Source organism: Mytilus galloprovincialis, chromosome 11 (genome assembly GCF_965363235.1).
Source record: "Mytilus galloprovincialis chromosome 11, xbMytGall1.hap1.1, whole genome shotgun sequence".
Taxonomy (NCBI): Eukaryota; Metazoa; Mollusca; class Bivalvia; order Mytilida; family Mytilidae; genus Mytilus; species Mytilus galloprovincialis.
In genome coordinates, this window is record NC_134848.1 from 55,705,609 (window position 1) to 55,777,697 (window position 72,089).

Below are 72,089 nucleotides of genomic sequence, written 5' to 3' on the forward strand. Positions count from 1 at the left end.
GTGGGTTGAAATAGCATCGTATCGTTAATCGTAGATCGTACTGTTCAGCCACTTGTGGGTTGAAGTCTCGTTGTACCGTTTAGCGTATATCGTTTCGTTTGGTCACTTGTGGGATGAAGTTCATCGTATCTTTTAGCGTATATCGTATCGTTATATATAAAAAAAGAAGATGTGGTATGATTGCCAATGAGACAACTCTCCACAAGAGACCAAAATGACCCAGAAATTAACAACTATATGTCACCGTACGGCCTTCAACAATGAGCAAAGCCCATACCGCATAGTCATCTATAAAAGGCCCCGAAATGACAATGTAAAACAATCCAAACGAGAAAACTAACGGCCTTTTTATATAAGAAAATGAACGAAAAACAAATACGTAACACATAAACAAACGACAACCACTGAATTACAGGCTCGTTAGCCTTTTTTTTAGTTTGAAGGTAGTATAATCTGTAATAAAATAAATTTGTATCATTACGGATAACAGTGAAGCAGGAATTTGATCATACTCGTATGTTGATCACCTGATCATTATTTGGCGGGAGACCCTGTACATTAGATCATCTATGGTTTTTGCGTGTTGGTTTGAATAAAGTTTTTCTAATTTTGTTTTGTTTTCTGTACCGTTGTCATTCTTTTCATCGTTTTTTTAGTTTTTTGCCAAGGCGATTATTTCGACTCATGAGTTTGAATATCCCTTTATTATCTTTTAGTATCTCTCTGGTCTGCATTGGTTACTTTTCAGTATTTTTTTTAAAATCAAATAAAAAATAAACAATACAGAAACAAAGATAAACGATCTACTATTTGGACAAACCAGCTAATATTAGAACTGTACCTTAAGCATTATAAATATTAATGATATTAAAGTTAATGCCTTTACCTTATACACGTCAGAGCATACATTTTAAGGTTAGTGAAGTTCTTTAAATTATTATGGTATACCAATAACCAACCATAAGCGTCAGAGCTCCATAAAGTATATACCAAGAAATCGTGTTTACTTTAAATAGAGATTTAATAATTAATTAAAACATAGTGTCCAACTTCAGTCAATTACAATGACATTGCAAATCGAATACACATTTGCCTGTTTTAAAAGAAGATAAAGTGAATTGTTAATACTTCATGTAGATTCTCATTGAATTGACAAACAGGTTTGAAATCACGAAGTTGACCGGTCAAATACATGTAGTAATAAATTTTTACTTTCGAACTCGTCGCGTCAATGCATTAAAATTGGTAACGTTACTGTTATTAATAGATAAAGGTGTAAACGGATTAAAGTCTAACAAGATCAACAAGCTAAATATTCAATAGCACAAAAAAAATTTTAACAGCAAAGGGTCAACATTTGGTACACAACAAAGGGAGAGCGGCAATACTGTGTGGTAATCTTCAAATAGTCCTCACTGATTAGGATAAATAAAGGCAACAGTAGTATACCGCTGTTCAAAACTCATAAATCCATGGACAAAAAACAAAATCGGGATAACAAACTAAAACCGAGGGAAACGCATTAAATATAAGAGGAGAACAACGACATAACACTAAAATGTAACACACATAGACAAAATCCCACGAGAATAATATATATAACATCAAAACCAAATACATGAGTTTGGGATAGACAAGTACCGTGACACGTCTTATCGCAATGTGAATTTACACTCAAAAATAAGAGAAAACAAACGACACAACGTTATAATGTAATACACACAGAAACGAACTATAATATAACAATGACCATATTCCTGACTTGGTACAGGGCATTTTTAAAGGAAAAAATGGTGGGTTGAACCTGGTTTTGTGGCATGCCAAACCTCGCACTTTTATGGCCATGTGAAATATAACATCAAAATGACAACACAGGACTACAATATAAATAAATTGGAGAACACAATTAACAAAGAATCACACGAACAACAGCCAACAAAAGGCAACAAGTTCAAAATTTTAATACGCCAGAAGTGTATTTTGTTCACACAAGACCTATGTGTGATGCACAGATACAAAAGTTTGAAAGCCGAAACGAGTACAAAGTTGAACAGCATCGAGGACCAAAAGATCAAAAAGGTTGTGCCAAAAACGGCAAGGGTTTTCTGTTAAGTTACCAGAAAATCCCTATAATTTAGAGTAATTTATACTTTTGCAAACAGTAAATTTAATAAAATGAATATTCAAAAGATGTACATGATAAAGCTGAAGTATTAACTAATTACAGGAAACAACTGAAATACATTTACATAACCAGACATTTGAAACACAAAAGTAGACACATCCGAATACGTTTAAACCTCTACGCCAAGTGACGTCCATAACATTCATCTCAGACAAGTAGCATTAAGCGTCTCCTCACAATTCTATCTTAACGGAGAAAATTGACCCTCGATTTACAAAATATTACAAAAAGGGCCCAGTCCAGCATTGATTTCCCCCTAAAATACAAAAAAAGGTTTTTGAAAATTAATTGATGTGACTGCCAAAATACCTTCACTATATTCACCATGCAAAAATCTATACACAGCTATAGTGTTAATGAAGTTTTCTTTAAAATAAAAGAACAGTGTGCCTTCAAACATACTTTGTTAGTCTTGTATGTGTTCCTGCTTCCGGGGCTGGATTTATCTCTGTGTTGAAAAACCATCGGTGGCTTATGGCTGATTTTTGCTCTTTGGTCGTGTCATTTCTTTGCATTCGTCACATTCCCTACTTCCATTCTCAAATTTCAACTACTTGACCAATTGTATTCAAAAAGTCTACATACAGTCATAACCGAGGCTCCCTAAATTATACTAGTTACAAAGATAACAACAGATTGAGCTAACATCTGTTTGAGTGTTTAAACCAATTTTCATTTTTTTTAATAATTAATATTTTGACAGTGTTTTATTTTGATGGTTTTTTTCTCAGCAAAAACTTTCAACCCTGCACAAAATCAACATTGGAAGACTGTATATAACTATTTGATAAATTGTTTGATTGAATGTGTTGAACGTTTCTACATTTTATCTGTAGTTTTGGCTATATCGTTGTTTGTATTCAAAATGATGTTTTGTACAGGTAAACAACAGAGTTGACAAATACTGAAGACAGCTTAATTGACTGCCAGCAAATTGGCTAAACAGTAATGAATTTACCGCAGTGAATAAGTCTGCAAATAAACAGAAATACTAAATGTGTTTTTGTCTTGTATGCCCATATTAAAATCACCGTTTCAGTTCCAAAACTAGTTTACTAATGTATGCACTATGGCAGTAGGTGCCATAAAAGTGAACATACTACCGTATACGCGTATTGACCTGTTTTATGGGTTGCAAAAGTATGAATTGATCAAAATACTAAGGTTTTTGTTATCCAAGGCATATATTACCATAGCCGTATTTAATACAACTTTTTTGAATTTTGGGTCCTCAATGTTCTTCAATTTTGTACTTGTTTAGGTCTTCTAACTATTCTGATATGAGCCTCAGTGATGCGTGCTATGTAGACGGAACGCGCGTCTGGAGCATCAAACTACAAGGCTGATACCTTGGATCAGTAAAATGCGATTTCCAGTTGCTAATTTAACTTCCTTGTTCTTTAAGTTCATGTAGAGCAGTAGTTGTCATCATGAGAAGTCCATGTTGTAAACAATCCCCAAGTAGTTTTCATCATGTTCCATAATATCTGTATACAATATACGAATCCTGACTATCACGTTCAAATGTAGCTAAATTTAATTGGATGTCAGATTGAAACCAAATCGAACTCACCCTTTTTAAAGAACGTAATAGATTAATGAAGGTCACTTGTATAATGACTGCAACTGATATTGACAACCATGTGTGTATTTTTAGATTAGAGACTGCAGTTTGTCTGGAATTAAATTTGATATTGACAAAATGAAGAAATCATGACGAGAGTACTATTACTAGTATCTAAATGGTCATCTCTTGGGAACATAAACATTATGAAAATGTCCAAATAAATCCCATTAGCAAAAGTGCATGATTTTAGAACAATATAAATGTATAATCTCTCTAATGATCGTTTATTTATCGTCATTGTTACTTCGATAGGCCAGGAATTTTTGCGGTCAATATTGCACTATATTTATGTTTACTTGTAATGAGTTATTGTTAAAGACCAGTACTTGATTAATTACGCATCATTAGTTTAAACCTATTATCTTGCGTCTCCAAGGATCGTATGACATTTGTTCTAATTTTTAAAATATTTATTCTTTTATTTGCGCCGATTTCGCTTTTTCATTAGCGCCGATTTTATATTTGCTCCTAATTGCATTAACAGTGTAACATATGTGAGTCGATCTCTGCCTTCAAAAACTACTTTCTTTTGTGGCCGTGGTTATGTATATTGACTTTGAACAGGCAATGTATAATGAAACAATGGATGCTTTTTAAAAAATCGGCGCAAACGAAAAAAAAAAATCAAAAAAATCGGCGCAAATGAATAAAAAAAAATCTAAAAAATCGGCGAAAATAAAAAAAGAAAATCGACGCAAATGAAACGAGATTGGCCCAAATGCAAAACGCCGTCTTAAAGGTACATGTTCCAATATTAATGATTCCAATCTGAGTTTTTATATACACAAATTTGGCTACCAATACTAACCTGGATCCTCGTTTTCAATTGCAGAAATAATCCACCAGCCTGCCTATTACACACATGGTGTACTCTCGTTTTACTGGGGAAATAAGAAGAACATTGTTGCCATATACATGTACATTTTGGTTAGTTTCTATGATAACTGTTCTGACAGCGTACTCGGACTTCTGTAGATTAACTGTGCGTATTGCTTTGTGTTTAATTATTCTAAATTGTTCAGAGGTGTAGTGGAAGATTGAAACCTAACAAAACATAGTTAACCCTGTCACATTTTGCGCCTGTCCCATTTCAGGAGCCTCTGGCCTTTGTTAGTCTTGCATATGTAATTTTAGTTAATTTTTATGTTTTGGAGTTTAGTATGACGTCAATTTTCACTGAACTAGTACACATTTTTATTTAGAGGCCAAATGAAGCCTGACTTCGGGTGTAGGCTTTTCGCGCTGTGTTGAAGACCCATTGATGCCCTTAGGCTGTAATCTGCTTTTTGGTTGTGTTGTTGTCTCCTTGTCATATTCCCCAATTCCATTTTCAATTTTACATGCACAATTCGTTTTGCATTTTGTTATTGGCCTTGAACTAGCTGTTAGTACATTTAACTGCGAGTACTCTCAGATCAGTACTTACTGTTTTTGTTGTTATGGGAATTTAAAAGTACCTTGCTAAGTCCACTGGTGTTAGATTCACTTTTGTTTTGTATCCATCTGTCGATTTTAGTACTTTTCAATATATTTTTGTTGTGCTTCTTTGTTACATAATCGTTTGGTTTTATAGTGATTAAGATTATAACACAATGTTGACTGCTGTATTCCTATTTTTGACATTTTTACCTATTATGTCTGTTTGTTTTGTTCACACATTGTTGTCAATTTAACGGAATTGATGCGATTGTCATACAAGTGAGAGGTTTGGCTATAGCTATGAAACCAGGTTCAACCCACCATTTTATTCATAAGAAAATGCCTGTACCAAGTCAGGAATATGGCAATCCATTCGTTTGATGTGCTTGAGCTTTTGATTTTGCCATTTGATTAGGGACTTTCCGTTTTGCATTTTCATCGGAGTTCAGTATTTCAATAATTTTATTTTTTCTACTGATTTTTATAGTTTGTTCTAACATCCTGTATGTGACTGTCCCAAGTAAGGAGCCTGTAATTCAATGGTTGTCGTTTATTACTGTTTGATATTTGTTTTTCATTCTATGTATTGTACATAAATCAGGCATTTTTCAGACATTGTTATACATTTGACATTTCGATGCCTTTCATAGCTGACTATATAGTATAGGTTTTATTCCTTGTTGAAGGCCGAAAATAACCTAAAGTTGTTAATTTCTGTCTCATTTGATCTCTTGTGGTTTTAGCATTGTCTTATTTGAAATCATATCACATTTTATTTTTTGAAGTAAAAAATAAACTCTACCAATTTTTAGGCACAAGATGCGCATTTCGACAATCGATGTCTCAACAATGGAACTTTTTAACGACCTTGACTGGCTATACAGTCCTTACACGATCTCTTCAGTGATGCTCGTGGCCAATTTTTTTTTTTTGAAAATCTAAAGCTTATTATTAAAAGGATAATGAGAGATGAAACAAAAAGGACACACATGTATAGCCAACGCCGGGCAAGGAACCAGAGCTTTTCACAAGGGAGATACATCCCTTAAATTTAAAGAATTTCAATAACACAAAATACGTATTTTCATGACAATACCAAAGTACTGGTTAGTGGGCTTGTGATAACCTCTGCGACTGTTATCGACACGTAATATGAATTAGTATATATATTTGTTTAGGGGCTAGCTGAAGGACGCCTCCGGGTGCGAGAATTTCTCGCTGCATTGAAGACCTGTTGGTGTCTTCTCTATAGTCGGGTTGTTGTCTCTTTGACACATTCCCCATTTCCATTCTCAATTTTATTCATCTTACTCGTGTAACGGAGTTTACCTCATGAACTGTCAATCATGTCCAAAATGAGAGTGAAAAGGTAAAGAAAAGAAACAAAGCATAAACTTCACGACCTATTAAAATGAATTTGATAACTCAATTTATCTCTAACCTGTGCTGTGAACTACAAAGGCAGATCTGGGAGGCAGGAGGCCAGGTAGCTATATATCATATATGGTTAATGCATAGTTATGTAGTACTCGTTAAGTTGCCTTTGGTTTTTTTGTTTTCAAAATACTGAAACAACAACTAAAAAGACCTGATATACATAACAGTGATAAATGTAGCTTGCATCCACAATATTTTGTTCTCTGGTGGATAGTTTACTAGTTAAACATATTTTATTTGCAAAAGTAGCAAAAGGGATTGGACACAACTAATAACATTTGTGAAGTCCTCTCCCTATATAGATATAAACACAAAGTACATTAGATAATGACGAAAAACATAGTAGGAATTAATGCATGTAATACAAACTATGAACAAATAAAAACAAAAAACAAAAACAAAAAACAAAAAATACAATATAGTATGGAATAATATATAAAACTGGACTGGAGTGAAGAGTTAAAAAGTAATTAATTGATTGTTTGAAATCTTTGTGATATTCTGATGTATGATTGAAAGAACTATTTATTTTGTTGAAAAAAAGGTCACCGTCTTCACCCAAATAGAAGGGCAAAGGATTTATCAATACCTAATTTTGAAAACAACATTTCTCTTGCGTCGTTGTGAATAGTTAGTGGTCTTCCTTGCAATCCTACGACACATCCATGAAATATATGAATGAAATTAAGATAAATGCGATGTAAATGATCATCATTACTTATACAAGGTATATAAGACAATTGATTATAATAAAATTTAATACATCTATTAATCACTACCTAATTTAGTTAAAGCTAATGGGAGATCATCTCTTCATTGCAATAAATCAAAGGTAAACTATACGTCATAAATATAAGTCATGTAACGGTCAGTCATCATTAAGGGCTAGTTTACAGGTATTTCATGTGTTAGTTCGTAATTTGAAAAGTCAATCGTAGGTCAATTTTATACAAACTGAGGACATAGTAAAGTCCAGTGACACATATTACAGACAATAGCACATTAGGAGAATTACCTTGATTTGTAGTTTAACGACATGTTTGCTTAGTTGAATATCAACATGTAGCTCACATGGTAAAGGTCTACAAGAAATTGCAATATCCTTCCCGAACACGTTTTCTGACACGACATCAATACCTCTGTGGTCTTACACTTAAATGCATGAATACCAATATGAAAGTCTTTAATTTCACGATGACAGACATTCACGTTATTTTTGGGCTATCATAGCTTGCTGCTCGATGTTAACCAATGCTCGGTGCTGAAGGTCGTACTTTGATCTTTAATTGTTTACTTTTACATATTGTGACTTGGGTGAAAAGTTCTCTAATTGGCACGCATATCACATCTTTTATGCATACATATATAATAATTTAGGATTAACGTGTTCGTAGATGCACAACCTCTAACGTCTCTCTAGGTTTCAGGTTTGTTTGCTTCTGTGTAATTGAAATTACTCTTTTTTGTTTTTATTATAGGTGTGTCTTACATTTATATTTTTTATGCAAACTTAAAGCAAAACAATAACACAGAAATATTAGCGCTAGTTATAGTTTCGCTTACTGCGCCCTGTCCTCATTGAAATCTCCTCCTGAAATTTTTAACAAAGTAAAGTCACCACCGACTGTATTCCATCAAACGTTTAATTATTAAAGAAGAGGGACGAATGATACCAGAGGGACAGTTAAACTCATAAATCGAAAATAAATTGACAACGCCATAGCTAAAAATGAAAAAGACAGACAAACAATAGTACACATGACACAACATAGAAAACTAAAGAATAAACAACACGAACTTTATTTATTGACAGGTACAAAATTTTAATTATCTGATGTGTTATCGTACTGTTACAACTCGACAGTTTACAAATCATTGATTAATATTAATGGAGCATATTCGGAAATTGCGAAATCAAAATGGCGCAAATCAGTCAGCCAGAAAATTTCCCGGTTGCCATTGATGCACACTTTCATTTTGATGTATACTTTGTGTACAAAACAAATCTTCAATTCAATATTGCTTGGCATAAATTTAACAATTAAATTATATCAGACATTTAATTTATTTGTGAATATAATTTTATAATAAACCTACATAAAAGCAAGATCCCTATACATTTAAAAAAAGAAATGAAACCAACCAATCAATCAATGAAACATGGTCAATTATCCTACTTTAAAAACGCCTTTTATTTGTCTAGCGATAAAAGTCCCATAACTCTAAAATGACAAGATTTGAAACGGTGAGTTCTATTCGCCCATTCCAACAGTTATGTAAAATTTAGAGTGAATCAATCCAATCAAACTCAATCAATGTAAAATACATGTACATTATGTAAAAGATAAATATGACTTAAAGCTGACATATATAAAGTCTTGTGAACCGGAAAATTAAAATAATTGTAAGGGTAACCATTATGTATTTTTGTTTAGGAAATCAAATTAGGCGAACCAGATTTGGTTCATGACAGGTACAATGATGATTTATTTTAAACGGTTCATGTCCTATAACTTTGGAACGACATAGCAACAACAAAATTAAAAACCAAAGAGGCTTTCTTCTGTCAATCCAAATAGCTATATACATTGTAGTCTGTTAAAATTACATAAGCATTGGTTAAATCGAGTTACCGTATGAAGTGTAAATACGTCCGAAACGGCTGACGGACGGACAATGGTATACCATTATACGTCAAATTGTTGAAGACATTTTGAAAATTAGAAATCATTCTTTTCGTTAAAATATCATATTAATAAAAGAAACGCAAATTAACAGTTCATATAGCTAAAATTGAGAATGGAAATGGGGAATGTATCAACCCGACCATAGAGCAGACAACAGTAGAAGGTCACCAACAGGTCTTCAATGCAGCGAAAATTCCAGCACCCGGAGGCGTCTTTCAGCTGGCCCCTAAACACATATATATATATATATATATATATATATATATATATATATATATATATATATATATATATACAACTCGTCTAAACATCAACCCAACAATGTTAGATCTGTAAATTTGCTTTCGCAAATTTTTGGTTTTCCCTCGCCGGGATTCGAACCACTGACTCAGACGTACTTATATATATATATATATATATATATATATATATATATATATATATATATATATATACTAGTTCAGTAATAAACTCCAAATTGTACACAAGAAACTAAAAGTTAAAATAATACAAGACTAACAAAGGCCAGAGGCTCCTGACTTGGCTTGGGACAGGCGCAAAAACGCGGCGGGGTTAAACATGTTTATGAGATCTCAACTCTCCCCCTATACCAATGCAGAAAAGTAAATATAGATGCATGTTTCTTGTAACTATTGATAGATAAGCGGTATATCTCTTATATTTTTGCAGTATACGTGGTCATATTTATCTGTACGAATTGTTGTTTTTTGTCATTTCGACATGGTCACCAATTAAAGGGTCCTCTGGAATCTCAGATTTTTCTCGTTTTAGTTTTTCGTCTTGGATTGCAAATTCAACATACTGGTAGTAGGTTATAAAATTATTAACTAAAATTGGTACTGAAAATCCAATCATTAACAAACCGCACATAGCCGTTAACGATCCAATCACATATCCCAAAGCAGTCACGGGGTACATGTCACCATAACCAACTGTTGTCATGGTAATGAGTGCCCACCAGAAACTGTGAGGAATACTTGTAAAAATTTCTCTATCATCTACATAGTAAATTAATGACGAAAATACCAACATTCCAACAAAAAGAAACGCTACCATCAACAAAAGCTCGCGCAAACTCGCTTTTAATGTATACACTAAAATCCATAATCCGGGCACGTGACGAACTAATCGGAAAATGCGCAATATCCTTGTTACCTTTAAAATGGTGATGATCCTGGTGAAAGAAGTGTGAGCTAGATGTTTGCTTATTGAAAACATAATGAGTTGAACGTAGTCCGGCAAGAGTGCGAATAGGTCAATAATTCCCATTAATGATTTCACATAAACCAGCCTTTGCAACGAAAGCACAACTCTTAAAATATATTCAATGGTGAAAAACGCCATGCACGAATGATCAATGATGTCTAAAACCGGATGTGGAATTACTACTTCCGTTTTTGTTGTTGAATTCGTTGTTATATTTGTTGTGGCATTGTACACGAATGACGTCTCATAAACAGTTTCCTTTACCTGAATACTCGGGTGTGTTTCAGCAAGGAATGACAGAATGGAGATCGCTACCACAAGTAGTGAGATCATTCCATAAACCTACAGTGAAAAAAATATGATTTAATATGAGAAAGATGAAACGATTAGTAAAACAAAACAGAACACATATGCCAATTAACGATCGGTGTTAAACGTCCAGTGGCAAATATTACAAAAATACGAGGACGAAACGAAGTGATATGAATATAAACCCTGCCTTGTGCTTGATATACACGCTGAACTGGAATTTTCAACATTCTAGTTTACAACGTAACTGTCCACAGGAACACACATCACAATGCTGTCCACAGTATATTAATATTGGAACTGCGAGCGGACCTGGTTTCTTTTTCTTTTATCTTACCTCTAAATGTCACGTTCTTAGCACAGAAAAGGCATATACGAATTTTAAAGTCTGGGGATAATTAATTTGTCGCCCGATTTGATATGCGAGATGTTGAAAATCTCAGTCATATCTGACAATTACTCCAATGCATCGTGTTGGGATACGAACTACGAAACAGTGGTAAGTTGGTCCTGCTATGCGACGCTGACTTATTCAGCAAAGCGACTTCGCCACTGTTTCGAAGTTTGGTTGAACGAGTGTAACTTTTATTGAAGGTTAATGAATCATTGCAACAACTCTCTGTGTTACATGGGACAAAATGTCTTCCCCAACCTAATGAACCTTTTGTTAAGATGGTGTCAAACAGCCAACGCTTCAAACTGATCAACTGAATGTGCCTAAAAACGTGAAATTAAATACCAAGTGGTCAATGAAAAAAATGTACCAACCAAAAGACGAAAAAAAAAAACAAAACAAGAAAGAACAATCCATTTATGAAATACAGTCAACAATATTAGAAAAAATAAGGAAAACAGAAACGGTTCAACAAAATCAGTCGGAAACCTATAATATACCAGGGAGGAACTCTGCCCTGGAAAATCAAGAACACTGTAAGAAATATTTGCCATTGGACGTTAAGTAAACTATAAATCATAATTTCTTATCTTTAAATCTTTAAACCTATTTAAAGACCGATTTAACGACATTATGGAAGAGAAATAATTTACAAATTATCCCTACAAATTGATGGAAATTGTTTGATAATGGTACACTCGTCCTGTCTAATAATGAAACGTCAGAATATAAAACAACTTATATTCAGGAATTAATCTATACAAAACAACGAAATAGATACATTTTAACGTCGAATTATATTAATAACACTATATGTAAAATTCCATTATGTGTAGGATTGTAATTTTAATTTTGGGTTTTTGCTTTGGTATTTGGCAATGTATTTTAATTTTATCTACATAATATTACATTTTCAAAATTATCTCCACCAATCAAAATACCATTATAGTTTATTCGAATCAAACTGAATATTTCTAAAAAAAAAAGAAGTTTCCCTTTCAGCCTCCGTGCAGCAAGAAATAAAAATCAGATACGACTGTAGCTAAACATTAACTTGTGTGACACAAATGAAACACTTAAAAAAATATATCTCCTTTGTGATTTAAATATAAAAGCTTAGCTTTTACTTATCATTTTAACAGCAATTTTGAAAGAATAATCATGTCACGATTCATAAATCTATTTTTAATAACAGAAGGAAGAAAGATTAAAATTGATTTCTTTTAAATGAAATTCAACTTCCTTCTTACTTCAATCGATTTGAAATGGCATTCCACTCCTCCTCTGCTTCAATAAAAAAAAAAAAGTGAGAGAAGAAGTCCTCTCCATTAATTCTAGGAACAGTAAAGCTACAACGTTTTCATCTATCTCGAGTTATACGTTTGACCATTGCTGACTTTTCTAATTTATTGACACTCACCTTTGCAGATTTTGACTTTTCTGGATGGTTGAGAATTATGGAGGCTTTCGAGCGAATTCTTTTCCATTTAGACATTGTTCTGTTTGTATGGGTATCGACTTGATAATCAAAGCTTCCATGGCGGTCCTTTTCAAGACGATTTAGGGCCATCAATGTCGAGTTATATGCATTGTAGTGAGTATAACAACATCTTTCTATGATTCTGTCTGGGATTCCCCAAAATTCCAATTCAAGTTTTGCTGCTGGGCCACATATATATGGCGGCATATGAAGCTCTCCTGTACGGAGGTAATTCAGAATAGCCTGAAATAAGATATTATGTATGCATGTTTAACATCCAAGCAATCACCATCATTATCGTAAGTCGGTAATGGTAAAATGCTGTTTAATTTTGATATTTTTACATATATATTATGTAAAAAAAAGGGGGAGAAGAAACGAAGGAGTAATAAAACGGCTAGGTCAAGAATACACCACTACCACTATTTTAATTTTCACTAAACACTACATATATCGGTAATAATAAAGATTGGTCGAGTTACAGACTATGTATCCTTTGAATAATTGGTAGTGATCAAGGTGCTTCGGAAGGGTACGCAGTTCCTGCTCAATATGTGACATCCATCGCAATGAACACTGCAATAAAATCACTCGATGATGTCACAACGGTCTCATTACTCTATACTCTAATACATTGTACGTGCTCACTTTGCCAACATGTGTTCATTTGACATCAACAGATACCTGTACATGTACAGTTTTTCCTGTAAAGCTACTTCAAATGTTCATTGCCTTTTTATGTTTGACGGTTAAACATAAAATTGAGAATGGAAATGGGGAATGTGCCAAAGAGACAACAACCCAACCATAGAAAAAAACAACAGCAGAAGGTCACCAACAGGTCTTCAATGTAGCGAGAAATTCCCGCACCCGGAGGCGTCCTTCAACTGGCCCCTAAACACATATATAGTAGTTCAGTGAAAACATGTTCACTTTATGTTGATAGAAAAACAAAATCTATATAGTACGATAATGTATTCTATTATTTTTTTTGTACGAAAGACATATGTGATTGTATGTACATTCAAATTCGATTAAGATTGATAGGTGATGTATGCTATTATCAGAAAATGTGAAATCAAGTGATTTTACGTAGACGTAATATATTATATATTAGGAGGTACCAATCTTCGGAGAACGATAAAAAAATATTGTCGTCTTGTTTATGCAAGTTGATTTTGTTTTCATTAGGTGAGTGATCATTTTAGAACATTTACAGATATGTGACAAAATATAAAACACTTTTTACATTTTAAAGTTTGTCAGGTAGGTTTATGGGATAGCATTTTTAATAAATTTTCAAGTTAATACTATAGGTTTCAAATTCAACTGACATCAGTTGTTTCTGATTGGTCCAGTCTTAGATAAAGATATCTTCAATTAATATTGTTTTTTAAATGCTTTGTAATGAGAGAACTTGATATTTTATTCTAATATAATTGCTTATTAGTGTAAAACATACACACAAAGTAAACAAAGAATCATCAAATATCAGTGCATTAGTTGAATACAAAACAGTATGTAGGCATGATTCATCTAAAGTAGTTCTGTGTCTGTTTGTTGTTGGGATATACAAGTACCTGGCCACGTCCACTATGTGTAGTATTTGTATTTGTATCCATCTGATGAGTTAAGCCTTTTTCAACTGATTTTTATAGTTCGTTCTTATGTTGTACTGTTACACCACTGTCCCAGGGGGAAGATTGGGATCCCGCTAACATTTATTCTGTATGTATGTGTCGGTCCCAAGTCAGGAACCTGTAATTCAGTGGTTGTCTTTTGTTGATTTGTTATATATTTGTTTTTAGTTCATTGTTTGTACATACATTAGGCCGTTAGTTTTTTCGTTTGAATTGTTTTACATTTGTCATTTCGGGGCCTTTTATAGCTGACTATGCGGTATGGGCTTTGCGCATTGTTGAAGGCCGTACGGTGACCTATAGCTGTTAATTTCTGTGTTATTTGGTCTCTTGTGGAGAGTTGTCTCATTGGCAATCATACCACATCTTCTTTTATATATAGAACGAATAACGGGAAAGGGGAGATAAACACTATTGACAGTGGACATAATTAACACTCATCACGATTCAAAATTCGAGAGACGAATTTGCCATCCAAATCAGTACTTGAAAGCACCAAATATACATGATAATTAAGGATAAAGACGAATCACCACATTAAGCCGAACAAAAAAGAAAAAAAAACAGAGAGAAATAGAGAATGAGCTTAAAAGTCTATATAATTTTGTGTTTGCGCATCTTAATTTTATTCTTTTTATTTAAATTCAAATCAAGTTAGAATTATGATTTCATTTAATAGCATTCACTGACAATAAATGTCCTACAATTTTTTTTAATTTAAAAACAAAATTTATAAATCCTGCACAGTCAATCACTGTTAAGCAAGGGTTTTATTGTCGGTTGGAAGAAGACCAAGAATAACCCTCTCTTTCTCTCTTCAAACATTTATAAATTTTTTCAACATGCTGGTTTGATCGGAGAAAAATAATTTGATGACGCCCACCTACTCAGAAAACTTTATTAGCGAAGTTTGGTACAGAAATTCAATAATGTGAGGCTTCATACAAAAACTTGTTGATATTGTTCAATCTTATAGAAAGTAATTGTATATAGATATTAAAATAAAAAAGGATTTAATTTATACGGGAATATAACTCGGGTAGTTATTTATGGATCGTGTAATAAATGTATGATCTATTTTAATCAAACAAGATAACGAGTTTATAAGGCTCATTTCTCTTCTACATTTTTTGGCCGAATTGCTTGACTATTTCAGCCATTAAGGATTTACTTAGGTGATCTAAGGTAAAACAAGTTGCTTTCTTTAACAAAAGAAATGCAATCGTAAACCCAAATGCTTGTTTGGCATTATATATATATTAGATAATTGTTTAATAAAGATGTATTGTCTTATATTACTTTTGTTGTGCATAAGAATTAGAAACTGACATTGCCTGTTTAGTGGTTTAAATAATGTAATACCGGCTTCACACATCAACGTATAGATCCGACGTACGTCGGCCGAGGTAAAAAAAAATCATGCACGCTACCAAAACGCTAGTAATTTTGATGCATTCAACCTGTCAATCATATCTGTATCGTGTGCACAACGAGCTTAAAGCGTGTATTGGGTGTGCGTAATGCGTACCTTAGCGTTTCTCCTGGTCTTCCTACATTCCCAACTGCAGGTCTGTCTATATGTGAATGTTTGTCAATAAGTCTGTCACATTCGCCCGTCTGTTTACATGTTTACCAGTCCGTCTATGTCCACTGGTTCGTCTACATGTTCACTAGCTTTGAAATAGCTTTCGGTAAGTGCGATTATTTCAGTGATTTGTGTCTATTGTTTTTATGTAAGTGATTATTGTGCACCGTACCCATAATTTTAGGGACGCGAATTGCAACTGATATTTTACACTTTTTTCTTGCGATGTGTTGTCCTTAAGGTTTGGTTCATTTGGGAGGGTTGGGTTTATGGCCACCACATTGTTTATTTGCCAATGTCCATTCTAAAGCCAGAAACATGTAGTACAGTGGTTGTTGTTCATAATTCATGTCGGTCAAGTTGTTTTCGTAAATTATTTTGTTATCAATAAGGCTGTTTAGTTTTGTTTGATTTTTGTTTTTAAATCTTAATGGTCGGGGCATTTAATAGCCGACTAAATAGTAGTTTTTTTTTCATTTTTGGAGGCCGCTCGGTGGCCTTTAAAGACTTACTACCACGTCATTGTAACTCTGGTTGGTATTTGTATCATTAGTGCTGGACCATGGTCGATCCTATATGCACCTTTGAGGCTGGCGGGATATTTTTGTAGATCTTGTACAGCTCAAACTAATGTGAGTAGTTCCTGTACTTCTATGTCTAGTCCCATGTTGCATGGTAAGAGAGGGTGTAATATCTTCTGTAGGTTTGATGAAGTTTCACCCGTATCGGACTTCTTTTCCTAAATGAAAGCTTTAAGGCGACGAGTATTTTTGTATGCAATGTGCCCTTAACGTGTCTAAAACTTATCTGTAGCGTTTTCAACGCTCGTGTAGCGTGTATATTATGTGCGTGCAGTTTACAGGTACATGTATATACGTTTGACAAACGCTTGAGCTGAATGATTTTTTTTTTGTTCCATTAAAATTTTCCTGAAGTAAAAGCGTTCACCAAGCGTATACCTTTGCATTTCGACGTACTTATGGAACGCGTGTTTAAACGCTTGCGTAAAGTTCCTCTGGTGAGCAACTAAGTTACGCATACGATGATACGGACTTTGTTAATTTTCTTTTTTGACTGATTGTTTTACATTGTCATTTCGGGGCCTTTTATAGCCGACTATGCGGTACGTGCTTTGCCTGTTGTTGAAGGCCGTACGGTGACCCATAGTTTGTATTTCTGTGTTATTTTGGTTTCTTGCAGATAGTTGTCTCATTGACACCAAACCCGATATCTTCTTTTTTTTATATTCGATATCTTATCGCCGACCTGGTTAAGTCTGCTAAAAATGCATGCATGATTCATTTTTAGGTTATCAGTCGTAATTAAAGTGGCACATTTAATTCGTTGTTTCATTGCTTGAAGTATCATTTCTTACATCTGCATGGTCAAATGTGTATTTTTTTAAAATAAATTTTAGATTTAGATTTCAGTCACGGTTATTTTTTCCCCCTTCATATTGAATATCTATACTTATCAGTCGCATTTTAATGACGAAAAGGATTCAGAGGTTATTAAAAAAAGTAAATAATGTTGCAATATTTAAACAAAGAAAATAACTTTAAATTTGCAATATTAATGAAAATAAATATGGACATAACTTTCATAATTAATTTTAACGTTATTTTCAATAAACGATTTTTTTTTAAATCCTCGTTTTTACACCTATTTGAGGCACGTATTTATGATTATATTTCCATGTCCTTGGTCTATCCTAGACGTAAAATTTCAAAAAGTGCTAATTCTTTTTTTAAAGATATTATTTTTAATTGTTCTCGTTCAAAATATTTTATTTTTTCATATTCAATATCTATTTAATTTTATTTTTAATAACCATTTTTTTTTTATTAAAGTTGCAATATTTAACCAAAAAAAATAACTGTAATTTAATCATATGCAAGAAAGACTTCCCTTTAATTTCAGTATAAAAAAATAAATAGCTTGCTTTTTACAACATGTACATCTTCACTAAACGTAAAATCTAAAATAAAATGCTACTAAAACTCTTTCTAAAGATTTTATTTTTAATTATTCTCGTTCAGAATATAAAGCGCATTGTTTACATGAAATCTTATCTCATATCTAAACACAGCTGGTTACATCATTTGACTAATTAAAATACTACGCATGTAGGTTAATATTAGCAGCTTGTAATCGTGTGCAAGAAAATATTATATCATAATAAATTTCAGATCATACGTAAAATATCTCTATAGCAACTTAAGATGCTAATGCATATTCAACAGATTTGTAAGCTATTGCGCATGCATTTGAAAGGTGGTCATAGCTATTGCGCATGTATTTGAAAGGTGGTCATAGAAAGACCAGAAGTGTTCCGACTAACATCCGGTGTTCCGAAAGACTACATCAATCGTCCAATATATACTGCGTAAACCCTCAGGGGTTTACGCAATAAAATAAATCAAGAATTCAAAATTGATACTTTAAGCTGGAAGATTATTAGTTAAGGATCAAAATAAGTTCAAAATATTGATAGGTCATGGAGGTCCTTTTCGAGATATTTGATTTATAAAATATGGCGGGAAAAGGCTGACTCGGACTTTTACCTTATATTTGGAGTGGTAATATTTGGGTCAAAATCAAAAGAAAGAAAATCAAGAATCTGTTAAAAAATAAATAGGTGTTATGGGGCAAAATGTTTTACCTTGTATCGTATGGAAAAAACACCAAGGAGTCCGAACATTTGACACTGATTCCAAAACCTCACTTAATTTCATCCGATTTGTAAATCTGATTTTTCTGAACATTTTTTCTGTCTACATATTCTCTCTACCTATAATACTTTTTTTTAGTTTCAGCAAACAACGCAAAACATGCTAACTATGCGGTATGGGTATTGCTCATTGTTGAAGGCCGTACGGTGACCTATAGCTGTTACTTTCTGTGTCATTTTGGTCTCTTGTGGAGAGTTGTCTTATAGGCAATCATATCACATCTTCTTTTTTATAACACTTTCTTTCAATAACTCTTTAAAGGGGTCGATTGACGATTAAAGCCATGTGATCTAATTGAGATGTCAATTTTTGCAGTCAACTATGGTTTCTACATGCAAATTTTTCACGGGCACAAATCCTTTAAAGTATTGCTTGGTAATTTGGCAGTCTTGATCTTTTTCTAGATCTTTTGGGTTCTTTTTTCTTTGTCATTTTTGTCGAGCCTGCAACTTTTGTCACAAAAGCGATACATAGCGATCCTACATTCCATCGTCGTCGTCATTGGTGGCGGCGTCCACAAATATTCCCTTTGAGGTTAAAGTCTTTGAAATTTTAATATCTTTCTTAAACTATCCTGGATTTCTACCAAACTTAAGTATCCAGAAGTAATTTTTGTTAAAAAGAATCCTGTCTCTCCGTATTTTTCTTATAAATGGACTTAGTTTTTTTGCCAGTTAACATTACATTCACTCCGTGGTTAAAGTTTTAAAAATTTTAATAACTTTCTTAAACTATCCTGGATTTGTACCAAACTTGGACAGGTACCAAACTTGGACAGAAGCTTGTTTATGATCAAAAGCTAGTATTTAGAAGGAAATTTTGTACAAAATTATTTCCTGTTTTGTTGAGCCTGCGACTAACAGCAAAAGTAGGCGAGATATGAGTTTCGCGGAACACTTACGAATTTTTACTATTGAAAGCTTCTCGCTATCTCTTGGCCACATTCCAAGGTAAAAAAAACAAAATCATGTGAAATTTAAAAACGGACATTTCAGGGCCAATATCTCGAAAATGAGTTGTCCAAACTGTCAATTATAATTCTAAATGCCCCTATGTCAATTCTAACAGCTTTACTTTCTTTTATTGATAATAACCAAAATTGCAGTTACATTTTTGTAAATTTATGGACTAGTACTGACTTTACCAAGTTGTTTTGAGTCATACTTACTTTAAACATAGCTGGATCCCTGTCGAAGAAATATTCCTTTTTATCCGACCGGAAATGCTTCCTAAGAAATTCTTCATTTGCCAACGGACTGTCAGGTTGCCGGTAAAGTGTTGATCTGTACGTTTCAAATTTAACACCTCCAATGTTAAATATAACAGTCTCTTTCGAGATGCCGATGTTAATAGTTATCAAAGGTACCAGGATTATAATTTAGTACGCCAGACGCGCGTTTCGTCTACATAAGACTCATCAGTGACGCTCAAATCAAAATATTTATAAAGCCAAACAAGTAAAAAGTTGAAGAGCATTGAGGATCCAAAATTCCAAAAAGTTATGCCAAATACGGCTAAGGTAATCTATGCCTGGGATAAGAAAATCCTTAGTTTTTCGAAAAATATAAAGTTTTGTAAACAGGAAATTTATAAAAATGACTACATTATTGATATTCATGTCAACACCGAAGTTAACAGTGACTTCCCCCTTTTCACTGTCAATTTGTGCCCCAGGAAGGAGCGCTATAAGGGGACTTTGTTTGTCGTCCTTGTTCCTTTTATCCATCTTCTTGCCACACTTAGGTTGGGAGGATTTTGATTTTGCCGAAACTAAAAAAGACATTGTATTTTAAACATTTATTTATAATAATAAATGCAAAATTTTAAAATCCCTACTGTAAATGATAAAGACATTGTACCGAAAAATCAACGAGTCATTAATTTTAACACTACCTGATAAGCTGGTATTGTCGCTTTTATTAACGAAAACAAGATAACTGTATAAATTCTTGGAATACGCATTGTATCATATGTGCTTTGTCCAATAAAATATTTGAAAAATAAATAACAATGTTATTTTATAAATCTGGTCAAACCGGCTTCAAAACCTTGAAAACGAAACATGCAATGTTATATATCTTTTGAAATATTTAGTATATATTTCTCGCTTTGATACACCCTCTTAAACTACAACTTGAACTAGTTGCTATCTGAAATTGCATTACTTATTATTTCAAAAATCGGAGAGTGTGATACAGTTTTGTCTGTGTTATGGTTTCTTTACAATTTTTTTCAAAAATCTCATATAAAAACCAAGAATATCATTTAAATCCTTCTATATTTTCAGAATACAATGAAATATGTCTTTCTTTAGAACTGACTCTTCAAACATTATTTGTAGCAAGTTTGGTTTACATTTTGATCCTTCAAATTTAACAAAAAAAGATGAATATGTTTTATATACATGTACTTATAAAAAAGAAGATGTGGTATGATTGCCAATGAGACAACTCTCCACAAGAGACCAAATGACACAGAAATTAACAACAATAGGTCACCGTATGGCCTTCAACAATGCGCAAAGCCTATACCGTATAGTCTGCTATAAAAGGCCCCAAAATGACAAATGTAAATCAATTCAAAAGAGAAAACTAACGGCCTAATTTGTGTACAAAATATTGAACGAAAAACATATATGTTTGTTTTTTGTTTGTTTGTTAAACAAAACCACAATTACAAAACTTGAATTTCTTTGTTGCTTGTGATTGGGGGCTTGTAATGGTTTACTTTAATAAGTTGTGACCAGACTCAAGCTGGCAGCCATTTTTAGCAGCCAATATTTTCCGGCAGCCAATTTTAATGATACATTGTATGTCTAAAAACCAAAAAGCTGTAAAAGACTCAAACGTTTCAGTCTGGCCACCGCCGTTTTCAGTATATGTCAATTATTTGTACTGGCACATTTGACATGGAAAATTTCAGTTTTCAATGAACAAATTGGTAAGGACGCATGCCGTAGAAAATAGTCCACGTAGTATTTTTATAGAAATACTTGTTCACATTAAAAAAAAAAGATTATCATTGCATGTATACCGAAATGTTTACATTTCATATAGACAGAAATAGATATTGAAAAGAGTTTCTGAAATACTGGATATTTGAGGATGCCGAGTGTATGGAAAGCCTGGATGTAACTTTTCTGTCGTATAATGCATCTTTTTTATTCAGTTCATGGAAATATATATATTACACGATTCCTCACATCTTACTTAAATCCATTATAAACAATGTTAGTTGTATTTTTTTTTTTTTTTTTGGATTTTCTATTATTTTTTCTGTACCTTTTTATCATAAGGAAACTAGAAAAAGACAGAAAAAAACTATTGCACAATTTTCCATTTAACAAACAGTGTCCTCCGAAAAAAAGTGGCTGCTAGCATCATTGGTATATAAAATGGATTGTCATCTTTTTAGGATCACGAAATGCCGTGAAAATGTCAAATTCCGCTGTCAAAGGAGGTGCTATTATATTTAACTAATATTTTAAGATTTTTGGAACGTTTGAGTCTTATACAATTTTTTTGGTTTTTTTTAAATATCATTAAAATTGGCTGCTGGAAAAAGTGGCTGCTATCTTGATTGGTTGCTTAAAGTGGCTGCCAGCTTGAGTCTGGTTCAGTTGTGACCTGTATTCAATTCAGTAGGTCTACTTGATTACTTGATGTTCGACCTGTTAGTCAAATGCGTTTTGTTAAAATATACCTTTTCACTCTTTTGGTCTTTTGGAAAATGTTGTTTGCGCTGTATTTAGACCCTTCTACAACGAAATTTGTTTTACATGCACACGTATAAAATTTGCGGTTTTTATTCAACGCAATCATAGGTTTGAACGTTGTTTTCAATTTAGACTTGTTTATACTGGCAGTCTTTAAATGCACTTTAATTGGGTCTTCCAAAAAATTTTAAATCAATTTTAAAAGGTGTTTTTATATATTTATACATAAACACGCTACTCTCAATTTTGTTTAATAACTGGCTTTTTGTGTTTTGAGAAAGGCGCTATGAAAACAGCAGATAAAACTACAAAAAAAAAAAAAAAAAAAAACAGACATCGACAAACAACATATATCTGTTTGGTTATTTTTTTTCAATTTCTTTTCTTTTCAACGATAGCAAGATTATTATACTAATCTCGTTTTCACACATATAAACAAGTTATTCAAGAATTAAAATAAGTTTTATAATTATTAAACTGCAATTTAAAGTTTGTGACTACTAACTTGTGCTGGCGGCATGTAAGTGTTGCATGGCAAACTTCAGCAAATCATGATGCATCCATTGTTTCCTATCAGTTCCGGTTTACCGCAGTCATATTTATAAATAGAGAAGAACAAAATATAGAACGCTTTGTTTATTTAATAAAATGAAGTCCCCAAATATTTAAAGAATAATATATCTATTCACATGAATAACTTTAAAAGGACACGTACATTATTGAAATTAATGTGATTTGTAAGCAGATAACATTCAATATTTACATTTCTGATGTACATGTGCGTAGAGTTTTTTTTAAAGGGAATGGTTTAATAAAACACACGTTATATTGAGTCCGTTTTACCTCCCACAGGACCATAGTACACATGTAACAAATAAACAGGTATCCTAATATATTCTTATACAAAATACTTTAATTACTTGTGTCAAAAAGTATAACAATTAAAACGCCATATACATATAGTGTCCTATTTGCGAGGAATACAAACAATTATGAGGGGGCGGACAGGGGTACCTTTCTCCCACCTCTTTCTCTTGTCTACCGCCCTAATACATGCAAAAACTAATTTGTATAGGAAGCTCATTTAAAAGAAATCGATCAAATGTCTTGTTTTTTATGTCTCGTCCCCGTCTTGTCCTTTCACAAGATAGAAGTGTCGTTTCTTCTGCTTCAAGCACTTCAATAACTTCTTTACTGGCTGTTAAGCTGTCTGTTTGCATTGAAATTGTAAGTCTGATGCACGCCGTTTCCCGATGAACTTTAAAAAAACTAGAAATCTGAATTATAGAATTGCAGGATTATGTGTGAAAATACGGGGAATTTTTGTGCCACTATTGGTGTAATTTCGGTGAGAAACCCATTCGTTTTAAAATGGTTGCTGAAAAAGGCTGCTTGCAAAATAGAAAAATAAAATTCATTTTGAAAAGAATACGGATATAACTTAGCCAAAATGCATAGTACAAGCAGCGTGGAAACTCCGGCAGAAAATGGTTTGTTGGAATGGAATTAACAAAAAAGAATAATTGTCTTTGAACTTGGATATTTTGCTGCACAACTTTCCCTATGTTCCAAGTGTAACCAGTTTCTGAACATTTTGGACTGTACAGAAAGTATGGTTCCGGAAGCTTGTAAACAATAAATTGCCAACACTGTAATAGTAAAAGCGATAAGCGCAGTTTTACACAGGACAGTAACATCAGAATTAGGCAAAAGTTAACAAAGGAATGACATTTTGGGATGTCAACACTTAACTTGCACCCGGTGGGACGAAATAAAATTAGATCATTCAGATCCCGTTACATATTTTTCTTTCAATTCCGTATTTCAAAAGAAATTATAATTTACAATCACACGTTTCAAAAAGTTTAAAGAGATATATTTGTTTACCTAAAGCTGGGGTCACACATTCACGATTTTTACTGCCGTCCTTGACAGGACCATTCCCGATTAAAATTTATTAATAGTCTGATCAAGATCCTATGAATCGTGGATGGAAATTCAAACTTTTAAATTAATTAAAATTGGTAAAAAAAATAATTAAATCACGACAACAATCAGATATTGTTCAGGAAACGTCGATATTCAACCGATTTACCCCGACAATCCCGTTCTAAATCCGCTTCTAATTTGATTTGTATCTTTCGCAAGGTAAAATTCGACCGAGTCTGTCAGGACTGCGTCCCGATTCTACCGAATGTAATCCGACAGAGATTAGATAGTGACAAGACAGTGAACCGACGCTGACGGAAGTTATCCGTTCGAAAACTGTCGGCATACTCGGGATGATCAGGTACTGTCGGAACGTAATCCTATCACGGTCCGCTCTATCGCAGTGTAAACGGCTTTGTCTGGTCTCAGTCGTATTGTATTCTGTAATTGTCGGGACTCTGACGTGGGTATCATTGACGAGTTTAGAATTAATAATGGGACTGTTTCGGAACGGTTTCGGCAAAAACGGTTCGCAATTGACAAGATCTGGATGCAATCTGGACTCAATCGGCAGAAAAACAGCAATGAAAAATTTCTCCAGATCATTCCCGTTCCACAGGACACCGTCCCGAATACACAGAACATTGTTAGGAATTCGATCCGATACAGCAGAATCTGTCACGACATAGGCACGATTGTAATCCGACTAGACAAAATCGGCTGAGTTTCCCCGAATGTTACGGGACGCACCTAACTGTCGGGGTGCTTTGCCGAACTATTCGGACCCTTCCCGACCAGTAGGAATCTGTTACGAACTAAAACGACTTTGTTCAGACAATAATAGGACATTCCAGATAATTGAGGATACTAATCCAATTTTTTCACTTTTCGCGTCGTATCGCTGTCTGATCTCAAACGGGAGCAATAATCGGCAATGTGTGAACCCCGCATTAAGTCCGCAACTACGCACACAACTAACACGTTTACATCATAGAGAGTATATATACTATATTAAAAATGTTTATTATTTTATCTATCACTTTTACAACTGACGGAATGTTTTATAAATAACCTATTTTGATTGCTGCATTAAATGTGTCTTTTCATTAGAATTATTTCAAATTGCATTGTATCCTCCTGAACATGCCTGAAATATCCACCGGACATTTTGCAACCTCAAATTAATATATTCAAATTGTACTTGAAAATCACTGTTTATTTAATAAAAACACTTTATCCATGCATGGAAGTAGCGGTAGCATTGCCTTTGACTAGTTTGGTAGGGTAAAGTTGAGAATATCTTTTTTTCTAAGCTGAATGTGCACCCAGTTAGGTCGAAATAAAATTAAATCGGTAGAATTGATAGGAAATTTACGAAACCGGATAGTGAAAATGAAAACAAAATAACAAAACGCCGTTCAGATCACGTTACATATTTTTTCAATATCTCTGAGTAAAAACAACGTTACTCTATATTCAGTAACGTCATTCCTTTTCAGCTAAATTCTTTGCATATCGGTCAATTTTGGAGCAATTAATCTTAAAAAAGAATGAAGATGTGGTGTGATTGCCAATGAGACAAATCTTCACAAGAGACCACAGACACAGAAATTAACAACCATAGGTCATCGTATGGCTTCAACAATGAGCAAAGCCCATACCGCATAGTAAGCTATAAAGGCCCCAAAATGACAAACGCAAAACAATTCAAACGAGAAAACTATAGGCCTAAATTATGTACAAAAGAATGAACGAAAAACAAATATGTAACACAGCAACAAACGACTACCACTGAATTACAGGCTCATGACTTTGGACAGACACATACATACAGAATGTGGCGAAGTTAAACATGCTAGTGGGACCCCAACCCTCCCCTAACCTGGGATAGTCAGACAGAACGAACTATAAAAATCAGTTGAAAAAGGCTTAACTCATCAGATGGAAACAAATAGAAATGCATATAACATAAACATAGAGTGGACGTGGCCGGGTACTTGTGCATCCCAACAACACACATACACTAAAGTTCAGATATGAGAGTACTCACAGTTACTGACAGCTAGTCCAAAGCCACTAACAACTAATAACAAAAATCGTGTCTCTAAGACTAAATTATCATGGCAATCAGTACACATCCAACATCAAATGGATTTGGTGTAAAGACTTCATAAACAGAGTAGAAAAACATGTCCTTGTCCAATGCCAAGATACAGGTATCGACAAATTGTAGATCCATGCAAGGATTTAGACTCAGTATAAAATCCTGGAAATTGTTAGTTTTTAGTCTTTCTCCGTATGTATAAGAGATTGTGATGAATTAATGACGACGCTCGGAGTATTAAATGAGGTTGTTTTCGTTACTATGATATTAGTTTAAACATATTTATTTATAGTGGATTGGGAAACAAGTTATTGCAACGTATATAAATCCCTCTCCACTTTGCGGGTGCGAGTGCTGCCTTGTAGCGGCATTAACATGCTCCTTTTTGAAATCTACAAGGATGTCTTTTACGTGCAAGAGATATGGCTATCTCTTAACACGACTCAGCCATGTATCGTCCCCTTCCGACGGACTATCATCGTTTCTCAGGACCATACTCGCAAATGGTTTCAAGGGAGAGCCGAAAATTCAGTCCCTGAAATGTTCTCCCCAGAGCGGGGATCGAACCAGGATTTTATTATAATCTATCATTAATACACATAATATTTTATGCAAATAACATCTATATACATACATAATGCATGTTCAAGCTTTCAATACGAATTGAAAAAAAAATATTTTGTCATAAACGAACCCGCCGGCCAGGAAAAACCAACAATCAAGCTACCTTAGTCGATATGGAAACCTGTGTCCAAACCCTAATGCTCGGAAGATCGTACATTGGACAGTAATGGAAATTAGCTTATGTTCACATAAACAAAAGAACAACAAAATGTGTACTGGTAAACAAAATACCAATATATAGTACAAAACAAGAAAAAATCAAACAATTATGAACCAACATTAAATCTGAACTTGACCAGTTCGAAGTTGGCGAGAGAATGGTCTAATAGGAAAATTAACCCACGAAAAATAACCACTCACGTGATACTACAATTAATATCACGTGTCCATATATCTATAATACTAAAATTACGAGGTCCAATTTGTCAGCCGTCATCACGTAAAAACGACGAATCAAAGAATTCAACTTTATATACAACTAATACAGTACAAAGGTGTAGATTAAAAATTACACCACTCCAGGCCCTTTTGTTTTCCACGTAATTAATATTGCCAATAATTAGGAAGTTCCGGGTCGAATCCGATACCGATACCAATAGTATAATCACCTGTTACCATTACCTTATCTGTACGTTCCGCATCTGACAGGCGCACCACAAAACGGTGTATTCAGGATTAATATGCTATATACACGGGTCATAATCACAGGGTTGACACTACTGAATTGTCAAATTGTTACCTATTGTAGTATTTTAATCCGTAAGACTTTCTAAGATAACAATACGAATACTAAAAATCTGGACTAAAAATAAGTTTCAATTTGTTAGCGGGCATGACGTAAAACAGCGAATGAAAGAATTCAACTTTATTTATAACTAATATAGGACAATGCTGTTGATTAAAAAATACTCCATTCCAGGACCTTTTGTTTTCCAAATAATTAATATTACCAATAATTGATAAGTTCCAGTTCGACGGGTTCAAACAGAAAGAGTTGAAAGCAGAGAAAATTGTGTATCTTATAATCGGCATGACTTTATCAGATGACAGTACTAATACTAAGATAAGGCTTGCGCATAGTTACAGTGTATATACTTTAATTCAGTCACGGACGCGCGATATCACGGGTGTGTTCTAGTATATTTGAAAGAACCGTTAGTACAAACAAAATTCCTCTATACTTCGAAACGCGGAAAATTATAATTATTTTATGCATAGTTTACACTATCTTGATCAGTTCCTTAGCTGTATCGTCGCAAAGAAATGCGTTTATGATATTTAATTGATGGTGTACATGTAACTGCCACGAGCACTAATGACAAATCACATTCTTATTTGCGCACCAACAATGACGCAGGTTCAGGGTTTAATGTTTTGATTTGAATATTTTTTAACATCTTAAAATATCTTCAAAATCGAAATGCTATATTAGTGCTTAACAAGTATATCAAAAATAATTAAAAATTCGCACCAAATTTAAAGTAAAAAAATGACCAATTTCCAGCAGGTAAATTTTGATGGGGAAAACAGCAATATATGATAAGTTTCTTCGCTTTTGATCACATGTAGTCCAGTGCTTGAAGTGATGTTGTGTTATTAATACATTGTTTTTTTGTTTTTTGTAAATACACCTTAGTCTTGTTTCAAACGCATGCGCTGTAATAATAAACGATTCCTATACGGAATCCAGCTACAAGGAATTGGTCCGATATGCTAAGCTCTAGAAAGCAACACGTAAACAATGGTATAAATTCAATAGAACATCTACTTCCAAGACCAAATGTCCCTTAAGACAAACATTTTAAGTTAAAACTGCGGACAATCTCTTTCAATATTTCATGGGACAGGCACATGCGCAGGTGACAGGTGTGACTTGTTTGTTTACTCCCTATAACCTTATCACTTAAATAATACAACAAACAAACAAAAAAGCATGCATACACAACGTACATTCAACCATAAACCATTAAACAAGAAAGGGTACGTAAAAAGCACAGGTACCAGTAAATAATATTAAAAGTTCATGTTGACCCTTTGTCTAATTGCTGCGTTTTCACCTTAAAATTATTTCCGAGTACAGACAAACCTGTGTATCTGGAAAAGTTTTATGGTATAGAATGCCCTAGATAAAAAAACATTCAAATGCATTTAATGTTTCAGAAAATTAAAATTTTAACTGGAGTTGCAGTGCATTTTGTAAATTTTGAGGTGAACACGCAGCTATTTTAGTCATAGGGTCCACATGACCCTTTTAAAATAACGCTTCCATATAACTCAGTGATCTTTAAATTTGACACTTAATTACAATGGTTGATTGAATGCCTAGTGCAACTTTCAGTTTATTTTGAGACATATTCGATACCAGCTTTAATTGGTGTAGGATCGACGAACGCTGGCAGGAAAACTTGCAATCCTAATATATTGATATCGGAGTCGAAGGCACCTTGCCGAGTCGGGTTTCGAACTCAAAACATCAGTGTTGACAGACTAGTGAATACTGAAGATGAACTACTAAGGCTTGATGACGACGATATTTTTAGATCACTCGTCCAACGATGACCTGCTTAATTACAAGGACATTTTTACGACATTAACTTTAAATAAAACCGTTTGCGATAATTCTTACCTTCTATCCCTCCAGTAGCTAAATGTGTATTGTCTTCCATTCAAACACTTTTGTAAATAATAAAATATATTACATATGTGTATACCCTTTAGCATAAATACACGAAGATACTACCATGCAAACATATCGAAACTGTTTTAAATATACTTCTTTTCAAAGTTAAATATAATCACTTTTTTGCATTTCATGCAAATTTTACGACGGACCCTTATCCACTACATTTAAAATATAAATAAGATAAGGAGAACGTAATAGTTTTTGGCAATCATTTGTCGGTTACGAGGTTACTTTAAAGGTTATTTATATTTTTGATTTTCGAATGATTAGGTCAGAAGAATTGATTTTTTCGTCTTTATATTTTGAACTTTTGTATCAGTAGGTCAGTGAAATTGATTTGTTGTCCTTTTGTGTATACCATTTAGTATAAAATTATAAATGAGTTCTTCCACGGTATAGAACCCTTGAAACAACTCATTAAGGCGGCCTGTAATAAAAGAAGAAAACATGTACTCCTATCTTATGTCTTCGTTTCATGAGGATGTCAAAATTGTTGCCTTGATCATGACTAATCTATTTCTTTGATCCTACATGCACAACAAAGTTATTGTTTAATAAATGAATGCTTCTTTTTGTAAATTTATTGGGGTGTAAAAGCGTTGACCGAAGTACATTTTGTATGAAGCGCGGAAGCGCTTCCGCGCTTCATTCTAAAAATGTGCGCACGGTCAACGCTTTTACAACCCTATAAAGTTACAAAAAGAAGCATTCAATACTTATAATTACATTTTTTAGCTATGATCATCAAAACACGAATTTTATATATTTTTTTATTTAATTCACCTGTGCACTTTATTGTTTTACCACGCGTATTATGAATGAAAAGTTGCATTGAGCAATGCAACTGCTTACGGAATAACACGTGATGTGCAGTTAGCCAATCAGAATAAAGTATTATAATGAAACATACATCTAATGTGATTATTTTTGAATATAACATAAACATTTGCTACTGGACGTAAATCAAATAACAATCAAACATCAATACACAGTTACGTTAATTTTGATAAGGAAAATATATGTTACTTAAGCAGATTCATTTTTATAATGGCACAAATATTGAAAGTATTTAGTGATAACTTTTCTTGTTTATTTGTACAGGTTAAGTAAAGAAAAGAGATACCGTGTGGGTAATTTGAAACTGACAAATAAAAAAAAACCAACAACAACAAAAAAACACTTATATCTTCGACTTAAAATTAAAAATACAACTCATATAAAAATAAGGAGATGTGGTATGATTGTGAATGAGACAGCTATCCACCAAAGTTAAAATGAAGTGGATGTAAAAAGTAAAAACACAAAAATACTGAACTCCTAGGAAAATTATAGGCAACCGTACGGCCTTCAACAATGACAAAAACCCATACCATATAGTCGGCTATACCGATATATTATTTATCATATCATATAACATAATTATTTTTACAAAATACTTGACCAATTGTTTACAACTTATTTGAAAAAGAATTATTCATCACAGCCTTTTGCGTATTATTTTATGCTTTAACCCTCAAACGATTAAAATAAGAAGCTGTGGTATGATTGCCATAATGAGACCACGAAAGGACGACATCGGCGTAAACAACTAATGTAAAGTGTGCAGCTTTCAACAATGAATAAACTCGTATGTCATAGTAAGGTGAACAAGATCCGTCATGACAAATCTGAACTGGTACTGTTATAAACTCATATTTGTTCAATCCAAAAACACAACTCTTAACAGGAACCCATTCTTGTGGTAGATCTTTTTAAAACACTTAAGGATGTACTAAGGTGAGGTTTTGGAATTTGTGTCAAATGTTCGGACTCCTTGGTGTTTTTCCATACAATACAATGTAAAATATTTTGCCCCATAACACCCATTTATTCTTGCATATGTGATGATTTTGTATCTGTGGTTAAATTGTTTACATTGGTTACAGTTCGGTAGAAGCCTTATTTTATGCATTATATATATACTTTGATAAAACATAGAAAAGAGTAAGATGTTTCGCGGGTAAACTTTGGGTCAGATCGAATGTAAAGGGGTGTTCCTTATGAAACTCAGATACGAGTAATGAGACACTTTGGAAGAACACCCCTCCTATAATAATGGTACGGCTACCATTGGGGTATATAAGCAGGAGAGAATCCTAGCTCAGGGTCGATTGTCAGAAGTCTTCGTAGACTTAAGACCACGGTACGTTGATATTCGAGATCGCTCGCTCGTATATATTATTATATATTATTACTAAGTGTAATAAAGAACAGGTCGGTGCCTGTTATAAATACGGACTTGTACATTTACAAGCGGAACCGTATTGTACCGTATAGGACAAGTGTGAGTCTGTGTGACCACCTTGTAAAGTACATAATTGTACCAGAGGAACAAAGACAAGTGTGTAAACTTGTAGGGTGCATTATTGTACCAGGAGGACAAGTTTGTTCCTGACCCAGGACAAATTGGTAATAGTACAAATTTGTACCAGTATATATATTTTGAGTAGAGTATTTATAAATAGTTTATTAAAGATTGCAAAGAGCAGTTGTACATATTTTGGTTCATTGACGTTAATTTATAAATAAAGATTGTTTGTTGTATATTTTGTAAAAAGAACAATTTTGGATCCAGTATCAAACTGGTAACGAACACATTCTAGATAGAAATGGACACGCTTACCCGGTGTACACGTTACATAATTTGGTGGCTAGCGCTGGGATCCAAATTGTTCATTTTTAAATCCATAGTGAAAGATTATATATCCAAATTTGATCATCTAATAAACTTATATCCAAACTGTCCTGTGAGAACTTACTGTTCACTTTTGCACAGATCATTTTTGTTCAAACTGTTCACTTTTGCACAGATCAAAATTGTCCTGTTAATGTTTTAAATTTCCCACGGTTTATTTACATTAGGGATTAACGATCGATAGTGGTACAGGCAATTTTGTGATTGACATTTATTACATTGTACATTTATGACATTGTGTTGACATTATTATATTGTGTATGCATGGTTAAACCGCAAATTAAAGTACAAACATGTCTTTTGATGATACAATCGACGAGTACACAAAACAAATATATGATATGGAAGAAGGAACAACTTATAGAAATAGTTTTGTTTCGTCAACACCCAAAGATCAAGGTGTTCGTCAAAAATATAATATTGTATCAAGAAATGATTCGGGTCTGGGATCAAGAGGGTCCTCATTGTCAAGAAAGAGAGATCATGTGAAAGTTGATTTACCAACATTCAACAACCCGAATACGCACAAAACTGTTAAATTTTCCCAAATTGATTTAAAGGAAGGGGATACTTTGCCTTTACCCATAGATAATAGTTACATTAGGGAAATAGACAAAACTGACAAATCAAAGTACCGACATACTGATCACACAGATAATTTTGGTGTAAAAGTTAAACCGTGTAAATATGACGGTAGCACATCATGGATGGACTATTTGTCCCATTTTGAAATGTGTGCACTTGTAAATAATTGGTCGGAAAACCAAAAAGGGTTATATTTGGCGGTATCGTTAATGGGACAAGCATAAGCTGTACTTGGAGATTTACCAAGTGAGAAAAGACAAAACTTTTCCGATTTAGTCAGCGCACTTGAAGAGCGATTCGCACCTTCTAGTCAAACTGAGTTATATAGAGTTCAATTTAAAGAGAGACGTCAGAGAGCCAGCGAATCACTTCCCGAATTGGGTCAGTCAATTCGGAGATTGTCCAACTTGGCATATCCTACTGCCCCATTGGACGTACGTGAAACTCTCGGGAAAGAGCAGTTTATTGATGCGCTCGTTGATTCGGAAATGCGACTCAGAATAAAACAATCGCGACCGAAAGGTTTAAATGATGCCGTAAGACTTGCTGTTGAACTAGAGGCGTACAATAAAGCCGAAAATAAAGTAAGAGAGGGACGAGGTTATTTACGGCAGACTATGAATGATGACGAGTTCGATAGGGAAGAAAAGATTACAAAAAGTGACTCACCAACGAAAGACATTGCATCATGGATGCAAACAATGGAGAAAAGTCTAAGTACTCTTACGACTGAAATGGCAAAATTAAAAACTAGTGGTACAAATGAGGGGTCTTCTTATAATAAAACGAGATATACCCAAAGTAAGAGGACAAATAAGGGTTGTTACAATTGTGGCAAATTTGGTCATTTAGCAAGGAACTGTCGCCTACCCCGAAGAAATCAGAACAATTATAATGGAAATAAGGGGGATGGGTCTGTAAAAACATTAATGAAAACTAGGAAACAAAATAACCGTCAGACAAATGAAGGTGCGGTTACAACAGCATCTGAAGATGCTGGTATGTATGTCAAACTAAATGTAGGAGACATTGAAGCCAAGTTTGTGGTTGATACAGGAGCAACTTTGACATTGGTATCTTCCAAGTTATACGATATGTTGACTCCATTAGATAAATCATATCTTAGCGAAGTTAAGACAACTGTTAGGTCAGTGTGTGGCAATAAGCTAGAGCTTCGTGGAAAAGGCAGGTTCAATCTGCATTTCGGTCCAAATATGTTGCAAACTGAAGCTGTTGTGACTGATCTGCAAGTTGATGGTATACTTGGTTTAGACTTCATGAAACGACATAATTGTTTAATTGATGTTAAGAATGGGCACTTTTGTATTGGGGATTTTAAGGTAGATTTGTGTTTTCAGGGATCAATAGGCTGTTACCGAGTGGTTGCTTCAGAAGCGGTTGTCATACCGCCAAGGTCGGAAATTGTCATTAATGGCACGGTTTGCTTAGCAGAAGGTCAGAAATTACCTGCTGACAATGCTTTGTTAGAAGCAAATGAGCATGCAGGGAAAGACTACATTTTAACTGCTAGAACGTTGGTAAGGTCAGGCGAAAAAGTCCCTGTTAGATTAATGAACACAGAACTAGATCCTAAGACAATCTATCCTGGTACAACTATAGCCCAAATGTCTGGTGTTGAACAAGTACTAGATAGTAATATTAGTTCAAATGAACAGAAACATGACGGACTTAGACCAGATTTACAAGATCTGTTAGACAGGACATCAGATGAATTGACTTCGAAAGACAAACAAAAAGTAAAATCTTTGTTGATAGAAAATCAGAACTTGTTTGCTTCTTCTGATGTTGATTTGGGAAGGACCAATCTCGTAAAACACGAAATCAATACGGGAAACGCAAGGCCATTTAAAGAACCACCTCGTCGTACACCTTATCATTTGAACAAGGTAGTAAATGACAATATTGACAAAATGTTACAAAAAGGGATTATTGAACCATCTCACAGTCCCTGGGCGGCAGGGATAGTGTTAGTTAAGAAAAAGGACGACAGTTATCGCTTTTGCGTAGATTATAGACGCTTAAATAGTGTGACCCTTAATAAAGACGCGTATCCTTTACCAAGGATTGACGATTCGTTAGATCATTTAACAGGAAATAAATGGTACAGTACTCTGGACTGTTGTTCAGGATATTGGCAGGTTGAGCTGGCCGAGAATGACAAACACAAAACCGCTTTTGCAACGCGAAGGGGTTTATTTCAATTTCGGGTCATGCCGTTTGGGTTGTGTTGCGCTGCACAGATATTTGAGCGATTGATGGAAACCATACTAGCTGGTTTACAGTGGGAAACATGTCTGGTTTACATTGACGATATCATCGTTTTTGGAAAAACACTAGATGGTATGCTTGACAATCTAAGAGACGTTTTTGCTAGGCTTAAATCGGCTGGTTTAAAGCTGAAGGCGAAAAAGTGCACCTTGTGTACCACCAAGGTTCGTTTCTTAGGACATATTGTCTCTGAGGAAGGAATATCAACCGACCCTGACAAGATTAAGGCTGTAAAAGAGTGGCCCACCCCTACAAATATAACTGAAGTTCGTTCCTTTTTAGGACTTTGTGGGTACTATAGGAAATTTATTAAAAACTTTGCCCACATTGCTAAACCATTACACAAAATAACTGAGAAAGAAACAAAATTTGTTTTGACTTCAGAATGTCAAGAATCTTTTGACCAATTAAAAGGTAAATTAATAAACGCACCAGTTCTTGCATATCCAGATTTTAACAAAGAATTCATTTTGGATACTGATGCAAGCAATTTGGCAGTCGGAGCTGTCTTGACTCAGAAATCTGATGAAGGGCTTGAACATGTTGTGGCTTATGCCAGTCGTACACTTTCAAAATCAGAACGAAAGTACTGTGTGACACGCAAGGAATTGCTTGCTGTGGTTTGTTTTGTTAAACATTTTAAACCATACCTCTACGGTAGAAAATTCACGGTTAGAACTGATCACGGATCATTAAAGTGGTTACTTAACTTTAAGAACCCAGAAGGACAGATAGCTAGATGGATGGAAACATTAGGATCATTTGAGATGCAAATTCAACATCGACCAGGAGTACAACATAGGAATGCAGACGCACTTAGTCGCATTCCTTGTAAACAATGCGGCTATCATACCGGTTTAGAAAAAGAGACTGTTTCTACTGAGACTAAAGACCAACATGACACTGTTAATGCTATCACCCGTTTTGATGATAGTAATGACAAAGATGATGACAGTGAACATCATGATTTGTCTCTAATGGAAATTCAAAATAATGATCATGACTTGAAAATAGTGACAGAATGGGTAGAAAAAGATGAACGTCCAGATTACAAAGATATTTCTGATAAGGGATTTTTCTTGAGATCACTTTGGAATCAATGGAACAACTTAGAGTTAAGAGACGGACTTATTTACAGACGATTTGAAGACCCTGTAACCAAAATTGTAAAAATGCAGGCTATCATTCCTTTATCAGAACGCAAAAAGGTTTTACAATTTTCCCATGATGATAAATGTTCTGCTCATTTGGGTATCCATAAAACTTTGGCAAAAATTAGACAATCTTATTATTGGCCTGGGTTACAAAATGACGTCAGGACTTACATAAACGGATGTGACAGATGTGCAAAGCGAAAAAGTCCACAAAAGTCCAAAAGAGCTCCAATGGCTTTAGTTGAAGCTAATGGGCCAATGGAAAGGATAGCTACAGATATCCTTGGTGAGTTGCCAGAAACAGAGAGTGGTAACAAATATATCTTGGTAGTTTCTGACTACTACACAAAGTGGACGGAATATTTTGCCATGCCAAATATGGAAGCTAAGACTGTGGCTAAGATTATAGTTGAAGAAGTCATTGTAAGATTTGGTGTTCCTCATTGGATTCATTCAGATCAAGGCAGGCAATTTGAAAGTTTGTTGTTTCAAGAAATGTGTTTTATTCTAAACATTAAGAAAACACGTACCACTCCATATCATCCAAAATCTGATGGTATGGTGGAAAGATTTAATAAGACTCTTGCAACAATGTTAAGTTCATTTGTGGAACAGAACCAGAGAGACTGGGATGAATACATTCCTTTTGTCATGATGGCATATAGGGCATCAGAGCACGAGACGACTGGACAAACGCCAAATAGTCTCATGTTAGGTAGAGAACTATCAACCCCTTTAGACATCATGTATGAAATGCCACCATCAGTTAAAGATATCCCTGCACATAAGTGGGCTTGGGAGCTTAAAGAGAAGTTAGAACACTCCCACAGTTTTGTCAGAGGTAAAATTAAAGGGCAATTGCGAAGACAGAAACACTATCACGACCTCAAATTGTCATATCAAAATTTCAGAAAAGATGATGAGGTATACGTCTATTTCCCAGTTAAGAAACCTGGGATGTCTTCAAAATTGACTAGTTTCTGGAAAGGTCCTTTCAAAATTCTCGACAAATATGGTGACCTTACATATAAAGTTGACTGTGGATACAGAGGGAAACCACAAGTCATACATGTCGACAGACTTAAGAAAAAGAACAAACAGACATTAAAGACAGAATCGGATAATAACACTTTTGTTCCCTTAGACACTGAAAATGATACAGCTGAAAACGACCCTATGGAGACTCCTTATGTTCAAGACGTTGCTGTTCATGAGTCCACGTTGCTTGATGAAGATCTACAAGAAAGTAGTCACGAAGGGCGCCGCACAAGGCGAAAACCAGCTTGGATGGCAGATTATGTTGTTAAATAGATTTTGTACATTTATTTGAAGTATGTGTATATAGTATGTCTATGTTTTATCCGTTTGAAACATGTTAAAGATAGTTTTAGACATGCGGGACGCATGTGTTTTTGAGGCGTGGGTTATGTGATGATTTTGTATCTGTGGTTAAATTGTTTACATTGGTTACAGTTCGGTAGAAGCCTTATTTTATGCATTATATATATACTTTGATAAAACATAGAAAAGAGTAAGATGTTTCGCGGGTAAACTTTGGGTCAGATCGAATGTAAAGGGGTGTTCCTTATGAAACTCAGATACGAGTAATGAGACACTTTGGAAGAACACCCCTCCTATAATAATGGTACGGCTACCATTGGGGTATATAAGCAGGAGAGAATCCTAGCTCAGGGTCGATTGTCAGAAGTCTTCGTAGACTTAAGACCACGGTACGTTGATATTCGAGATCGCTCGCTCGTATATATTATTATATATTATTACTAAGTGTAATAAAGAACAGGTCGGTGCCTGTTATAAATACGGACTTGTACATTTACAAGCGGAACCGTATTGTACCGTATAGGACAAGTGTGAGTCTGTGTGACCACCTTGTAAAGTACATAATTGTACCAACGGAACAAAGACAAGTGTGTAAACTTGTAGGGTGCATTATTGTACCAGGAGGACAAGTTTGTTCCTGACCCAGGACAAATTGGTAATAGTACAAATTTGTACCAGTATATATATTTTGAGTAGAGTATTTATAAATAGTTTATTAAAGATTGCAAAGAGCAGTTGTACATATTTTGGTTCATTGACGTTAATTTATAAATAAAGATTGTTTGTTGTATATTTTGTAAAAAGAACAATTTTGGATCCAGTATCAAACTGGTAACGAACACATTCTAGATAGAAATGGACACGCTTACCCGGTGTACACGTTACACATATAAGACTTAATAGCTTATGAAAGGTCATTTACCAAAATTTTAGAAGATTCTTGATTTTCTTTCTTTTGTTTTGCAACCCAAATAATACCAATTCAAATATAGGGTAAAAGTCCGAGTCAGCCTTTTCCCGCCATATTTTAAATCTCAAATATCTCGAAAAGGAGGTCCATGACCTATCAATATTTTTAGCTTATCTTTATCCTTTATGGATGCTCTCCCAGCTTAATATAGCCTATAAGTATAAATTTTAAATTCTTAATTTATTATTTTTCACCTTACCTCACCTAAGTACATCCTTAAGGTAAGGAATCTCTCTCCTTTTTACTCTAAATTAGTATGCATATTGCTGTGTGTTTTTGTTAGTCTACATTGGCTAGAGGTATAGGGGGAGGGCTGAGATCTCACAAAACATGTTTAACCCCGCCGCATTGCTGCGCCTTGTCAAAGTCAGGAGCCTCTGGCCTTTTTCAGTCATGTACTTTTTGAATTTTAGTTCATTTATGTGTTTTGGAGTTTGATAAGACGTCCTTTTTCATTGAATTAGTACACATTTTGTTTACGGGCCAGCCGAAGCAGAGATTGTCTCGCTGTGTTGAAGACCCATAGGTGGCCTTCGGCTGTTTTCTGCTCTTTGATGGTTATTGTCTTTTGACACATTTCCATAGTAAAATTCTAGCTTGTTAAAGTCCCGCCCGCCAAACCTAAGTGGTATGCATTACACCCCTTAAACTAAGAATATCCTTAAATATAAGACATCTACGGAGGTATCTTCAATTTAAAAAAAAAACAACAGTCGAAAGTAAAACGGTTTCGTCAAAAAGGAAGTATTAGCATCCAAATGATCAGTTAATAATGATTTCAGTAATATTTTGTTTTCTTAAAGTGGGTAGTTGTATAATTACATCCTACCATTTTGGTTCAATCTCACTAGCAGACATATTCGTATTCTAAAAAGTGTTCACTATTTGTACACGCATGAAATTCATACCGTTATTTTTCTTTTGATTCATTTGTACGTTCATGCTTTATATAAATAACCTTCAACATTGTATTGTTCAAATGCATAATGCTTTACATCGCTTGTGTGAAGGAGACTATGAAAATATGTATGCACTAAAAATCCTTATTTTCTTTGGGGGAGAAGGAGGCATTGGGGTTTCAATTAAACATTTTCTTAAATTTTTTTAAAGTTGTATCTTAAAGGCAATTTTTGTAATTACTTTCAACAGAATTTTGATATGGGTTAAGAAAATCCTTCTCGTCAATTTTTGTTCATTTTTTCCAAACATCTGTTTGAATTTAGTCATTTTATTCATTTACAACTTGGTAAAATCTTCGGAAATACGCAAAGAAATAATCTTATCCCCGGCTTAGTATATATCTAGGATTTTGATTGGTTAACGCACGTCGTTACAAAACCCATAGCCCCTGGGTGTTGCTAACCCATATCCCCGGACGTTGCTAACCATTATCCCGGGGAACTTCACGCTAGTTTTCTTTAGTTCCATGATTGCTCCTTGTGAAATATTGAATTCTGTAGATTATCCATGATGTTTGTAATTAAATATTTAATTCATTAACGATTTTGTCCTATTTATGCCGATCATTTACACTCATTCCATTAAATGCTTCACTTGACTGCCACATTTTCAAAGAATGGGACTACTGACCTAGCTATGGGTGCAATCAACAGTTTTTTTCTATGACGTCATATTTTGAAGGACCATGTATAAGTGACCTTTAGTGGTGGACTGATTAATAAAGATACCTGTATAAAACTAGATATCACTGGAATCAGAATGTTCTCTAGTTTATAATGGAATAAAAAAAAAGTGTACTTTTAATAGTATAAAAAAGTTTTATCCAGAGAAACTGGGAAAAACATTGCCTAATTTAAGCTTAAAAAACCTGAAATCAGGTCATGTGCACACCCCTGAAGACATGATACCTGCACATTTTTCATAATCAAAGTTGTATGAATTTCATAGATTTTTACCTGGTCTTTCAAAAAATTCATGCTTCAGGCTACGTTCGCCTGCTCCGAAAAGAGCTACAGTGGCTGCAAATAAGTTTTGAATTTTCACTGCCAAAAAAACAGACTGTTTACAGTGTTGTCTCCCCTCAAAATATGAATATTTAATCTAATTTTTTAAATTATTTTAATCATTCAACCTGTTTTAATTGAAGTTAATTAACATATCTTTACAACCAAATACTAAAAACATGATACTTTTTCACCAATTATGTTGATAAAAAGGGGCTTCCCTCCATGTCTATTTTTAGTTGGGGAATAACCCCTAGTTTTTTTTATACGAAACTGTTTATAGCACTCTATGAAAATTACCCACGTTGAGGTCACACAATCTATGGCGTAACGCTCACAACATTGAGCGCCAAATTTGATTCAATCCAGTTTCTCTGTCTCCGTATTAAAAACGTCTTATATTTGACTACCTGTAGGGTTCTACCAAAGGTAGTACCCTACACCCCGTAAAAAATATGTAAAATTTCCAAATTTCAATAAAACTTTTTTAGATAATGAAAACAACGTTGTTTTCGTGTTACACTTTGTACCCGAATTTCCATAAAACTCGCCCGATTCGGACTAAGACCGGGGATAAATTCGTCATCTACGTTCATATCCGTAGATATGAACGTAGATAACTTATGATAAATATAAAAACAAGTTGCTTCCTTTACAAAAAGAAATGCAATCGTAAACCCAAATGCTTGTTTGGCATTATATATATATTAGATAATTGTTTAATAAAGATGTATTGTCTTATATAACTTTTGTTGTGCATAAGAATTAGAAACTGACATTGCCTGTTTAGTGGTTTAAATAATGTAATACCGGCTTCACACATCAACGTATAGATCCGACGTACGTCGGCCGAGGTAAAAAAAATCATGCACGCTACCAAAACGCTAGTAATTTTGATGCATTCAACCTGTCAATCATATCTGTATCGTGTGCACAACGAGCTTAAAGCGTGTATTGGGTGTGCGTAAAGCGTACCTTAGCGTTTCTCCTGGTCTCCCTACATTCCCAACTGCAGGTCTGTCTATATGTGAATGTTTGTCAATAAGTCTGTCACATTCGCCCGTCTGTTTACATGTTTACCAGTCCGTCTATGTCCACTGGTTCGTCTACATGTTCACTAGCTTTGAAATAGCTTTCGGTAAGTGCGATTATTTCAGTGATTTGTGTATATTGTTTTTATGTAAGTGATTATTGTGCACCGTACCCATAATTTTAGGGACGCGAATTGCAACTGATATTTTACAGTTTTTTCTTGCGATGTGTTGTCCTTAAGGTTTGGTTCATTTGGGAGGGTTGGGTTTATGGCCACCACATTGTTTATGTGCCAATGTCCATTCTAAAGCCAGAAACATGTAGTACAGTGGTTGTTGTTCATAATTCATGTCGGTCAAGTTGTTTTCGTAAATTATTTTGTTATCAATAAGGCTGTTTAGTTTTGTTTGATTTTTGTTTTTAAATCTTAATGGTCGGGGCATTTAATAGCCGACTAAATAGTAGTTTTTTTTCATTTTTGGAGGCCGCTCGGTGGCCTTTAAAGACTTACTACCACGTCATTGTAACTCTGGTTGGTATTTGTATCATTAGTGCTGGACCATGGTCGATCCTATATGCACCTTTGAGGCAGGCGGGATATTTTTGTAGATCTTGTACAGCTCAAACTAATGTGAGTAGTTCCTGTACTTCTATGTCTAGTCCCATGTTGCATGGTTAGAGAGGGTGTAATATCTTCTGTAGGTTTGATGAAGTTTCACCCGTATCGGACTTCTTTTCCTAAATGAAAGCTTTAAGGCGACGAGTATTTTTGTATGCAATGTGCCCTTAACGTGTCTAAAACTTATCTGTAGCGTTTTCAACGCTCGTGTAGCGTGTATATTATGTGCGTGCAGTTTACAGGTACATGTATATACGTTTGACAAACGCTTGAGCTGAATGATTTTTTTTATGTTCCATTAAAATTTTCCTGAAGTAAAAGCGTTCACCAAGCATATACCTTTGCATTTCGACGTACTTCAAACTTATGGAACCCGTGTTTAAACGCTTGCGTAAATTTCTTCTGGTGAGCAACTAAGTTACGCATACGATGATACGGACTTTATTAATTTTCTTTTTTGACTGATTGTTTTACATTGTCATTTCGGGGCCTTTTATAGCCGACTATGCGGTACGTGCTTTGCCTGTTGTTGAAGGCCGTACGGTGACCCATAGTTTGTATTTCTGTGTTATTTTGGTTTCTTGCAGATAGTTGTCTCATTGACACCAAACCCGATATCTTCTTTTTTTATATTCGATATCTTATCGCCGACCTGGTTAAGTCTGCTAAAAATGCATGCATGATTCATTTTAAGGTTATCAGTCGTAATTAAAGTGGCACATTTAATTCGTTGTTTCATTGCTTGAAGTATCATTTCTTACATCTGCATGGTCAAATGTGTATTTTTTTTAAATAAATTTTAGATTTAGATTTCAGTCACGGTTATTTTTTCCCCCTTCATATTGAATATCTATACTTATCAGTCGCATTTTAATGACGAAAAGGATTCAGAGGTTATTAAAAAAAGTAAATAATGTTGCAATATTTAAATAAAGAAAATAACTTTAAATTTGCAATATTAATGAAAATAAATACGGACATAACTTTCATAATTAATTTTAACGTTATTTTCAATAAACGATTTTTTTTTAAATCCTCGTTTTTACACCTATTTGAGGCACGTATTTATGATTATATTTCCATGTCCTTGGTCTATCCTAGACGTAAAATTTCAAAAAGTGCTAATACTTTTTTTAAAGATATTATTTTTAATTGTTCTCGTTCAAAATATTTTATTTTTTCATATTCAATATCTATTTAATTTTATTTTTAATAACCATTTTTTTTTTATTAAAGTTGCAATATTTAACCAAAAAAAATAACTGTAATTTAATCATATGCAAGAAAGACTTCCCTTTAATTTCAGTATAAAAAAATAAATAGCTTGCTTTTTACAACATGTACATCTTCACTAAACGTAAAATCTAAAATAAAATGCTACTAAAACTCTTTCTAAAGATTTTATTTTTAATTATTCTCGTTCAGAATATAAAGCGCATTGTTTACATGAAATCTTATCTCATATCTAAACACAGCTGGTTACATCGTTTGACTAATTAAAATACTACGCATGTAGGTTAATATTAGCAGCTTGTAATCGTGTGCAAGAAAATATTATATCATAATAAATTTCAGATCATACGTAAAATATCTCTATAGCAACTTAAGATGCTAATGCATATTCAACAGATTTGTAAGCTATTGCGCATGCATTTGAAAGGTGGTCATAGCTATTCACGGTGGGTATGGTTGTCCTGCGAGAGAACGTACTGTGCTGGTGATTTGGTCCTGTCAGGTGCTGGTGGGTCCTGATTCTGTGCTGGTGGGTTTGTTTACATTGTATCAGAACGGCAATAAAACGACTGTTTTGTTGCTTAATTTTTCTCTGATGCGTCATAAGTACTATGCAAAGTATATTACAACAACGTTTTATTGCAAAAGTCGTACAAGTTCGTTAAACGGAATTGTCCTGACGCTGTGCTGGTGATAAGAAAAACGGTCCTGGTACTGTGCTCCAATGTCCTGGTTCTGTGCCTTTATATTTTAGTTAAAAGAAGCATATATTCAAGATCATTGATGCTGCATTGTTATTGACTAATTAACTGTTGTCTGCTTTCTTGAAATTGACATTGTTGTGAATCTGTTTACTGTTATTATGAGAGAAAAAATACACCTATTTTTTTTTCGAATTAACTGTAATTTTATTTATTGGCCTGTTGATGGAACCCTTCTTGCCCCTTTTAAGATAAGAAAATATGTTAACGATTTTCGGGATTACGATCATTTTGCAAGATTACCAAAATACGTTGTAATTTATACAATACTTATATAATGCAGATGATGTGGTATGTTTGTTGTCAATGGAAAAATTTCCATAAGAAACCAAAGAAAGTATGTGTTAACAACCATACGTCATCGTACGACCTTCAACAATAACCGATAGAATAAAAATGTAAAAGGTTTTGCATAAAAATGGAGAGCAAAAATATAGAACAAAGGACTTACTGAGCGTTTGAATCATATGTCTTTAGCAGCTTTAAACACATTTGTTTGTGAACAATTGAGTGCTGACTATAAGAATGACAATAGTATTGCGGGTTTGCTTGTTTTGGGTTTTTTTTCGGGGGGGGGGGGGGGGATAAGGGATAAGTTAAAGCGAGGTTACAGTGAAAGTTTTAAGCTTGGAATAGTTTCCCGTAAGATTTAAAAGTTGTATTTTAAAAGAAAAATGTATCTTATAGCTATTAAGAATCACTTGCTGTATCTGTAAGATATTTTCAACATTTTTTTTTGTCTGAAGGGTTATCAGGTATTTTTTTTTTTGAAAACCTAGTAAACACTAACAAAACTAAGATTTCTTAGCTTTTTCATTTCAAAATTCCAAAATAGCTTGTTAGCTAAACCGTGAGGTCATTGTTAGGTAAGGTAATAAAATTAACGGTACCAATTTTCTTGCACCAGATGCGCATTTCGACAATACATGTCTCTTCAGTGATGCTCGTGGCCAAAATATTTGAAATCCAAAGCTTATATAAAAGATGAAGAGCTATAATCCAAAAGGTCCAAAAAGTATAGCCAAATCCGTGAAAGGAACCAGAGCTTTGCACGAGGGAGATACATTCCTTAATTAATAATAATTTCTATCATTTTGTAACAGTAAATTTTAATAACACAAAAAATCCGTATTTTCATGCCAGTACCGAAGTACTGGCTACTGGGGTGGTGATACCCTCGGGGACTAATAGTCCACCAGCAGAGGCATCGACCCAGTGGTAGTAATAAAATTAACGGTACCAATTTTCTTGCACCAGATGCGCATTTCGACAATACATGTCTCTTCAGTGATGCTCGTGGCCAAAATATTTGAAATCCAAAGCTTATATAAAAGATGAAGAGCTATAATCCAAAAGGTCCAAAAAGTATAGCCAAATCCGTGAAAGGAACCAGAGCTTTGCACGAGGGAGATACATTCCTTAATTAATAATAATTTCTATCATTTTGTAACAGTAAATTTTAATAACACAAAAAATCCGTATTTTCATGCCAGTACCGAAGTACTGGCTACTGGGGTGGTGATACCCTCGGGGACTAATAGTCCACCAGCAGAGGCATCGACCCAGTGGTAGTAATAAAATTAACGGTACCAATTTTCTTGCACCAGATGCGCATTTCGACAATACATGTCTCTTCAGTGATGCTCGTGGCCAAAATATTTGAAATCCAAAGCTTATATAAAAGATGAAGAGCTATAATCCAAAAGGTCCAAAAAGTATAGCCAAATCCGTGAAAGGAACCAGAGCTTTGCACGAGGGAGATACATTCCTTAATTAATAATAATTTCTATCATTTTGTAACAGTAAATTTTAATAACACAAAAAATCCGTATTTTCATGCCAGTACCGAAGTACTGGCTACTGGGGTGGTGATACCCTCGGGGACTAATAGTCCACCAGCAGAGGCATCGACCCAGTGGTAGTAATAAAATTAACGGTACCAATTTTCTTGCACCAGATGCGCATTTCGACAATACATGTCTCTTCAGTGATGCTCGTGGCCAAAATATTTGAAATCCAAAGCTTATATAAAAGATGAAGAGCTATAATCCAAAAGGTCCAAAAAGTATAGCCAAATCCGTGAAAGGAACCAGAGCTTTGCACGAGGGAGATACATTTCTTAATTAATAATAATTTCTATCATTTTGTAACAGTAAATTTTAATAACACAAAAAATCCGTATTTTCATGCCAGTACCGAAGTACTGGCTACTGGGGTGGTGATACCCTCGGGGACTAATAGTCCACCAGCAGAGGCATCGACCCAGTGGTAGTAATAAAATTAACGGTACCAATTTTCTTGCACCAGATGCGCATTTCGACAATACATGTCTCTTCAGTGATGCTCGTGGCCAAAATATTTGAAATCCAAAGCTTATATAAAAGATGAAGAGCTATAATCCAAAAGGTCCAAAAAGTATAGCCAAATCCGTGAAAGGAACCAGAGCTTTGCACGAGGGAGATACATTCCTTAATTAATAATAATTTCTATCATTTTGTAACAGTAAATTTTAATAACACAAAAAATCCGTATTTTCATGCCAGTACCGAAGTACTGGCTACTGGGGTGGTGATACCCTCGGGGACTAATAGTCCACCAGCAGAGGCATCGACCCAGTGGTAGTAATAAAATTAACGGTACCAATTTTCTTGCACCAGATGCGCATTTCGACAATACATGTCTCTTCAGTGATGCTCGTGGCCAAAATATTTGAAATCCAAAGCTTATATAAAAGATGAAGAGCTATAATCCAAAAGGTCCAAAAAGTATAGCCAAATCCGTGAAAGGAACCAGAGCTTTGCACGAGGGAGATACATTCCTTAATTAATAATAATTTCTATCATTTTGTAACAGTAAATTTTAATAACACAAAAAATCCGTATTTTCATGCCAGTACCGAAGTACTGGCTACTGGGGTGGTGATACCCTCGGGGACTAATAGTCCACCAGCAGAGGCATCGACCCAGTGGTAGTAATAAAATTAACGGTACCAATTTTCTTGCACCAGATGCGCATTTCGACAATACATGTCTCTTCAGTGATGCTCGTGGCCAAAATATTTGAAATCCAAAGCTTATATAAAAGATGAAGAGCTATAATCCAAAAGGTCCAAAAAGTATAGCCAAATCCGTGAAAGGAACCAGAGCTTTGCACGAGGGAGATACATTCCTTAATTAATAATAATTTCTATCATTTTGTAACAGTAAATTTTAATAACACAAAAAATCCGTATTTTCATGCCAGTACCGAAGTACTGGCTACTGGGGTGGTGATACCCTCGGGGACTAATAGTCCACCAGCAGAGGCATCGACCCAGTGGTAGTAATAAAATTAACGGTACCAATTTTCTTGCACCAGATGCGCATTTCGACAATACATGTCTCTTCAGTGATGCTCGTGGCCAAAATATTTGAAATCCAAAGCTTATATAAAAGATGAAGAGCTATAATCCAAAAGGTCCAAAAAGTATAGCCAAATCCGTGAAAGGAACCAGAGCTTTGCACGAGGGAGATACATTCCTTAATTAATAATAATTTCTATCATTTTGTAACAGTAAATTTTAATAACACAAAAAATCCGTATTTTCATGCCAGTACCGAAGTACTGGCTACTGGGGTGGTGATACCCTCGGGGACTAATAGTCCACCAGCAGAGGCATCGACCCAGTGGTAGTAATAAAATTAACGGTACCAATTTTCTTGCACCAGATGTAAAGTACCCTCCTTTCGAAGTAGCCTGGTCCTACAGACAGAAAGATGTGTCATTTGTCGGACTAGTCTACTCTTAAAGTAGGGTAGTTTACATAACTTACAATGATTTTTCTGTTCAGCAAGCAAGATAACCAAAGTAATCCCTTTGTCTACACACTCATTGAAATTGGCTGTAATATTGCAAAAGTTCAAGCGATTGGGGCAAACTTACCGAGTAAAAAAAATCAAAATGTCTATCTACCTTGCACATTTTAGAAAATTCAGATCAGATAACGAAACTGGCTCCAGCAACATTTATAAGCAATTTAAGATTTTGACCCTCACAGTTTCCATTCACCACAAATATTCTCGTTACAACGAATCATTTAAATACAAAAATACGAGTTGCAGCCTTTGGTTATCTATTTTAAAATAATTGTATACGGATAAAGTTATGAAAGGCAGCAGGGTCACCTGGGTGAGGAGTCCATGTCATCTGAAATAAATGCTAAGCATATATCTAGATAGCGACAGATAACCATGACATTAAACAACTCTCTTCTTTTCGATTTTTTTCGAACAAATTGACACATAAAATGAATTATATAGTATTGTGGAATTTTTAACTTGTGTTCAATTCATTGGTTACACCTTTTACTAGAATAACAATCCTGTCAAGTATGAGCTGGGTAAAATATTTCAGAAAAGAAGATGGAAATGTGAAAGTTTCAGTGCGTCAGGTGCAACAGCATACGAACAGCTAGCATGCCTCGTCAGGGTGGAAGCTAAAAAGTCCACGAAAATTTGATATAAAACCTTTATTCGTTCGAACAAAGTTAATGATATTTTGTTGAGGATTTAACCATCTACGACAACAAGATTTTTTTTTTTAGAATTTACAGCTCTTCTATAAATACATGCAAAGCAAACCTTGATTAAATTGCTTGCTATGATTGTTTGGATGGTTGTAAACGACAGGTAAGTAGTATGTTTACTATATAATAGAATTTGTTTGGACAATAAACATTAACTTCAATTCCTGTCAGTTTGTATTTGTCCAATCAAATCCCAGTATGTATTGAAACTCCGCCTACCTATTGTTTGAAAATATCCTTGGAGCAAACATAGCAAGCAAGTCAATCAAAGTTATTTTTTGCATGCTTTTAAAGAAGAGTTTTACTATATAATGCAAAGAAGCGTTTAAGTCTTTCGCCAAAAAATACTATCAATTTCTTTTTGTCCTAACTAAACTTCCGTACCATTTCCTTCCATTCATGATCATTAAATTGAACTGTAAAATATTTGTTGGTACCTTCTTAATTCCTTTATAAGTCTTATGTAAACATAATTATGACAATAACTATTGTGAGCACAAGATTCACTGCACACTTTTAATTAAAGTTCTGCTTAATCAAACATTAAAATGTGAACTTAAGTTTTGAGACTTTTTTAATCGACACGATTTAAGAAATAATTCCTTCATGTCATGCTCTATGCTCATTTTAACATGGGTAGGCATTATATTTGTTGATATTTTACACTGAGTGTTAGCGAGGTGTAAAATGTGGTCAAATATAATGCCTACCCATGTTAAAATGAGCATAGAGCATGACATGAAGGAATTATTTCGATTCTAATAGGACAAATACAGTATTTTTATAGGTCGAAGCGAACGAAATTACCGTAAAAATGTTTGGCTGTTCCCATTTCCTCCTCGAGGAGTCTGTGCATTGCATTTCATATTTGATAAGTTTAAAAACTACGAGCAGGATAAATATATGTTGTTTCATAAAAATATATAATAAAAGTTTGTGTTAGCTGCCTAAATGTATATATTTTAAAGGATAACGATGGAAATAACGTTAATATAAAGAGTAAGTTTGTGCGCATGTGTCAAACATATTTTGTGCTCATTAGAACACGGCTTTGTTTACAAAGCGTAATAAGGACGTCATATTAGAATGGGATTTTTGCATATGAGAACATGGTTTATCTATTAGTTGAAAATGCGGCTTTGAACTAGCTTTCAGTACCTGTGAGCATTTGTTGTTCAATAATGTGTGTCTTTGTGTTATTATTTTTGTGATGAATTGTTGTTTTGCTACACCACTGTAACAATGAAGAAGGAAATGGGGGGGAGGGGGGGGGGTTGAGTAAGTGGGGAGGGGTATGCGGAGCGCTAACAAACATGTCTATGCAGCATGGGCTTTGATCATTGTTGAAGCATCAATGTAAGGGGCATTTAATATCTTAATAAAACTATTTTTATTTCAGATAGTTTATATTGTTATCTGATATTGGACGAAAGAGGTTGCCCTGTTATGTAATTGTGTAATACAAGTAACGATCATTTGAAAACACATATTAACAGCCAAATGGATACACAAGAGCTAAAATAGGAGTCATAGATCCTATTGACACAAATTATCTGCCCAATTTTATTGATTTTGTAACATTTGTTTCAAATATGAGCAACTTCTTATCCAAAATCACCAGCACCGTATCAGGACCCACCAGCACAATGACAGGACCCACCAGAACAGTATCAGGACATGAATAAATTGAAAAAATGCTAAATTTTTATAAATTGCAATGTTTTTTAACAAAATAGTTTTGTCGTGTGGATTGCGGTATAGAAAGCGGACTCTATGAGCATTTTTGTTTTATTTTTTCAGTTCGAGATTTTCTGAAAATGAGCATTTTTGTGTTACGCTTACTGAATCAGTTTAGAGGGTCAACTTTTTAATGGTTTACATATGAACCCATAAGAAACAAAATTGAAAAATCTCAACTGTTTTCTTCTATTTTTATGAGTGAAAACGTCAAAAATCATCATTTTCGTCTTTGTTTACATTTTTTCATTGATCACCAGCACCCGTCAGGACCGAATCACCAGCACAGAACATTCTCTCGCAGGACAACCATACCCACCGTGTATTGCGCATGTATTTGAAAGGTGGTCATAGAAAGACCAGAAGTGTTCCGACTAACATCCGGTGTTCCGAAAGACTACATCACTCGTCCAATATATACTGCGTAAACCCTCAGGGGTTTACGCAATAAGAAGATTATGTATGATTGCCATTGAGACAACTCTTCACAAGAGACAAGTAAGAGAAATAACACATTAGAATAATGGAACCCTTTTGAATTATTTAGGAAGAGAAGTGATAAAAAAAAGTTGTTTTCTCATGGAAATTATTTAAAAAAAAAAAGAAAAATCTTGATCCTTTATTGTTAAGAGTTAAATAAAATATGCTCCATGTGTAACTGTTAGTAAATTAAATTATCAGGAATACAGTAAGGGTTAAAGTATTTTAATATGTACTTTAATGTTGTAGTTTTCTTTTGGAAATAAATAAATGATGTTAATGGTATATTAAAATTCGTACTTGAAAGCTTTAAATGAATTTTGTTTTGACTGAAATGAAAATATAAACAGATAAACAAAATAAATTGCATGGGTTATTTAAAAACCTTAAAAATAAATGGAGTTGACGATATTTAGATTTGTAAGCTTCAAAGGGCAATTAATTCTGATTTTTTTCAAATGTTATGGATGTTTAAATTAGATTATGAGTAGGTAAATATTTTGTGATGTCTTAATTACAAAATATCTTCCCACATATACAGATTAAATTACAAATATAATAAATAAAATCGAGAATGGAAATGGGGAATGAGCCAAAGAGACAACAACCCGACCATAGAAAAAAACAACAGCAGAAGGTCACCAACAGGTCTTCAATGTAGCGAGAAATTCCCGCAACCGGAGGCGTCCTTCAACTGGCCCCTAAACAAATATATACTAGTTCAGTGATAATGAACGCCATACTAATTTCCAAATTGTACACAAGAAACTAAAATTAAAATAATTATACAAGACTAACAAAGGCCAGAGGCTCCTGACTTTGGACAGGCGCAAAAATGTGGCGGGGTTAAACATGTTTGTGAGATCTCAACCCTCCCCCTATACCCCTAGCCATTGTAGAAAAGTAAACGCATAACAATACGCACATTAAAATTCAGTTCAAGAGAAGTCCGAGTCTGATGTCAGAAGATGTAACCAAAGAAAATAAACAAAATGACAACAATACATAAATAACAACAGACTACTAGCAGTTAACTGACATGCCAGCTCCAGACTTCAATTAAACTGACTGAAAGATTATGATTTCATCATATGAACATCAGGCACAATCCTTCCCGTTAGGGGTTTAGTATCATACCATCATAACATATATGAGAAGAACATAACCCGTGTCATGCCAACAACTGGTTTTTGAATAAATGTGTTTAGTTCCGATGCAAAGACCCTATAAGTGAATCAATATTAACGCCAAAATATGCAATCTTTAATGACCTGACAACAGTCTCGTAACTATATCCCTTCGTAATAAGTCTATTCAAAGGTTTTGTTAGTTTTTGAGGTGAATACTGACACCTTTGTGCTTTATAAAGAATATTTCCATAAAAAATTGGATGTGAAATGCCTGAACGTATAAGAAGTCTGCATGTTGAGCTATATTTACGAATGATGTCCTTATACCGATGATAAAATTTAGTAAATGTTTTGACTAGTTTGTGGTATCGAAAACTCTGGTGTAATAATTTTTCAGTAATACATAAATTTCTCTCGTTAAAATCTAAAACATTGTTACATACACGAGCGAATCGTACAAGTTGAGATATATAAACACCGTAAGATGGTGACAAGGGAACGTCACCATCTAAAAATGGATAATTAACGATAGGAAATGAAAAATCTTCTCTTTTATCATAAATTTTAGTATTCAGCTTTCCGTTAGTGATATAGATATCAAGATCGAGGAAAGGGCAGTGGTCATTGTTAGTATTAGCTTTATTTAAAGTAAGTTCAACAGGATACATTTCTTTAATATACATGTACATACTGAAGTCGTCATTATTGAGAGCCAAAATATCATCCAAATATCTAAAAGTATTATTAAATTTGTTTATAAGATGTTGTTCCGATGGGTCTTTGCTTATTTTTGTCATAAATTGTAACTCATAGCAATACAAAAACAGGTCCGCAATAAGTGGTGCACAGTTAATAAATGTTCCTTTAGCTTGGAAAAACATATTTTATATGAATTTGTTTTTTAAATGGGCACAAGCTGTCAAAATCATGTTCACCGATTTGACTCAAATTCTCATATTTGATTTATAACATACTAAAACACGTATCCAAATTACAATAATTTTGAAAATAAACAGTCAACAATGCATATACTAGATACTATATATCAGAATTTCGTGTGTATTTTAGTCTACATGCCATCTAAATAACAATCGAGATGACCCCCAAAAACTGCCGACGGCCACATAACATAAACATAAATATAAATAGACAGCGACCTCGTGCAATTAGATTTTTCTATGTCTGTTTGATTTCATGTTATAGTTTAAAACAATAATTTAATTATCGTATTTACCTGTAAAAGAATGAGTTTTTCTGGATCGAATAAGTTAATCAAATGATTCACCTTTGTTTCACTTTCAATGTTGACATTCTTTTCCATTTATTAACTTTACACGCATAATTCATGCGTAAAGCCTCGGTCACACCTTACCGGATAGCACGAACGGACACCTAACGGATGACAATAAAAGTTGTTCGTTGACAAAATTGTTATTCGTTTGGAGTCTGTTGATGTACTGAACGAATAAAACGGACGCGTAACAAATGCATAACGGACACACAACGGATATGCAACGTACGAGAAACGGAAACGTAACGGACAGAACGGATGTCGAACGTACATTCAATGGACAAGTACCGCATAATACGGACATCTAACGGAAGCGTACCGGATAAAACGGATGAATCAGATATACGGAAAAATTAAAGGCAACAATTATAATACATGTAAATCGCAAAAATATTCAAAATGTTTCTGTGTAACTGGTTTTGGTTTGTTCTTCAAAATGTCGCCAAAGGGCAGTTTCTGGCCTGAATAAGAGCTGCTTGATTGTGAAGACGTGCCCTTACTTTAAAATCGATTATGAATAATAAGAATTCATGAACCTTAAAAAATCTAATTGGCATTTCTGATGCGAAATTTTTTATTGGCATTTGTCCGTTTCAGATCCGTTCATCATCCGTTTTATCCGTTATACGTCCGGTAGAAGTCCGTTTCATATTCGTTCAACATCCGTTTTATCCGTTAGAAGTCCGTTGGTGAATTTATCTGCCAGACCTCCAACGGATGTATAACGGACACGTAACGGATACAAAACGGAAACGAAACGGACGCCTACTGGACGTTCAACGGACATTTCATCCGTTGCACGTCCGTTCAAAGTTTTGAACATGCTCAAAATTGTCTACGGACAAAACGGACATCGACGGATAAAACTTACGCTAAACGGACATGCAACGGATATGGACGGACGTCTAACGGACATGAACGGATTGAAAAAAGATTATCCGTTAGGCATCCGTTCGAACTATCCGTTAAGGTGTGACCGAGGCTTTATCCATCTCTAGATAAGGGGTTAAATTGAAAGTCACTTGAATATTGATGCAATGAGGTCAAATTATTCACTTGCAATGGAATAACCCATCATCGATGTTTCTTAGCTTATTTTGACAACATTGAACCATACTGGCTGGTAAAAGCGAATTATTATTTCACTATTTCACTTTCATTAATGATTGAACAAAACAAAAATCATATTTTAATTTTTTAATCTCGTAGCTAGTGCGTAGTAACGTGTATTTTGAAATTATCCTGTTTTAAAGACACACACACATATTTTCTTACTCAAACTCTGATTTTAAAGTATCCTTCTTAAATGTACACAAAAAAGTTTAGCAACAAAAATGTGAAATTTTATTTCATAACAAATTCATAACAACATATAATTTTGATAATAACAAAATGAAATTATGACATGTCAGAAGCAACATGACTGTTCATCACTCACATTCATTAGGATTTTCTTTGTATGGAGCGCGGGAGGGTCAAAATGCAGAAATGAGTATAGTTTTATTCAAAATCAATTTCTCAGCCATGCACTGAGTGCACCAATGAAGGATTGACAGGCACACCAGCAGCTGGCCTTAGTCATGCACTACTTTTGTGGCCGGAAAAAAACTTGTCACGTGTTGACGTAAAGCGAAGGTAGCGCTCCTCCCCTGACGATAGTTTTTTTTTGGTCTACGAGATATCGACCTATCCTGTGCAGTTGCAATTTGTCGATATCTGTTTGTTAGTCTCTAAACTGTTGCCTTATGCACATTAAATCGAGCCAAGATGCCAGCAACGCTCATTCCGGCATCAACCATTCCAAGAGCTGTCTGACGGTCATTTTCGGGGCGGCCGAAAGATGTATGTGTTTTTCTTACCAATGGTGTGTTTCTGAACGTTAGTGAAAAAGAAATTTTTAATATCGTTTTAAAAGTACAGGTACAGAAGGTAAAACATCAATTACACGTGCAAAGCTGAAATGGCGCCAAATCAATCGCCAGGGGAAAAAGTACGACTGTTTTAAATTACAGGTAAAACTAAGGATATTAATATCAATGATGTTTAGATAAAAAATTTCCAGAAACAAAAAAAACAAAACAAAAAACAAAGAAAGTGTTGCTAAACTTTTTTTGCTCAGTATAGTTCTCTCATGCTCGTCAAACAAAATTATCACTTCTCTCATGTCTCAATTTGACATTCGTTTCGACATTTTAGTGTGTAATTATTTATAAGTGTTACCCGTGTTCGTCTGTATGTCCGTCTGTACGTGCGTACATACGTTCCGTATTTGTTTCCGTTCTCCAACTAAGTTTTCCTCAACCAAATCTTATGAAACTTATAACAAATGCTTACTACCACGAAACTCAGATCAAGTTTGAATTTGGTTGGCGTGACGTTCTTGGGTTATGTCCAATGGACGCGTTCCCATTTAATTAATTCAAGTACAATTTGGTTATTGGTTGCTTGACGTATAGTGGCAAATATATGACGCATGTTGAGGATGAAATTCAATTGCACACTCTATTGTAATTTAATCTAATTTTGTTATAAAATCAAACGACAAGGTATGTCGAAATGATACATTAAATGACAGTGCTTTCATTCGGTTTTTAAATTATAATTAAATTCGTTAATTAACACCGGTAAACTTAATTTGTCAAACAACTATAAAAATAACTAGATATAAGAAGATGTGGTATGAGTGCCAATGAGACAACTCTCCATCAAAGTCAAAATTTGTAAAATGTAAACAATTATAGATCAAAATACGGCCTTCAACACGGAGCCTTTGCTTATACCGATTAGCAAGCTATAAAAGGTCCAAAAATAACTAGTGTAATACAATTCAAACAGGAAAACCAACGGTCTAATCTTTATAAAAATGGAGAAACGAGAAACACTTATTTACCACATCAACACTCGACAACCACAGAACAACAGGTTCTTGGCTAAGGATAGGTGCAAATAAATGCAGCGGATTAAACACTGTTTATTTTCTGGTTTGCCTCCATATTCAAGTTGGTATCAAGCTTGCGTATGGAGTCCCCTTTTCCATCACTTTAGTACATATTTTTAACGGTGACTTTAATCTTTTATAACTGTTGTTGTCAAATAGTTCGTTTATATGTATGCTGGCGTTTGTTTTTGCTGCACTTCAGTTTTTCTCTTATAGGTGATGTGTTTCCCTCGGTTTTAGTTTGTAACCCGGATTTGTATTCTCTCAATCGATTTATGACTTTTGAACACCAGTATACTACTGTTGCCTTTATCTATCAGCGGATTTCTACTTGCAAATGTCGTCCTGAATATGCATGAAATATTTGCCACTGAACGTTAATCAACCAACAATCATCAACCAATCTAATTGTAATAAGCAGAAACTTCGGGTGCCATTAGTGGAACAAGTGGCGTTTGATGTTCCTCATATATATAGAATAATAATGGAATTTTTGTTTTTCTTATTGACTTTATAAGCAATTAAATCAAGCGAGCCCGCAGCTTATATTAACAATATCTTTTTTTTTTTTTTTGGTTTACAATTTCGAAATAAAATGAAAAAGTAAGTAAAACTATTTTTACGCGTACAAAACGTTGTAAAGTTGTTCGGTTGTATGAATAATTACATATGTATGTTTCATTATAATACGTTATTTTTGATAACAGCAATATCGCGTCATTCTGAAATTAACTTTCATTTCAAAATAAAATGTAACACCCATGATGACTCGAGCTTCCACAATAAAGTGCACAGGTAAATAAAAGAAAAACTTGATAGAAATCGTGTTTTCATGATCAAAGCAAAAGAAGAAATTATGAGTATTGAATGACTCTTAGTAATTTTATAGGGGGTGAAAAAACGTTGACCGCAAAATTGTACAAAATGTACTTTGTTCAACTATTTTACACCCCAATAAAATTACAAAAAGAAGCATTCAATTCTTAAATGAAGTCGCGTGTATTTCATTGATAATTTGACACGGATGAACATCAACGCGCGACGTTGCTGCATTGACACGTGACGTCATTGCCTAATTATTTTCGAGCATGATCTAAATAAATATTAGGCAGTAAGATCAAAGGGAAAATGTACAAATTGACAATATAAGTTTTTCTCTGTAGTATTGTATGGCCTGATGTTTGTTTGTTTCTCTTTATTTTTGTAACAGTGTTGTCTATCTCTTTTCGATTAGTGTTTATTTCCACATGGTATATACTCTCCTTTTTAATTACCAGCTGAAATGAAATCTTAAAAAAGTCAAACATAACACAAATTTGAATAATGCTCCTTTTTTTTTAAAGAGTTGAATTCATTTATGAAACACGCATTGAGTTGATTTGATTAAACTTCACTATGTAGCAAAAATTGTTTTTATCTGAAGTTGTCAAAAATAACTCGATGATAAATAATATTTAGATTTATATACATTTGGTCTTCTATGGTCTCTCTTAAAGATATAAAACACAGCATACAAACACAAATATATATATATATATATATATAAACGAAAGACACTCAGACAGCTTTTCAATTTCATAAGTAAAATTACTCATTCTTCTTAACCATAACTTCAACATATTTAAACACTAAAACAATTTCTTTAAACATGTTTAACCCCAAGGGTGACTGGGGTATAGAAATATGGTCACTTGGTCTTCTCCCGACCGGCAGTAAAACGCTTGCTGAAGTGGGGCGTCCGTTTGGCTGTGCGGGATGTATCAAGTTCGCAGTCACGTCCGGTCAGAAGGGGGACGTTAAATCCGATGCCTCGTGTAAAGAGAGTGCCACGCTCTTTGCACGTTAAGAACCCTTGCAACAACTCTTTGAGGGGTCCGTAGGCGGCCTGTTGCAAGGCAAAATTTCTGTCCCTATCCAATACACCCTCATTTTCCAGTGGCAGTCCAAATTTCCCCGACCATCATCCTAGATGGCCTCTATTACAACAACCTACCTATTGTATTTATTGTGAACTTGTTCTCGTCCTGAATATGCATGAAATATTTGCCACTGGACGTTAAGCAACCAACAATCAATCAATTAAACATGTTTATTTTCTTTTTTGTATTCTCATATTTTTATTGATTGTATCTATTTTTAATTATGTATTTATTTATTAATATCTAATATTGTGTATGTATGTTTTTAATTCTCTGTTACCTTTGTTCTTTCATGGTTTTATGAGAATAAACTATCAATCTATCTACATATCTATACTATTAAACGAGAAAACCTCATTTTGTGTGTCGCTTCTCTTCCTTCCACAATAAATTCATCCTCATGCCTCTGTATCCTATGGGTACCATGTATAATCGCATTTGTCATGCATTCTTATGATCATTCAGTTTGTGTTATTTTGGAAGAAAAACGAAAAAAATGCATCCGGATAGTGTTTCCGTCATTGGACGAAATTTAAGTCCGACTAGACTTCCGGTTTGCGTTTTTCTGTACTTTGAATATACACATACTATGAATAAAGTGTATTTGCTATAACCTGCTATCAATATCAAGTTTACTATCCACGGCGGGCACAGAGTTTATTAAATAGAGAGGGTCTATATAATGTGTCAATGACCGCCGTATTCTGTATACTACATACATATACTATGAATAAATTGTATTTGCTATAATTTACTATAAATTCCAATGGTTTACTAGGGGGTGGGGTGGTCTTCACTATTAACGGCGGTGTATAATATATCAGTGACCGTTTATAGTAATTATAGTTTATATATGTATTTTCATAGTATACAGAAAATAGAAGGAATAAAAATCGGTATTTGGAAAAAGGGGGAGGGCAAAAAATTGTGCCCAGTCCCCAAGTACATGTACCTTTGACCTTTGATACCTCTCCTGAAATTCTCCAGTTATAATTTTTACAGTTTACATACGCTCTATTTCCCCGCGATTTCGCGGGTGTGTTCTAGTTAATATAGAAACTTCCAAAATAACTAGGCCACCAGGATCGCAGTTTATGCGCGTAGTGAGAAGGGTATTGTGATCTTCCTATGAAATACATTCAATATGTATCGTGTATTAAACATGCAAATCAAGTTAGTTCATTATCACTGTCATTCGCGATAATTACTTGTGCAATAAAGGATGGTGGCCAAAACTGTGTTTTTAACGATTTAAAAATACAAAATAATTATTTGAATGTATATTTTAACACAATTTGATTCGCATATCACTTTAAAACGTACATTATTGAAATCGATTCATTTTAACTATAATTGCGATGCATTTTCACTGTAAGTGCGATTATGTCTGATGTGAGATATTTAGAGGTGCCATGAATTTTCATTGTGGTTAAATGTGATAATTGGACATACAAAACTTACAATAGTCGTTTGATAAGTTCATACATGTATTCATTCATGTCTTTAATTCCTCAAAATTGAGACATAATGACTATACATATTTAAATAAATATATAAATTTGAATTTAAGACAGTAAACTGATATATTTTAAAAGATAAACTTGTTGCAAGAAGGTAGATGTAAAAATACTTATAACTTGTACAAAAACCCTGTACAAATTGTAATTTGTACAAAATTACATCTTGTACACAGCATATATAACACAACAAAAAGCATAAAAGATTTGTTTATAAAGTATAACACTTTACTTTGTTTTCATTGTTTTTTGCTGACAAGTATATAAATAGTGAAGAAGATTAACGATTTTATTTGAAGTAGAAATTATATGTTACTGCATAAATTGATTCACAAGTTTTAAAGGTGTTAAACATTATAATTTCTTCGCTCTATAGACTTTTCATAAAGGTATTCATTAAAAGTGCAGCGTTCGAATTAATGCACCTTATCAAATGCACATATGGAATGTCATTATGTAAATTAGTTCTGAACTGTTACGCTTCGCATGTTATGCGTGGTAGATTACTAAGCGCCAATATATTACCTTTGTATGGAGAACTGCAATAAAAGCGCTGTTCCTTTGCTTTTTGTGTTTTGTTTTCGCTGTTCATGTACTGATTTTGTTTCATAGATGAATACCCGATATCCTTTGTTTTTCTATAATATTTTCGTTACTCAAACAGTCGCAGTCGAATACCCATTATGCTGATTTAATATTTATGTTTCATCAGAATCCCTATTTTTGATTTGCAGATAACAATCTTGGGGCATCCCAAAATTATATTTTATTTTCAATAAAAAAAATCATCTATGATTGCACGTGCTTCCCATGAAAACGTCATAACAATGTATAGGAAAACAAAATAAAAGATTGATATAACTAATAGCTGTAGCATACATATGAAATTATAACAAAATGAACGCATCTGTTTCGTAATTTAATAGGGTTGTTGAAACTTTAATTGTGCATACAATTTTAGTATGCAGCGGGTAAAAATTTGCTTCAGTCAACGTTTTACATCCCAATAAAATTTAGAAAAGAAGCTTTTTTTTCAGAATTTACTGGATGAATATGCAATAAGCACTATTTAAATAAATTAGCCCCTCCCACCCGAACCCCCAAAGCCCCACAATAACGTGGTTAGTCATATACTATGATCTTATTACAGGTCTAGATTATGGAAGAATATTTTTTTCCATTATAAATCTCTAAAACGCAAAAAACAACATGGGTCAGTTTCTGATACTCTGTCCTTAGAAGATATATGTCACTATCAAATAATTCATAACAAATACTTTAAATCTGAAGAAAAAAAATGAATCACATATTTCAGCCAAAACAGAGCTCAGCGGATTTGTTATGTTTTCATTTATCAAACCACAAATCAAGGGAAAAAAGAAAAAAAAGTCGATGTGAAGTACTAGAATTTAATCCCAACTGTATGAGTCTTTAGGTATTAATATTAAATCATGTTATATTGGTGATAAGCAACATCTCAATACAATAGACCACTTTCGAGTTCATCCGTCACCGGAAAAAACTCGTCAATTATACGCGCCTTTATGACGTCATTTACCAGATAGAGGGTGTCGCCTGTATCCCTGCACTATTTACGTTCATCAAGCGTCTTAGTGATCGTCATTGTGCAGGATAAACTAGAAATAATGGTTGTTCTGTAGATACTTAATGACAATTCCCTAATGACAGCAATGCTGATTGTCAATTTTGAGAATATAATTTGCCGAATAATTCGTACAATATAGAATTATAGTTTTGCAACCACTCGCTCAACATTGGAATGGAAGTGACGACGCCCCTAAACGCATAAATGACGTTCACTGAAACCAGAGTTTTTGACGGAAATGCATCGAACTCGAAAGTTGTCTATTAACTAATAACAATTCCTCATATTCTATGATAAAATTTAATATTGTAAGTTATTTTGGTAGTACATCTTCATTATATATACCATTCCCCCCTTGCATTTTCGCATTTCACACATACGTATAAGAAATTATACTAAAGTTAACGTACGAAGAAATGATCTATTAGTTACACAGTGTGCAATTGTCCTAATACGAGAATTTATCGAGTCAAAAAAATTCATATCGGGTAAGGCGAAACCAAACCCGATATGAATTTTATTGACCCGACAAATTCCGTATTAGGACAATTGAACACTGTGTAATGAATTTATCCTGATTTTGTTATATTTCATATTATTATATTCAAATTCAATGTTAGGACAATATCAATAAATATATTTTAGATATTAAATAAAAAAATGTGAAAAATAAAAAAATATTATGACTACAAAGCAACTCACTATTTCACTTTCATTAATGATTGAACAAAAAAAAATCATATTTTAATTTTTTTATATATCTCGTAGCGAGTGCATAGTAACGTGTATTTTAAAATTATCCTGTTTTAAAGACACACACACATATTTTCTTACTCAAACAGTGAAACTCTGATAAATTAAAGTCCATTTAAAGTATCCTTCTTAAATGTACACTATCAAAGTAGAAGGAATAAGTGAAATCTGCACATAATTCTCTCATGCTCGTCAAACAAAATAATCACTTCTCTCATGTCTCAATTTGACATTTGTTTCGACATTTTAGTGTGTACGTATTTTTATGCCCCCGCCGGAGCGGAGAGGGCATGAAGTGTTACTCGTGTTCGTCTGTATGTCCGTCCGTACGTGCGTACATACGTTCCATATTTGTTTCCGTTCTCTAACTAAGTTTTCCTCAACCAAATCTTATGAAACTTATAACAAATGCTTATAACCACGAAACTCAGATCAAGTTTGAATTTTGGGGGGCGTCCCTTTCACCGTTCTAGAGTCATGCCCCTTTACAAATGGAAAAATTGCTGAATTTTTGTTTCCGTTCTATAACTTAAGTTTTCCTCAACCAAATCTTATGATACTTATAACAAATGCTTATTACCACAAAACTCAGATCAAGTTTGAATTAGGTTGGCGTGACGTTCTTGGGTTATGTCCCATGGACGCGTTCCCATTTATTTAATTCAAGTACAATTTGGTTATTGGTTGCTTGACGTATAGTGGCAAATATTTCACGCATGTTGAGGATGAAATTCAATTACACACTCTATTCACTGGTGGTAAGCGGATGGTCGTAACTAAAAGTTACGACCATCCGGAGATGGGAGACAACTCTAGGGATAAGTTTTTCTTTTCCGATTTTCGTGCACTAAAAGGTTCATTTGAACCAAACCGCCTGTCTCTTACATACTATTCGGCAGTCCGGTGATATTAAAACCAAATTTGATGCATTAAAACATTCCAATTTTCGTAAAATAGTCATTCAAAAATTCAAGGATGATGGTCGTAACTAAAAAAACAAAAACATTGAGGATGGTCGTAACGTAAATTTGTGATGGTCGTAACTCTGATTAAAATAAGACTGAATAAGGCAAGTCAAGAGTTTTAAACGTGTCTTTTATTATATGCATACTAGTATTTTATATGATGTTTTTCTGAAGAATTTTTTTCATTTTTTACATACAATGTAAACTAAAGCAATTTCAATGCGTGTAACACTTATCAATTCAAAAATTTTAAAAGTTTTCAAATATTAGTTTTGAGGGAATTTTGATTAAAGTTCGATTTAAAATTCCAAATTTTTCAAATGTCTTGGACCGAACCAGCCAAGAGTTATACACGTGTCTTTTGTTATATTAATATATCATGTATCATATTATATATTTGTGAAGTTGATTTCACCAAATAATAAAAAAAACTAAATGGAGAGAGGGATACCTGTAAAGAAGAAAATTGGAACGAATCAACGAAACAATACAAATTTAAATGAACACTATAATGTATAAAACTAACAAAGAGGCAAATAGTTGAATTAATGTAAGCGGTTAAATTCAGTAACATGTGCAATGTAAATTTCTCAAAAGTGGAGAATTCATTTTAAAACAAGAAACACAGCTCTGGTTATGATAATTCTTAGTTAGAAATAAAAAAAAAAAACACGAAATGTATCAAATAATTGTTTTAATTACAAAATACATGACTTTAAGAAAAGGCATTTTCAACCAATTGGACATTACATGAAATAACAGTATCCTGATTTTTTTCTTCTTTTGGAATTCGCATCTATTGAAAACATAAACTTTTTGAAGATGTACCTACTAGTTGATTTTTTTTTAAATCTTCAATTTAAGAATGCATGATACATTAAGTCGAAAGAGCATTAATAAGGAGTCAAAATAAGCCTAAAATATTGATAGGTTATGAAGGTCGTTATCGAGACTAGAGCATACCCGCGAATCCGCAGGTCCTTACTTGAGTTAAAGAACATAGGCTTTATTTTTAGCTTTGATGCTTAGACGTCATATTGTTGTTTGGTGAAATCAAGCTGATAATCAGGTGCACAGTAATGTTCAATGACGAAGTCCATGAGTAGCGTGTAGCCATTCATACAATGTAAACATATAACTTACACATGATTTTCAACCTGCATACCGGGATTTGTATGTAATAGTTGCCACAGTACATTTAGTTTGACATAAGTCCTTGTTACATTATAATGGCTACAAGCTTAAGCCTGGCTACAAACTAGTATTAAATTCAGTGCATGTAGCAGTGTAAAATACATATCAACAATATGCCTACTTTCGAGGTAAACACAATGTTCATTGCGACACCATGGATTCAGTTTTCATTCCGTACCAATACTTAGAACTAATATCAATGATATACAGCAATATATAATCGTTATGTAATCGATAAAAAATAACGACAACACGTAACAAAATCCTGGGTAAAGTTCATAATCTTAGCAGCTACGTAGCCGCTATCAATATCTATGTAACAACTAGTCTTATAGCTACATGTTCAATAGTCAAAATCTACGTAGCACTATGTTACAGCTACGATATTGAACTCAACCCTGACTCAGAAGTGCATTTGTGTATTCTATTTCCTCACGAAGGACCAAAAGACGAATATTTGAAGGCCAATAGTTTATAAGACAATAACAATTTAAAGCCAAGGAGTAAACAAAGACTCAAAGACTCAAATACTAATAAGAACTGTAATAGATTTGAAGATGATTGTTCAGAATTGTACGTTTAATAATTTCATCTGCCGACATGATTGCAGATAAAAAAAATGAAAGTCGTAAATAAAAAAACACTAAAAACAAATATAAGGGAATACACGTGCATTTAATAAATTTCATGCCTTAACGTACAGTAAAAAATATATCAATTCTCAACCCTAACATACTTTTTGGCTTAATGCGAGTTGATTAGTTTTCACTGTTGCTCCTAAATGATGAGCGTTTAAAATCCATCAGAAAAGTGTATGTTTAATAATTCTCTAGCTTAAATTCTGCATATCATTACCAGAGTAACAAATAATATCGTTTGTAGCAGATCATATATTACATCTAAGTCTATTACCTTTACAATTAAAATGCATTAATAAAAGTTTGTCTAAATACTCGAGTTACGGTAATCTTTCAAAGTTACGACCATCTTGTGTCGGTTACGACCATCATCCAAAATACTATACTAGAAGTTACGACCATCACACATTTAAAGTTACGACCATCATGCTTGAATTTTTGAATGACTATTTTACGAAAATTGGAATGTTTTAATGCATCAAATTTGGTTTTAATATCACCGGACTACCGAATAGTATGTACGAGACAATCGATTTGGTTCAAATGTACCTTTTAGTGCACGAAAATCGAAAAAGAAAAACTTACCCCTAGAGTTGTCTCCCATCTCCGGATGGTCGTAACTTTTAGTTACGACCATCCGCTTACCACCAGTGTCTATTGTAATTTAATCCAATTTCGTTATAAAATCGAAAGACAAGGTATGTCAAAACGATACATTAAATGACAGTGCTTTCATTCGGTTTTTAAATAATAATTAAATGCGTTCATTAACACCGGTAAACTTAATTTGTCAAACAACTATAAAAATAACTAGATATAAGAAGATATGGTATGAGTGCCAATGAGACAACTCTCCATCAAAGTCACAATTTGTAAAATGTAAACCATTATAGATCAAAATACGGCCTTCAACACGGAGCCTTGGCTCATACCGAATAGCGAGCTATAAAGGGTCCAAAAATAACTAGTGTTATACAATTCAAACAGGAAAACCAACGGTCTAATCTATATAAAAAAGGAGAAACGAGAAACACTTATTATTAACCACATCAACAATCGACAACCACAGAACAACAGGTTCCTGGCTAAGGATAGGTGCAAACAAATGCAGCGGGTTAAAAAATGTTTATTTTCTGGTAAGCCTCCATATTCAAGTTGGTATCAAGCTTGCGTATGGAGTCCACTTTTCCATCACTTTAGTACATATTTTTAACGGTGACTTTAATCTTTTATAACAGTTGATGTCAAATAGTTCGCTTATATGTATGCTGCCGTTTGTTTTTGTTGTACTTCAGTTTTCCTCTTATAGGTGATGTGTTTCCCTCGTTTTGATTTTGTAACCCGGATTTGTTTTCTCTCAATCGATTTATGACTTTTGAACACCAGTATACTACTGTTGCCTTTATCTATCAGCGGATTTCTACTTGCAAATGTCGTTCTGAGTATGCATGAAATATTTGCCACTGAACGTTAATTAACCAACAATCATCAACCAATCTAATTGTAATAAGCAGAAACTTCGGGTGCCATTAGTGGAACAAGTGGCGTTTGATGTTCCTCATATATATATAGAATAAAAATGGTATTTTTGTTTTTGTTATTGACTGTATAAGCAAGTTAATTAAGCGAGCCCGCGACTTATATTAACAATATTTTTTTTTTGGTTTAGAATATGAAATAAAATGAAATACATTTTGTAGTTAGTAAAACTATTTTTACGCATACAAAACGTTGTAAAGTTGTTCGGTTGTATAAATAATTACATATGTATGTTTCATTATAATACGCTATTTCTGATAACATCAATATCACGTCATTCTGAAATTAAGTTCCATTTCAAAATAACATATAACACTCATGATTACTCGAGCTTCTACAATGAAGTGCACAGGTAAATAAAAGAAAAACTTGATAGAAATCGTGTTTTCATTATCAAAGCAAAAAAATAAAGTAATTATGAGTATTGAATGACTCTTTTAGTAATTTTATAGGGGGTGAAAAAGCGTTGACTACTTCATACAAAGTTTACTTTGTTCAACTATCTTACAGCCCAATAAATTTACAAAAAAAATGCATTCAATTCTTAAATGAAGTCGCGTGTATTTCATTGATAAATTGACGCGGATGGACATCAACGCGCGACGTTGCTGCATTGACACGTGACGTCATTGCCTGATTATTTTCGAGCATGCTCTAAATAAATATTAAACAGTAAGATCAAATGGAAAATGTACAAATTGACAATATAAGTTTTTCGCTGTAGGATTGTATGGCCTGATGTTTGTTTGTTTCTCCTTATTTTTGTAACAGTATTGTCCGTCTCTTTTCGATTTAGTTTTTAATTCCACGTGGTATCTACTCTTCTATTTAATAACCAGCTGAAATGAAATCTTAAAAAAGTCAAACATAACACAAATTTGAATAATGCTCCTTTTTTTAAAGATTTGATTTCATTAATGAAACACGCATTTGATTAAACTTCACTATGTAGCAAAAATTGATTTCATCTGAAGCTGTCAAAAATGGTTACACGCCATTATTCCGACATCCCATTAGTCCGACACCCCATTGGTCCGACAATCCATTAGTCCCACAACCCAATAGTCCGACAACCCATTGCTCCGAAAGCCCAATACTCCGACAACCCATAAGTCCGACACTTATCAAGCCAAGTATCAGGGTATCAGGGTAAAATAAAATTTGTCTTTCTGTATTATTACTTTTAGATATGTAATAACATATTTTAAGAAATAACTCCGTATATATAACATAAGGCTAAGGTAGTTCGAATACTTTCTATATAATAAATTCTAAATCTGTATATAGAATATAACAAGAAAAGAATATTTCATTTTCCAAATTATAAAGGATCTTAAAAAAGCACACGAATCAAGAACAACATTTGATGGTACGAGCTACTGATGACACCCCCTCCCAAATATTTCGGTAGACAGGAAGTTTTAGAGTTGTGAATCGGAAAAATCATCACACAGTATAACTGACTTATATAAACCTTGAAACCAAATTTCAGAAATCATTGTATTGTAGTTCCTGAGAAAAATGTGACGAAAATTTTCAACTTGGCTGTCAAGTAATGAGTAATGAATTTGAAAACGCATCACACGATATAGCCGACTTCAATAAACCATTCAGAAATCCTTGCAATGCAGTTCATGAAAAAGATGCAACGAAATATTTATGGGACGGACGGACGAACTGACGTATGGGCGGTTGGACGGATGGACAGACAGAGGAAAAACAGTATACCCCCACTTTTTCGAAGCGGCGTTCTAATGACTGGGTCAACATTAAGTCATTACAATACAAATAACTCACAAACTGAATAAAAGTCCTTCGGACTTTTATGTTGAGTTTGTGAGTAAGAGCCCCGTTATACACATCAATAACCTCTAGAAAAAATGTGTTTAATCCTTATAATTCTTCAGCCAAACATTTGTGATATTCAATAAACATTTTTTTTATGATGGCTACTATATATATTACCATCAAAAGCACAATGGCAAGTCGTAACTAAGGAGTACGCCGCCATCTTGACTTTCTAAAAACCATAAATGTCAGATAAATACAACGGAATCTTAAATAAAATAGCACCTACCTCAAAAACTTCATTTTAATTAAATGTTATTTGAATTTGAAGCGTACACGTAACGAAATAATCTTTCCCTTGAAAATTTCTATTCGTATGACGTCGTGTTTTGCCATGACGTAAATTCGCCAAATCCTTCATGAAATTTCGCGGAATTTTATTAAATTTTATTTTTATACATTTTCGAAGCTTAGTGAATTAAATTTATTTCTTTTTTTTTGTTACATATATGCACTAGAATAGTCACAACTGTTATGCAATTGTTTTTAAATCTCAAATCCTGGGATCACTGCAAGCTTGTGTATCGCGCATGAATAGATTACAAAAGTAGTTTCGGGAACATGGTTTATCGAAGTGTAAACTTAGAGAAAAATTCTAATTGACCAATCCAATTCAAGTATTTATAGATATGCAAATCATATAAGAATTATAGCACGATAAGCTTCAGTCAAAATCGGAACCAAAACAAAATAGAAAAAAAAACTAACACATTGATATCAAATAACAGTCAATATAAACATGTACTACATAATTCAAAAGAACTAACAATGAAATCATAATTTTCCACCCAATAATAGTAAAGTTTTCTTGTGTTAACACCGAGAATTTATCATATTTATCTAACTTTTTAAAGTTCTTACATGTGCTAGAAATATGGTAAAAGAGTTCCTTCCTCAAATTATTATGAAGTGAGCATTCGATTTAAAAATGACGCTCATCCTCAACTTTATCACCTGCACAATACGATTTTTTGAGTATCTAGCATTTTCAATTCTTAATGCAATGGAAGAGCTCTTATTCTGAAGTAACATATGAACTTCCTTTCTTAAAATCAAAAAAAAAAATTTCCTCTTGAAAGCAATCTTTAAATGAAATATAAGTGTCAAGTTTCCAACAAAATGCAAAATGTACTAAGTTATTAAAATTAGACAATTTGACAGAGACACAAGCGGGACAAGAATTTATCTTTTTTACACATAAAGAAATGCTTGATATGAGTAAAGTTTTATCCTTTCCAGTACTACAGACAAACATTCACGTAACATTTCATTGCATTTAAGATAATAAGCATCCCTGGAAGTCAATGACACAGAATTTTTTTTCTGCAATGAAATGTAGGATAAATTTCCTACAACTGTCAAATTTAAGGGATTTTTTTTCCGAACCTTCTCCTATCCAACCGGATGTGACGTACTATTATTGTGTGGTATGAAACCTACATAAAAATTATACAATTTCATTAAATATATTATGTGGCACCTTATTGTGAAGCTTTTGTCATTTTCCTGTACAATTACTATAATGAGATACGTGTTTAACACAAATGAATTAATTCGTGATGTTGTAGGCAGTTTGAATGACCAATTATCCTAATCACAGACCATATAAATATGTTATCTCACATCAACAGACAATATACAAAAGACAATGTTGAACATCACACAAAACAGGTCTGTCTTTACGTTTTCTGCAGAGAATAATACTTATGTAATTTTTACTGGATTAGCATATGTCCTTGGTACACTGTTTATTCTCATAAACGTTCCATCTGTAATAATTTTCTTATTTTCATTTTGCAAAAGGAATGATATGAAAAATATGCATGCACTTTTCAGTTTGAGCATTACTGATATGATGTTAGGATTTCTCTGGTTTGTAGTAATTGATACATTCATATTAAAAGCCAATCTTCCGTACACGGAATGTGTCGTTCGTGTGATCATTGTATCACTGTCTCATTTCGTATCACATGTTCATATATTTAACATTTCACTTGACAGAGTTTGTACAGTTTGTTTACAAGCTAAAATGTTTACAAACCACCGAAGAGCTATTTCCATATTGACAGTAATTGGATCGTGGATATTTTCTGCCGGTTCCTTGATTTTGATTCATACTCTAAATGGTAGAGACAGTGGTGAGAGTGAATGTTCTTTAAGTCGAGTTGTTAACCCAGGTTTTCCGTATGTAGCTACGTTACTTGCACTTATCCAAATTGGTACATTGACCAATGTATTAATTCTGATAGTTTTTCTTATTCGTCACCAGAATTTGATGAAGTCAACGATTAGAAAGGAAACTGGAAGTAAAACTAGTAAAAGTGACATTCGCCTTTGTATTACAGTGTGTGTTGTTAGTATTGTGTGTACCTTGCTAAATGTACCGTGGACAGTTGTATTATGCTATGGGTCAATAATTGAATGGCCATCTAGATTTGTCCGACAGTCTACCTTTTTATTATCGTCACTTACAGCACTAATCAATCCCATCCTTTATACTTATAGAACACGAAAATTTAAAGTTTTACTTCAGGAAAGTATACATTTGTTTAACTGTTGTAGGAAATAAAGAACAGTGTTATCCAATTGAGTATTTTCATGTTACCGACATTTGACTCCGGAGTATATAATATTTCTATTCTCTGTGGTAGGACATTCTGGTACTCAGGCAAGTAAGTTCCTTGCTATTTTATAGAATTTGACATAATAACATAATCAGATTAATTGTTGCACATGTTACATGTAGCATCTGTATGTCTTCGGGTAAATTTTAGTTATTAATAATCTATTCTGACTACCTGCTACAACGTACGAATTTGTTTATATCATAAACACGCAAGTGTCATATATATGAATAGAGGAATGATTTAAGTATCTTATCTGATTTCGTGTATGACCTTTAAGGAATCGGTATATGACGAATGAAGTCATCAATTGAAAGAAACTATTAAAGAAACTATTTCCACTGGTGTATACAAAATCAAGTGTAAAAAATAACAACTCGGTATCAAAGAACTTCTTCTTTGTGTGTATTTAAAACAAACCACGCCAACTGACCGTGTAATAAATATACCCGGTTTCCACGTGGTACAAAACCAAATGAAAACATGTATAACAATTCAATAATTACTACTTACTGGTCTTGATTTAAAATAAATCACGCCCACTATCCGTGTATTGAATATAGATAGTATCCACGTGTGTGTTTTAACAAATGATATTCCTATAATTTTAAAGGAGGTTAGATATTGCAGAATACTGATATTTATTTTTACATCAGTTTACAGATTGTGAACATCTCGTAACACAGAATGTTTGTATTTTCTTGCATTTTTATGATTTCTATTTTAAATGATTCGAATATTCTGAAGGGACCAGGAAGTTGCAAAAAATAAGGTACATTTAGGCCAGGAGTCTCTCTTTCTAATTTCAAGTCAAATTTGTCTCGAGTACGAATTGAATTGTATGTCTTCTTTTGATTACTTGCACTAAAATGTGAAACCAAACTGTT

The 72,089-nt window shown here is 33.8% G+C and overlaps 1 protein-coding gene across 1 annotated transcript; it reads right to left on the bottom strand.

Moving 5' to 3' along the window:
- Positions 1 to 9,776: 9,776 nt before the first annotated feature.
- On the bottom strand, positions 9,777 to 20,082 carry LOC143050822 (potassium voltage-gated channel protein Shaw-like; the record flags this gene model as incomplete). The annotated part of the gene is made up of 3 exons (XM_076223935.1): positions 9,777 to 10,924; positions 12,706 to 13,008; positions 19,891 to 20,082. Coding segments are annotated over 3 exons (1,359 nt in total), but the record flags the coding sequence as incomplete, so codon positions are not given.
- Between the last annotated feature and the right edge of the window lie 52,007 nt (positions 20,083 to 72,089).